This window comes from Pyrgilauda ruficollis, unplaced genomic scaffold (genome assembly GCF_017590135.1).
Source record: "Pyrgilauda ruficollis isolate IOZ18807 unplaced genomic scaffold, ASM1759013v1 scaffold120, whole genome shotgun sequence".
Lineage (NCBI taxonomy): Eukaryota > Metazoa > Chordata > Aves > Passeriformes > Passeridae > Pyrgilauda > Pyrgilauda ruficollis.
Genome location: NW_024510322.1, coordinates 1,030,582 through 1,095,398, shown reverse-complemented (window position 1 = coordinate 1,095,398; position 64,817 = coordinate 1,030,582). Strand labels below are relative to the sequence as shown.

The 64,817-nt window shown below is 39.8% G+C and overlaps 2 protein-coding genes and 1 non-coding gene across 3 annotated transcripts in view; 1 reads left to right on the top strand and 2 right to left on the bottom strand.

Moving 5' to 3' along the window:
• Positions 1-4,677: 4,677 nt before the first annotated feature.
• ZFR (zinc finger RNA binding protein) lies at positions 4,678-48,350 on the bottom strand. Its single transcript, XM_041490215.1, has 18 exons — positions 47,642-48,350; positions 47,351-47,435; positions 29,390-29,672; positions 27,827-27,971; positions 26,913-27,034; positions 25,326-25,517; positions 22,934-23,234; positions 21,835-22,028; positions 20,367-20,486; positions 19,748-19,893; positions 19,222-19,384; positions 17,432-17,637; positions 17,073-17,223; positions 12,883-13,077; positions 11,968-12,063; positions 7,939-8,050; positions 7,755-7,852; positions 4,678-7,053 (listed from the first exon to the last, which is right to left on the bottom strand). Exons 1-18 carry the CDS (start codon positions 47,676-47,678, stop codon positions 6,874-6,876), a joined length of 2,826 nt encoding a protein of 941 aa, XP_041346149.1. The 5' UTR covers positions 47,679-48,350; the 3' UTR covers positions 4,678-6,873.
• Positions 32,228-32,365, bottom strand: LOC121365774. The gene has a single exon (XR_005957066.1). It is a non-coding gene; the product is annotated as a small nucleolar RNA SNORA66 (small nucleolar RNA).
• Positions 48,351-55,229: 6,879 nt separating the features above from the next.
• The window catches only part of SUB1 (SUB1 regulator of transcription), a 12,588-nt gene continuing 3,000 nt past the window's right edge, over positions 55,230-64,817 (top strand). Inside the window, exons 1-4 of the mRNA XM_041490201.1 lie at positions 55,230-55,295; positions 57,234-57,306; positions 58,734-58,853; positions 64,625-64,733. Coding sequence (XP_041346135.1) covers positions 57,235-57,306; positions 58,734-58,853; positions 64,625-64,733 — 301 coding nt within the window. The 5' untranslated portion in view covers positions 55,230-55,295; position 57,234. The remainder of the gene's footprint in view (positions 55,296-57,233; positions 57,307-58,733; positions 58,854-64,624; positions 64,734-64,817) is intronic.

Genomic DNA, 64,817 nt, shown 5'->3' with positions numbered 1-64,817 from the left:
TTTATTGCGTGGACTTTGTCCCAAACCGCTGGGTTTAAGATCTGTGTTCTCTGAATGCATCACTGCTTCCTGGGAAACACTGCAGCCCTGGCTACTTCTGTAACAGGAGCCCTGAACTGGTCCCATAGCTTGTAAATTATCATCTTATGCCTTTGGATACGCTGGAGGACTTGCTGGGGACATTAGTTAAAGCATCCAGAATCCTGATTTATGATTTACCACTGTCATGTAAGGAATGCTTATCCTGAATCTATTGCCCTGGAATCACCCCTGACAGCAGCTGCAAGAAATTTCTTAAGAAATAGATACGAGAAAGAAAAGCCACACCCTACCCCCTCACTCAAGATTTTTATCTGAGATGCCCCTCTCCTCCTGTTCTCAATGATTTGCCAGATAGTCTTTTGACACACATTTAATCAACACTCCCTTTATAACCTCTTTCTCAGATTGCCTTCCTCAGTGGGAGTACTTACTTTGCAGAATTTCTTCTTTGCAGCCCTCAGTGACTCAAAATCGAATCTCTCTTCTTCCTTCTGCTATGCCTACTCTGGCTTGTGTAATTTCTTTACACCCCTACAGTATTTACTTCTAATTTATTCAGGATATAGTCCTGGCTGTGTTTCTAACCATTGCTGTCTTCTAAATCACTAGCAGATTTTATTTGGGGTTTTGCTGCCATGATGACTTTGGTGCATCGTTAAAGAATTATTTAAAAATTATTTTAAAATGCATACTTTAGCAATAGAGAGGAGCGCTGTAATGGCTAAAATGTCAGTTTTCCCTTCGTGCTTGCCACAGAAAGATGAAAACGAGCTCTGTCTTTCCAGTGGGAGCTGCTGCTGAGGACACAGCGCTCTCTGCTGCTGGGAGCACACAGGGACACTTCAAACACAGCCCTGAGGATCTGGTGCATAAAACTGCACTTTTCCTTTTGGCTGTGGAGCATTCACTTAGGTTTCCAAATGTGTGGGAAAGTGTCCTCACACACTCTTTAACACTCTCCATTCACATGCAAGGCACGGAGTCCAGATGTACTTGTCCGTGAAGCAGGAGAGATGCATGAAAAGTCAGTAAAATCTCTTCAGCTTTTCCTTCACCTTTTCCCACAGCTCACTTGCCATACATGGAATGTTAACATATTTAACACCTCAGTTCCACTGGCCTAAACCATTTTAGTGTTAAACTCCTTAATCACCTGGAGCTTCTTTTTTCTGTTATGGTTTTGGGGAGTTGCTGCATGAGTTGCCAATAATGCTCTCTGCTGAAACAGAGCCTTTCTCTTTGATTTACTACACTATTTTTGGAGCTGACTGTTGTTGAGTATTGATATAATTTTTTTCCTTTTTATTTTACTTTTGATTTGTAGATGGGCTCTCTAATGGCCTTCCCCATCTTATTTCTTAAGTTGGACCCATTTAATTAATTCTGTTCTTTGTGTTACCATTTTTCTTGTTTGGTATTTTGGTTTTGTTTTTTCCCCCCACCCCCACTTTCCTAATGGAGTGAAATGTACCAAGTTCAAATGCTGGATTCTGCACCTGGGATGGGGTAATGCCAAGCACAGGGATGAAGCGGGAGAGGAGTGGCTGGACAGCTGCGGAGGGAGGTGGGGCTGGCTGGTGCTGGCTCAGGGTGGGTCAGCAGCGGCCGGGCAGCCCCGACACAAAGCCCAGCCCAGAGCCCCGAGCCCGGCACAGCCGGCCCAGGGAGGGGATGGTCCCGCTGGGCTCAGCCTCGGGGCCGCCTCACCTGGGGCCGCCTGGGCCCTGCCGCTGGAGAGGGATGATAGAAAGGTCCTTGAAGGCGCTCTGAAGAGGAAAACAAAGCTGGTGGGAGGGCTGGAAGGAACTCCCTGTGAGGAGCAGCTGAGGAATTTGGGCTTGTCCACTTCGGGGAAAGGGAGGCTGAAGGGTGACCCCACTGCTCTCTGCAGCTTCCTGAAGAAGGAAAGGGCACGGGGAAGTACTGAGCTCTCCTCCCTGTAATCCAGGGACAGGACATGAGGGAGCAGCTCACAGCTGCACCAGGAGAGCTTTCCTGCCCATTAGGAGGCAATTCTATAAAGAGAGGGTGGTCAAGCACTGGAGCAGCTTCCTAGAGAAGTGGTGGACCCCCCAGTCTGTCAGTGCTCAACAGCTTCTGGACAGTGCCCTTAACAGTGGGCAGCCCTGAGTGGGCAGGCAAGTCACTGACAATGACTGTAGGTCCCTTCCTGTCAATACAGAAAAGTCTGTTCTCTTGTATTTTATTCCCTTTCCACTTACAAATAAAATATTGGAGTTATTAGTAGAAAGTGGGATGGCATTTCATTATCACAGACACTTTTCTTGTGACAAGCACCCTCTGCTGCTGATACCACCATGATTATCCCACTTTCCTGAAGCCGCAGTTTCATATGACTATACTGGCAACATCCTGGATCACTATGGCTCCAGTTCTTAAATGTACCATGCTTTTCTCTCACGTGTGAAAATATGAAGTAGTTACCTAAGCAGTGGCATTCTCAACATCCTAAGCCATGCTGAGGTATCCATGTAGGACTGGCAGCTGTGGGCCAGCACCTCCGATGAAACCCATCCCCTTTTGGAGCAGCACATAGCCCAGGAGTGTGTAAAACATGACAGTAAACTCCTGTATTCAGGCACCTTCATCTCTCCCAGAGTGTTCATTAAGTTGTATAACCAGAAAATTACTGTCAAACTTAAATGTGTGCCAGAAGTCTGTGATAAGCTTGTCTTACATAGTCTGATTATATATGCATCTTACTGATACAAACACAATACAGCATGCAGAAAAGGAAACAAAGGAGGTTATATAAGGAGCAAGGTTTGTGATTCTTGTGTTGAAACAAGAGACCTTTTGTCTCACTTTTAATGTTAAAGTAACCTTTTTACTGTAGAAAAAACCATTTATTTTGTTTTGGTCAGTTACTCCGTTCTGCAGGAGTAACTGACCAAGACTCTCTGGTCTTAGATTTTTAATGACAGAAAATTTACAAAATCCACAAAGGTTTCTTGATGCCATCCTCTGTTTATTGTGATTCAAGGCATCAGCTCAAACAGGACTGATGCAGAATATATATTATTTAACCTAGTGGCTGAGCCTCTTCAAGCTGGTATGCTTTAAACTACCCTGCAATAAATACTGGTGGCCATGGTTTTGCAAAAGTCTAAGAAAACACAAGTGTTAAAGATCTTTCTAAACTATGACCCTTACTAACACAGGTATGCAAGGACCATGACATGTGGGACGGTGTGCACTGTGCAGGGTCAACATCCCCAGCAAGAGCTGCCAGTCCTTGACAAACAGTGACTTTTGCCCTTGCTAGCAACTGGACATTTGTTGAGTATTATTAGGGCAGTTTCGTAAAATGCAAACTGTAAACAATCAGAAAGTTCAATAAAAAACAGCAAGCTTCTCTCAGACTTTCATAATGCAAGCCAAAAAAGTGGAACAAAGTGTAAGAATACAGATTAATAGATATTTATGGAATGAAGTCTGATTTTCATTTGGATATAATTCAAAACTGCTGTAGTAAGTCCATAGAGAACACTCCTTGGATTTTTTTTTCTTTTCCAAAAATACCAGCTATCTCTTTCATTTTGAAAGTCTGAGAAATACCATACTGAAGGACAAAAAGATCTTCTGAGATCAATCAAAGAATCTCTCAAGAGTAATTTAATTTGCTAGCCTTTCTGGCTAAAAGGCTCTTTGGTTTACAGCTGTCATTAAAAAAAATGAAGGAAAACAGATGATTTTGTTGACTCTATCACTCTACTTTGTAAAACTGAAATATAAATGGAAGAAACCATTGCTAACTTTGTCTATTGTCCACCATTATTAATGCTATGCTATTCAAATCTGTTTGGTTATTCCAAACAAGTCTTAATTGCTTAATAAAGAAATTAATTTGGCATTGTGTGATATTTAACAGACTAATGATCAGCAGGTATTCAACCAGCAAAAAGAATGTTAAATATTCGTGCACATTTTTGCAGGAATATTTAAAGCTGATTCCAACTGTTGAAAGTTTTCTAGGCAGAAAAATTTTAAGTACTAAAAAGTCTAAAAATAGAAGCTGCAAATGAACCCATCATATTCAATAGTTCTGCAGGTTTAATTGTTCATCTAGAATTTCATAAAAGGGCAAGAAGTCGATGGACTGCATCTAACAGACTTTATCTTCTAACAGTGCCTTCATGCACAGATCCATGTGAAACCACTCTGCCCACAGACAGGACACAATTATGAACTAGGAAGCCAAGTCAAAATTCAAAAAAGCTTTGAAACAGAACAGTTCACATGTTCACAAACTGTTCCTCTGCGGTGAGCCTGGGGGGAATATCCTTTCTGTGTACATCTCCCTTTTGTGAATGAAGACTACAGTGTTTGTAATTGTGGGACTTAACACAAAGCACTTCTGAATAAAAAATGTGAACAGTGCTTATTAATAAACTGCCAGCATTACCAAAACACAGGGTATTAAAATGCTCATTTAGTCAGTTTTGCCTTCCCAAGTGCACAGTGTACTCTTTAAGTCAAAGCTAGCTCTGTACTTTTGAAAATCTTGTCTTTACATTCTTAGATTTGTTAACAAGAGTCAGAAGTTATCCATTAAAATGGGCAAGAACACCAGAAATAAACCGCAAATTCACCTTTCACCACACAGCACAAAAATCATGGTCACAGCTTCATATTTAATGTGGAATCACTTTAAGTATACAATATTTCAAAAGATCCAGAAACTGGTTAGGAGCTAAAAGCCAGTAGAACAAAAATACAGAAAATCTAAAATACATCTTTGACCTTTTTAATCCTTTTAGGGTCACATTCCTGAATAGACAAGTTTGCCTTATGAGGAAAGAAACTTTGGTATGGAGTTGAACTAGCCACATGAATAGCACCTGTAGCTTTCAAAATAAATAGTAATGGCTAACTAGACACAATGGCAGCAAGATATCCCCTAGAACAAGCATATGCTTGGAGCTATGCATGAAGGCTGGACAACGAAATGAGTGTAATTTTTTAAGTAACTTCAAAGCATTTCTGCTTTTTGTATTTCTAATTATTTAGAAAGCTTTCCTACAATGAGAAAGCTTTACTTTTATATGCTAACCCCTTATAATCACTCCCTTGAAAATTGCACTCTGATGCTTGCAGAACACTATTATTAAGTGTTTTTCTTTTTTAAGTCTTTAGATTCCCTCAGTTTTTCTAAAATATTGTATTTTTATTCCATAGGCCCACACTGGTTAGCAGTAGATGCTGGGAACAGAAACATGCCCCCTGCTCCAATAGTTGCTTATTAAAAAGGTCAAAGATAAATTCGACCTTGAAATGGAACAGAAGTTGGACTTTTCTTAATAAATGGTATCAGAAATAACAAATTATCTTTGTCACATGTGATACTCTTCTACAGCCATCAATAAAGTAGCTACCGGAATGTTAGTCTATGTTAATCTGTGTTTTATGGGTCTGCAACAAAGCATAATACACATTTAACAGCGTAAGTGAAACTTCAGTTTCCAGTGTGTAATGAATTTTAGTCGTTTAATAAATTTTAACTTTTATTTGTGTATTCCACTGTAGTGCTGTGACAACAAATCACACCTGTGTACCAGAGCATACATCAACAGTATGATGTAACTTTACTTACACCACTGCTATATTTAGATTTTTGAAAGAGACATAAGCATACACTATGGCCACAGCAAATAATTTTCTGGGTTTTTTTCTTTGATAACCTTCACTTTTTAAGTAATACTTCACTTTTAAAATTTGAATTATTGAAAAAAATCACATAAAGTTTATACAGGAACAGATATAAGGAATAACCTCACAGGCACTGATATGACAAACATTTATTTTAAGGGCTGAGAGGCATTAATACCATACTGACAAAGTTGACTGAAAAGAATGACTAACTTTGTCTAAATGGAAAATGCCCACCTTTGCTTGTTGAGAAAAGAAATTCAGAAAGTTATTTTTTGGCCTTGCTATGTCACGAAGTCAATCATACAAAGACCTATGCATTTAACCTAAGATAATAGTTTTTAAAGCCCTTCTATTAAAAAAAGAAAAACAAAACCCATCATGCAAATCTTTGATCAATTATGCAGCGGCTTTAAAACTGTTGCAAGACCATACTGTATATATTAGCTTTTATACTGCTAATGCACAACTAACAGCAAACTCGATTAGATTAACACAAATTTGTCTTAATTACACCGTTATATCACACTAAGGAGACAAATGCCACAAGATTGGCAAAAACATTTAATTCTGAGCACTCAAATGGCAGGACAATTGTGTTGTAACCCCTTCACATTTAGAAAAAAACATGATCCTGCAGTCTCATTTTACAAAAAAAGGAAAAAAAACCCCTTCTGTAAAATATTAATTGGGAGGGGAACTGTTTTACTACCTAACACAAAGTAACTCATACAACTAGTGTCAAAGGCAAATAAAAATAATTCTAAATAAAAAGTCAAAATACACATAGCAACAGAAGCACAAATGCTGCGTTAAATACAGTCAAGATAGGAAGACAATGCACTTGTTAATAAAAAAGACAAAAAAAAAAGAAGAAAAGATACTAAACTTAGCAACACATTTAAAGAAAACACAATGAGGGAAAACTGTGTTTTCCTATGACAAGTTTCCATTTGCAGTCTTTCCATCCATAATTGTCTGGTACAGTACATCCAATTAAAATATTCAGAATCTCACAGAAGAGCTAGGTTGTTCTCTTCCAAGTCTAATTCAGAAGCTGGTTTTGGATGTTTTAAACAGACATCATTATGAATGAAGTAAAAGCAAGGCAACAAATGGACTTTTCATTACCATCAATATTAGCAATGATGACAAACATTTTTAAAAGTTATCATAATCTTTTTTGTCCTTCTTTCCCTCTGCTTCAAACCCATCAACCCCATCACTGTCCCTTCTCCTTTTACGATTATTATGGATGTTGAAGCGTTGATTCATCTGTGGTAACGGATCCATTCCTAGAACTTTGTGTATCTGCCGGAACGCAAGGAGTCTCAACGCAAACTAGAAAAATGGTAAAGAAAATTACTTGTGTTACAAACAAATGTCCATTTTGAGCACTTTGTCAAACAATTAAGGAAGAACACCAGTGATGTGTGATATTACCCTTAGCTCTAATTATTCCATCTTTCTGTCCCCCAACAAAATCAACACAATAAAATGTGTATGTCACTTTTGCTGCTTCTCTAAGTGCAGTGTCTTAGCTTAATGCACATGTGTTTGGGCTTCTGGGCTTCCAGTGAAGCAGCCAAGGCTTGTCACATGTCACACTGGGTGACACATGGTCAGGAATCAGTAGCAACAGGATCAAATGAAGAGGCAGACGCAGTAACCTCTTAAACTGCAAGCACCAATGGTCACAACAATTATATAAATCTTACACAGATGTATTTATAAAATTTCCAATCTAGTAACATAGTGCTGTAGAGCCTGTTTACAGATCTAGATCTAGATATATAGATATAGATGAGAATGCTAGAAATTGTTCAGGAAAGTACGTTTATTTTAGTGCAATAATGAACACTACGAACATCCTCTCCTGTGACACGTTCAATGCCTAGCTCAAGGCTGGTAAGATCTGACTACATTCTGCAAAAAAAAAAAAATTCATGTCCAATATAAAGCTACATTGAAAAAAAAAAAAAACCAGAACCAAAACAAAACCATCCATCAAATTTAGTTACTTCACAATTACATTCCCTTACCTGTGCACTTGAAGTAATATCCTCTCGTTGCTGATCTGTCATTACAGCAAGTGTATCAAAAGGATCTTTTTCACAAGGGTCCAGAAGGCCAGGACCACCTACAATAATCAGGCTAATTAGTAACACATCTTTACCTTACTACGAGCAAGATTATGGATTAGTAAATACACAAAAGATAACTTGCCTTTAAGGATGATTCCTGAAGATATACACTCAAAAACTCTTCTTAGTGCATCCCCAGGACTCTGTGGTCCAGTAGCGCTGCTAATTGCTTTTTCCACAAGCAGCTCCATAGCCTAGACCAATAACAGGAGGATTTAGTCAAATTGGAAGATGGACAGAGACAGAATAAAGCTGTTACTATTCCTCAGTAGAGAATTTTGAATCTTGAATTTTGAAGAACATTACATATCATAGAACGCTTTAAGTTAAAATGCGAGAAACCCCAGTTATTTTATAAAGATGAATAAAAAGAAAGGTGGTGCTGGATGAACAATGAGTACTGATACTAGCAGCTGGTCGCTGGTGGTGTCCCCGGCACTCAGTGCTGAGCCCAGTCGTGCTTATTCATGATCTGGATGAGGGAATTGAGAGCACCCTCAGCCAGTTTGCAGAAGGCACCAAGCTGGGTGTGAGTGCTGACCTGCTGGAGGGCAGGGGGCTCTGCAGAGGGATCTGCACAGGCTGGATCCATGGGCCAGGGCCAGTTGTGTGAGGTTCAGCCAGGCCAAGTGCTGGGTCCTGCTCTTGGGTCACAACAGCCCCTGCAGCTCCAGGCTGGGACAGCGTGGCTGGAAAACTGCCCAGTGGGAAAGGAGCTGGGGGTGCTGCTCAACAGTGGCTGAACATGAGCCAGGGTGTGCCCAGGTGGCCAAGAAGGCCAAGGACATCCTGAATGTATCAGCAGTGGTGTGGCCAGCAGCACCAGGGCAGGGACTGCCCCTCTGTCCTGGGCACTGGTGAGGACACAGCTCAAATCCTGGGGTCAGTTTTTGGCCCCTCACAAGAAAGAGACTGAGGTGCTGGAATGTGTCCAGAGAAAGGAATAGAGCTGGGGAAAGATCTGGAGCACAAAGTTCTGTTAGGAACTGCAGAGGGAGCTGGTGGTGTTTATCCTGGAGAAAAAAAGGCTCAGGGTAACCTTATTGTTGTGCATAACCACCTAAAAGGAGGGTGCAGCCAGGTGGGGGGTGGTCTCTTCTCCCACATAAATGATGATAGGACAAAAGGAAATGGCCTCAAGTTGCACCAGGAAAGGTTTAGATTGGATATTATGAAAAAAAATTTTGACTGAAAGGGTTGTAAAGCATTGGAACAGGGTGCCCAGGGAGTTGACAGAGTTACTGTCCCTGGAAGTGTTCACAAAACACGTGGAAATGGCAATTAAGGACATGGTTTAGTGGTGCTGGGTTAACAATAGGACTTGATAATCTTCAAGGTCTTTTCCAACTTGAACAATTCAGTGATTCTATGATGGGCTTCTTCCCATCACAAGTGTTTCAGTAATTTTGTAGAAATTTACACAGTAGTAGCCTACATGTACAGGTAGACAACTTCTCCAACCATTTTTGAGAGTATGAAACACTCTGGGACACTTGATTCTGTCAGCCACGTGAATACAGTACAGGGTATACTAAATGAAATAGGATGCTTTAGAAAAATATAACAAGAGTACAGAAAGTTATCAAAAATTTAATGTCCTTAAAATGCTTAATGCCCTCACTAGTCCTTCAGTTTAGCAAAACTGAAGCTCACAGCAATTTTTCTTCTGGTTAGCAAGCAGTATCAACTCAGATGTTAAACAAATACAAAAAAACCCTCTATGATAAATATATTTTCTGAATGTATACATTTCATTTTCAGAATGTATACATAACTAACATATTGATGTTAGTTAAAATGGTTTAAATCATTAGCTGTGTTTTAAGTACTGATGTTTTTTCTGTGAATATTTCCTTTTGTTAACTTTTATTAGACACTATTTTTTCCCAGAAGAACCTAGAAAAGTATTTGTAAAAGAAAGAACTAACTTTCTAGATCTCTTTTCCAGAATTAGATAGATGTTTCACTGCCTCTTTGGCAAGTTTAATTCTCAAACAATAGCTTTTTTTTTTGGTAGGTTTTTTGGAGGCACTTTTTGTTTGGACCTTGTCCTCCTCACCACATCTACAGTTGTTCAAATGCTACCTTTTCTTTTTCCTTTCAAGGTGTAAATATTTATTCTGATGTATGCAAGTAACTACAGGCAGTGCTAATCACTAAAGCTGCCCATTCCTTTCTATTGTAGCTCCATGTAACTGACAGATTTCAATTCTTGAGCATGTTATTTCCATACTCCTGCTGTATCAGTCAGGATTTGGCAACAGTAATTAATATGTTTTCAAGTAGGAAACAAAGTGCATCAGTAAAGAAAAAAAAAAAGCAGATCTTGAATTTGCATATATTAAAATCGAGTTCTTTTGGATTCTCATACAATACACTGAGGTCTATAACTCAGTACTAGGAAAACGTGAATTATGATGTCCTGGTGCTTATATGCACAAAAGGCTGGATTTCAAATCTGAATAATTTGTAGGAACCTGACAAAATTCTTCTAATTTAGTTTTTACTTTTTGGTACATGAAATGCTACTACTGTGGCCATGAAATGCTACTACTGTGGCCATTCAGGCTTCCTATTAACTTCTATTTTTACAACTACTTATGTTTTTTTAAAAAAAAACTCTGTCATCTCTTTCATTTGTAAAAGGTTTCTAGTATAGAGGGTAAGAGAAAATCTGTATTCAGAAAACTCTATTACTCCAATCTATGAAATTCCATCCACATCAGCTGAAATCACCACTTTAATTTTGTCATTGTTTTTATCAGTAAGATTTTTCCTACAGGCCAAAAGAACAGCTGATTACAGCCCAGTACTGATCCATGTCACTGAGAATGCATCAGGCACCAGGAACAAATCAGGAATCACTTTTGGAGAGAACTGAGACATAGCGAGGTTTGACACCTTGCTTCATATCTCTCTTCCCTCTGGATGTGCCTTGGAACACATAATGTGAGAATTAAGAAGCACATTCCTTGTTCCTCATCCATATCCCTGCTCTGTGTTGCAACAGTTGTAAGGATACTTTTCTGAAAGTATGCCCAGGGTTCATTCTCTGGCAACTCAGTATCACAGTGATATTAAGAGAGCACTTAACATCTTTTAAACTGTATTTGTTTAGTGTACTTTTCATGAAGTGCAGTACTGAAACTGGCACTAGTTTTTTCCATTTAAATATTTAAAAAAACAGACATTACTTTTCCACTCCTTTTCCAGAAGCAATAAATATTATTGTAAGTAATTTAATAAAACTGTCTGCAAACTTAGTGGAGTTGTAAAGTATTTCTCATCTAAATAAAGTCAACTGCTCAAAACAATGGTAGTGCTCTTCCTGTCAAAACTGAGAAGGAAGCAGCATAGTGCAAATGGATTTGGTCTGCAAAACACAACAGTCAGAACTAGGTTTACTTACACATGATGCATGTTTCAGGTATTTGTTTCAGACTAACTTTGTCCAATCCACAGATTGCACATCTGTTAGTACTTGGAGCATTTGTAAGGTAGTCAATGCAAAAGGAATGCTCCAAGAACACTCAACTGAATTAAGAAAGGTGACCTGATACAACCCAGAGATTTAAGTGACACTGACTAAAATATGATGATGACACAACCACAGGCTGTACTGAAGCACTGTGGTTTTTCCCCTTGAGAAAGAGACATAATCAACCTAAGAATAACCATGATTTTTTTTCTTTTGAGTTGTTTCTGTTAGCAGAGAACTACATGGGCACAGCTGACATTATTTTAAATAAGCTTCAGCAAACTACAAGAAATTCAGAGTAGGTGGTTAGAAAAAAATATGTTCTTTTATATAGAGTAAAGGAAAAATATGCTAAAACCTAGAATAGGAATCTACTCACAAATAATAGAAAAGAACAAGAAAATATATTTTGGAAAAACCCAGTAACTTCCAGCTTCAAATGAAAAACGTCAGAAAACTGTATTTTAAGAGGGAATCTGGAGTATTTGTCAGCAAAACCCCCCCAAAATCCCAAACAAAACCCTACATTATGTGTTGAAAAAGTCTGAATTTAAACACCGTATTAACACTTCCCCATAATTTCCTTGTAGTAACATATTTATTAAGAAGCCTCATTTAAAAAACATTACTTACCCAGCTTGGAAAATCAGACCAAGTAGGAACCCGCTGACAGAGGTCACGAAGAATACGTATGATAATCACACAGGATTGCAGACCATTAGCTCTAGCCTTGAGAGCAATACAAAATCAAATTAATTAACCCCTGCACCCAGAGCAAACAGGACTTGTTGAAAGACTAAAACACCACTGTTCAATGGAAGCTCAGATACAAGATTGAAACAAATCATTCTACAACTTTATTCCGTGAGCTGCCATTTACAGCAGTATTTTATACAGGGTTAGTAATTTAAGGTGGTAGAAGTCAAAGTGCACAGGTTATACAAGAATAACATTTCTTGATCCCCTATACACTTTGACCCATGTTCATTTGAAACAATAAATACAGTATCTTTCTATATTAGAAATAAAAAGGATAAAGTAAAGATCTAAGAAATAGGTATAGAGACTGAAAGGTCAAGGGAATCTGTTTGGTTTCTTTATTGTGCCTTTGCCAGAAAGCAAAGTCACTAAACCAAACAGTTGCTTCTCACCTTTCATTCCCTACACTTAATGCACTAAAAGAAATAGAAAAAAAGTCTTAAATCTAAACACAAAGCTTTAAACACATATTCCATTATTTAAAGCGAAGTTACTCTGCAGCCTTATGGAATATATAACAAATATACAACATATGATCACCCCAAGCGAGTCAAGCTTTCAACATCGCCTTCTCAATGACTGGAAAAAAAAATGATGTCAAATGAGCAATAACTGCATAAAGCAGCTCCTCCATACTCAACCTTCTACAGTTAAATTTAGGGACCAGAGAAATATTAAGTATTATTAGCATGAACAACGCTGAGTGTTTTCACACAGTTAAACATTCATATTGCAACTGAACTAATCTCTCATAAGGCTACAAGAAGAAAGTAAAATGATGTTCCGAACCTGGAACCACTTAGCGTGGCGTAGAGCAGCCAGAGCGTCAAGGCATTTTTGCCTGTCCAAGACGTCCGGTGGGTCTTTCACCATACCCGAGGTTACATCTAAAATGGATTGAATTGGCAAAATGCAGTGAGGAATGGGTGTTTGACCAGGTGAGCAAGACACTTCCTTAAATAGCTTCAATGTCACACATGCCATTTAAAGTTTAAACCCTTGAATAAGAAATGTAAATGTTCAGCAGTAGTGGCTCAATTAGGATTAGGGCATTGACCCAGTAGAATGATCAAGAGCATAATGCTTCAGCTCTGAAGTTATTTTCAACTGCATTGCTGATTATGCAATGCATAGTACTTCTTTATTTCAGCTAACAGTGGAAAAACACATATCCCCTAAAATTAAATACCGAAGGAAGGATGGTTGGACACAGTGCACCAGCACAGAGAACACAAGACAGAAGGAACACAAAAATCCACTTTAACCAAGTAGAAACACTCAAACTTAGTTTCTTTTAAATTTTAATTGTCAGGTGTTATTTGGGACCTATTCTTGAAAAAATAAACTAAGTATAACAAATCTTAAAAACATTGAATATTTAGTAATGATGTTATTTTTATAATGCCTTAAACTTAAAATTATTTTACTTAAAAAACCTGACTAAATGAATGTGACATGATCTTCAATATTACAGAGTTCCTTGTTTGCTAGCACTTTCTCTCCTTCCCATATAAATAAAATTCCTCATCCCATAACAGATATATTCCAGCAACACTTAGGATGCAAGGAAGGATCTGAAAAGGGACTGCTTTACCAAAGACTCACCAAGATAAAGAAAGCAAGGAATAGTCTAAAAAACAAAGCAAAATGTCTGAAAGATGGAGAAAACATAGCAGACATTGCCTATTTAAATATCCAGGAAATAATTTAATTACCAAGCTGACTGCTTTGCTAACAAAGAGGAAGAGACCAGAGAAGTGGTTTAATCAGTGAAACTGGAACCACTAAACAATGTGAAATGGTATCCTTGAGTTACTTGAAAACTATACGGATATAATCAGATCAGTGATCACCATTAGAAGTTACTTGCTTACTCATTCTGAAAATGGCTACGGTGACTAGTCACAACAGACATTGCCAGTGTAACTGGTGATACACCAAATAAGATGAAACAAAAAGCCCTCACTCAATGGCACACATGTCACAGGAGGTAGCTCTTTGGAACAGTACAGTTTACTCCTTCAAAATCTAAACTTAGGTTAAGCCAGGGAATAAAATAAAATAAAAAATAATGAGGCTCATGAAACATGCCTGCAACGAGAAGCTTTTAGATATGTTGCAGAAATTGTGCTCTGAAAACACAAATGTAAAATAGTAGGATTCTTTAGTATATAGAGCTAAAAGGCCATGAATTAACATGGTAGTATAGCTCTGCAGTATAGTAACTAAATTTAATGTGAAGTACTATATTCAGATTTGAGCATTTTGATAGGATAGTCCCATTGCTTTGCACAGGGATAAAAAGGTGAAGACTTCATAAGAGCAAAGTTGAGAAGAACACAGGTAACTTCTCACACAGATATTCCAACTTACAGACTATATATTAAAGTGGAAAAATTAAAATCTTCACTAACAATGCAATTACAGAGCAAATTATGATGCTTAAGGTGATGTTTCTTTTAAAACAAAACTGATTAAAAACCAAAAAACCCAAACCAAACAAAAAACAACAAAAAATGCCCTCCAAACCTAAACAGGAGGGGTGCCAGCTAAAGCTATGTGATGAAAGGAGTACAACCCAGATATATGAGACAAGGAGTATGGCCTAAAAAAACACCACAGGAAAAAGTGGCAAAATAAGGTTGAGAAAATAAAAATGCAAATATCTGCTGTGAGGCCAATAGTCTAATCAGTCTAATCAATTATTTACACTTTTCTAAAACTAATATGCAAATAGGTGACACTGTGCAAACTTTTAGCACAATAATTCATTAATAATTTAAAATTTCTACCTCCGAAAACCTTCAACTTGTAAAATAGTTTTAGAGAGAAGAATTGCAATTTAGATGTACAGGAAAGAATCTTAGTGCTGGAAATGTTAATCTAAAATGGGTTACTAATAGCTGTCATAAGAATATCCCTGGAACTTAAAAAGACTCTGAAAGTCAGAAGTTGATGAAGCAGGTACTATACTGAAAAAACAATGACTGAAAAAATGTATCAAGGGAACTCCTGTAATATTTATTCTGTGGATTTTTGCATATGTTTCACACTTCTGGATTAACCCCTTAAAGACAGTGTAACTAAAATCAGATGCCTAACCTGCCACCCTACTAAACTAGGACAAAAACTGAATTAATTTACAAAACACGGGCATGAATTCTTACCCTGTATAACTTACTACTAGCCTAAACATAAGGGGTTAATCTTTAATTAGACGTGCTGTGTCCACACTACCTCTTCATTAGAAGTTAACAGGTATGTCAATTTAGGTAAGTTTTATTACGTAAAATGCATTTTATCCAGTCAACTATTACAAGACTAGTGTGAACACTGCTTCATTCTAGGAGAGAGACAAAGACGAAAAGAAAAAAACAAGAAACAACAAAAACCAAACACAAAGTAACAGCAGATGCTAGGACTATGCATCCAAACCCCTCCTTTGTAAAGCATGGCAGGTGTGACACTGAGCTTTAGCATGTTGAAAATTTTTCTTTCTGATTATGTAGGATGACTTTGTTAACATAGCTTGCTTATAAATGCACTAGTCACAGCTACAGGACACTTAGTAATGCAATATAAAAACCTCAAGTATTTTAGAGGACATGTAGTGATGAGATGAAGTATAAAAAAAACCTTAGTGGCTTATATAAATACGTATATACACAAGCACATGTATACATACACACATAAAATTTCTTTCAACCTGTATATGAGAAGTGTTAAAACAGCCTTGGATTTCCTATTTGTAGAAGATATAGATATATATATATATATATATAAATATATAAATATAAAGACTTTTATATTGTGTCCAAATTATTAAGGAAAATACACAATCAGTTAGAATTAAAAAAAAACTGCCCAGAAAGGAAAATTCTATAAATTACATAGCAAGAATCTTCATGGTGTTTAAAATAAAGAAAAGCCTCAGAGCCAATTAAAATGTCAGCAGGGTGTTTCTCACTGGAACACAGAAGTCTTTGAAAAGCAAAGATGCATATTTTTTAAGCTCACAGTTACAAATGGGTATTGCTAGGTACATCCTGTGCTTTGGTGTCACAACATGCTAAAAAAAAGGGGCAAGATAAGCACCAGGGAAAAAATGTAAGATTAACTAATAAAGTGTTTATTTTAAGTTGCTTTTTGCAATGTTATTCAATAATTCCAAATAGCTCCAAAAGAAAGCTGTAGACACCTCTGTGACCTTCTACATATATGGTGAACATTTCCATGAAGAAAGACCAAAATATCCATTTATTAAATTTACTTCTGTTACTTCAAACAAGAGCAAACTTGAGACTATTTTTTCATTAATCTGCTCATGCCAGTGATTCTGTCAAGCATTTTACTAGACTGCATTGAAATACTAATGCTGTGACAAGCACTCTACAGTGACAGGCTTTGTTCAGCAGAGAGCAGAGACTTTACACTTTCCTAAGATACAAACACTACAAAAGGTTTGTATCTCACTAAATGATCTAAGATTGCATGTTTACTTTTTTAAAGGTTCAAATTTAAAAAAACCCAGACTAGATTTAGCTGGCTAATTTTGAACTATAAACCACTGATACATACAATAAGGAAACAAGATATAAAAGACTGGCATTAATAGAGAACTTTGACCTTGAGGCACGAGGCATGCTGTAACACACAACATGCCGTAATTACCTCTATTGCTACTGGTAACTGATTAATGGCCTTTCTTGTGCTCATTTCTATTTCCCAAATAAAAGAAATCTGTTAAATAGTGATTGATACTACACTGCTAGAGCACATGCTTGTATGGACACGATATGGAGGAAGCAGAACATGCAGCAGTTCTCTGAATTCAGATGAAAACACACAGAAAATGGAAAGAAACTGAACCTGAGCTATGTTGTGTAGCAGCACAGTGAGTCCTGCAGACATTTAACTTGAGGACAGATTTTCACATTATTTTACAAAAACTCACATCTGAAAATCTAAATTCTACTTACTGCAAGTTGCTTAGGGAGGCTTTCAGCAATACGACTGAGTAATGTCTTGGAGGGCTTCTCAGCACACAACAAAACAAGATTGACATTTCGGTCTCCACGGAGTAACAAACCTTTAGCCAAAACGCCCACCCGTAAAACGCCTTTCAAAGCTCTGTGAATTGTAGTCAAAAGTTGCATTTAAAATAATAATGTAAAAATCATAATAATCCTGAAGATAGAAAAGTAAAATAAAATAGTACTCCACATCTTTCTGAGACTTCAAAATACTGCATAAAAGCCCATAGAGATGAGATCCTGGAAGCACTGATAACAGGGTAAGGAAAAACAATAAAATTCTTAAAAAGGAATTTAAAAAATACCTGTCTTTACTGCCATCCTTTTTGTCATCTCCCTCTTTGTTCTTGCTTTTTTCATGATCAGTCATGCTGTCAGAAACCAGCTTCAAAGCACGCTCAGTAATAGAAACAATTTTTTGGACTGCCTGAAGTTCCTCCTCAGTTGGATATATAGCAGCATGCTTGGTCATCACATAGCGGTCATCAGAGGAGTCAGGGCGGCGCAGAGGCTGAACAGACAAAAAAGTGTTCTTCTGAAACCTGGGTGCACTTCCAAGTTCACAAATGAAACAAAATGACTAAAACCCAACATGTGGCTAAGGAACAGAATACTCAAACCCCACATCTCTGAAATGTAACAAAACATGAAGTTTCCTCAACAGCCTACACTGTCACAATCAATCATGTCTGAAAGGACATGAAGCGCATCAAAAAATAAACTAAGGCCAAATCCCAAGATCAGAGGTACTCCTCAACATTAATATCCCTTGCCTTTTTATCAACTGGAAAATACTTGGATATTGCTGCAAAATCAAGTATCTATGATCACTTTTGTACAATCACAGGATTGTACAGGATGTACAGGATGCCCTCAGAAGCTCATCTAGTCTAATCTGTTCAAAACATGGTCAGCTGTAAGACCACATCATGTTGCTGAGGGCTTTAGCCTGTTAGTTTTTGAAAACCTTCAAAGATGGCGGCTGCACATCACCTGTACGAGAAAAGGTGACTTCCTGAATTCAGTCTAAATCTCCTTTGTGTTTGCTTATGCTGGATGTATCTCACCCTCTCATGACTATAAAAAGCCAGGCTCCATGCCCTTTATAAAGCACAGCTATTAGAAGGCTATCCTGTCCCACTGAAGCTCCCTCTTCTCCAGGCTGAACAATTCCAGATGCCTGAGTCTCTCCTCACAGGGCAAGTGTTCCAGACTCCTGAACATCTTGGTAGCTCCACACTGAGCCTGTTATGCTTTAAGCATCAGAACTGAAAAGCCCAAAATTAAATGTAATATTGAAGTTAGGGTCTAATGAAAGCTGATCACTTCCCTTAATCTACTGACTGTGCTCCTGTTAAAGCCCAGGCAGCTGCTGGCCCTGCTGCCAGGGTATGCTGCTGACACATGCCCAGACTGTTGTTTGCCAGGACCCCCAGATCCTTTTCAGCAGAGCTGCTACCCAGCCTCTATCAGCGCAAGGGGTTCTTCCTCTCTGTGGGCAGCATTAGGCATTTGTACTTGCAGAATTCCATAATATTCCACTCCTACCTAGGTGCCTCTGGATGGTGGCCTTGGCATCCAAGCTATCAGCTCTTCTCCCCAACCCAACATGATTCAGGTTCATGGCAGTGCAAACCTCAGCAGTCTGCACTCACTCCATCACCTTTCAGACCCCTGATAAGGTGCTTAGGCCAGAATCAACCCATGTGGTACTGCACTCCACACTGCCACAGTATGATGCACCACTAACCATTATTCTCCAAGACTGATGACCCAGACACTTTTTATCCATGCATTAGTCCACAATTAGGTAAATAATGTTGTATAACACAATCAAATAAAATAAAAAAATCCAGTACGACTTAGTTTCATAAGAAGCAATATTTAAAGCATCCTCTTGTCATTTAATTGGACTTATTTTGGAGGACTAGTACACCTACATCGTTTCATTAGCATATAATTTCTTCTTCTCTTTTCCAAATCCTTTATTAGGAAACACCAGAGACAAGTGAAGTAGCACTGAGTTATTTTATAATTCTTAACTGTGCCTCCTGGTAAGAACAGCTTAGCTTCTTTCTCAAGTTAAGAAACTCACGGCTGGTCCTTGGGGTTGAGGAGGCATTCCAGGTCTAACTCCCAGCAGACCTAGTGGTCCTGGAGGGCCATGAGGATATCCTCCATCTGGTATTCTGCGACGGTCATCCCAGTGATGCTGCTCTTCCTCCATTCTCCTCCAGTACATGTCCTCTTCATACCGTCTGAAGTGCATCAATCAAAGTGTTCTTACTATGCAGCAGTTAATACTTGACACTACTCTGGACAGATCCTTCTCTGTCCTCAACAACTTCTAGGAGTCATAAGCAAATACCAATGAAGAGACAGCAACAACAGGAATTATTGCTGTAAAAGTAGGTCTGCATTTACGGCAAAGTAATTCTACTAACTCTGCATTACTCAGAAGGATTGAACAGCAGCAAACAAAAATCCCAGTGAGAGAATGACAATTTAAAACACAACAGTACACAGTTCCCTAAAGTATTTAAAATAAGTAACTATGGAGCTTAGTTTCAGACAATCTGACAGCATGTTGTCGCATTCATTCATGAAACATAATGCATTACCTCATTTCCATCCTCCAGCGTTCCTCCTCTTCTCGTCTTCTCCAGTATTCTTCTTTCTGCATCTGTTTCCTCATCTTTTCTTCTTGAATTTTTCTTGCTCGAATACTGGGCTTCACTTCTACTTGTAAGTCTGGGTTTACTTTTTTCTAGATGAGAAAAGTAATGAATTAAATGTTACTTTCCTGTCCTCATCTCAAGGTCATGGAGTAGTTCTGACATATTTAACATACACTACTCATCTACAATAAAATCAAAAGGAGTAAAATGCAGTTTTAGAACTGCACAAATGCACTTACCATTAAAAAGTCTGCAACACAAAGTGTGTGTGACCTACCAAAACCACTGAGCAATACTCCTTTATACTCTATAAACTTCATGGTAAGCAACATAAAGAATCTATTCTTCCTTACGTCATTTGGACTACAAGAAACATTCAAAACATTTTAAAAAGCCTCAACCAAAATATAGTTTCACTGTTTGCATTATTCTTTAAAAACCATACTGCCTATGAAATACATTTATCTTTTTCTACATGCTGTTTACTCAGAGTGCCTTTAAACCAAAGAAGAGGTTAGCTGATATCTGTTCGATTTTCAGAGAGAAGCATTAGCATTTTTACCTTGTACTGAAGTCTGTGCCGCCGCCCTTTCAAATGCATCTCCTTGGCATTAGGATCATTGAAACTGCATTCACAGAGTTTACAGTGAAAACGGATCACCTTTCCTTCATCATTCCTTACCTGGAAAATAAAGTTATAACACATTTGGTCATTTCTTTTTTATCTTATAAGGCTGATATAAAATTAAATTATCCATTAATCTAATTATCCAGTGCCACTAGATGATGTCTACCTGTCCCAAAATACGTTAAGAAGTTCACACAATAACTGAAAGAAGGCAAAGTAGAAAAGTAGAACGTTCATTTCTGACAGACACACTATTGTGCTTGGTATTGAGCAGGGAACAAGGTCCTTCCATTCCAAAGAGTACACAGCTGTACATTCAAACCTGAACATAGTGAGCCAATAAATCACAGACCTGTGTATCATGCAAAATTTACATCAGAGTTGATCCACCTATCTCATACCAATCACATGAAGCAAAAAAGAAATATGCACAACACAAAAATGTAAACATATGCACAAGCCTTCGCGGGCTCAATGCACGGTCAACTCTTATCTTCAAGGAGAACCCAGGGAATCACAGTCAACTTCATCTTGATCTCTGGGAAGGCAATGGAGCAGCTAATCCTTGAAACCATTTCCAAGTACAGTGAGGGCAAGAAAACCATCAGGAACAGTCAGCTCCAGGACTTCAGCAAGGTGAAGGCCTGGCAGAGCACTCAAGACTGTCCCTGTGGACTTCAGTAAAACCTTGGACAGAGTCTCACCACAATATCCTCCTACACAAGCCACTATATCCAGCATAGGCTGGATAAGTGTACAGTGAAGTGGACTGAAAGCTGTCTGAACAGCCTGGCCAAGGGTGCTGATCAGCAGAATGAAGCCCAGTTGGAGGCCAGGAGTCAGCAATGCAGCCCCAGGATCAACACAGTCCTGTAACATCTTCAGTAAAGCTCTGGATGATGGGGGAGAATGTATCTTCAGCTAGTTTGCTGATGACACAAAACTAACAGAAGCAGCTGAAATGCCAAAGGGTTGCACTAACATCCAGAGGGACCTCAACTGTCTCAGCTAGGGAAGAGGAGGCTGAGGGGGATCATATCAGTGCATATAAATACCTGGAGGAAGGGTGCAAAGAGGACACAGCCAGACTTTTTTCAGTGCTGCCCAGTGCCAGGACCAGAGACAATTAGCACCAAGTGAAAAATAGCTGAACATCAGAGCACTGTTTTATTGTGACTGACCATGCTCTCTTACAACTGCTCAGGGAAGTTATGAAGTCTCCATCCTCTGACATTCTCAAAAAACATCTGGATGTCGTCCTGGGTGACTGGCCGTAGGTGGTCCTTCTTAAGCAGGGTGAATGAACCACATGATCTAAAGAAGTCCCTGCCAACCTCAATCACTCTATGATTATGTTTCACTATAACAGTTAAAAAAATAATACATATTTTCATATTAATACCTCCTCCACATAGTCATGGCCCACTGGTTGGACATCACTTTGCAAGGCAGCAAGAGTTGTGGGAGTCACTGGTTCAGCTGCTGTGTCAGGTTTTACTTCCTGTGTTTGCACTGTAGCAGCAGGAGGTGTTTTAACACTTTCTGCTGATTTCATTTCTTCCATTTTACTTCCTGTTGTCTGAAGCTTATTACCACCTAGAAATAAAAAACCAAAAATTATTACTCTTCATAAAATAAGAATGTGATTAAACATAATGTGCAAACTGAAGATTTTATTTGCAAATACCTATGATCTGGGCAAAGAATTATAGGTATTTTAAAATCTATCAGATTTTAAATTCAACCAAAACTTAAATATATTTTCAGTACAATTAAATATTTTAACAGTAAATTTGACAACATTCAGGTTAAACACTGAAGTTGTGTATTCTAACAAGAAAAACTTCTGCTTTAAAAAACCACCATTTTTGTTATTTGTTTTCCTGCTTTATCAAGGGACAGGACTGAATGGGGAACAACTCAGAAAATATATTTTAACAATATATTTTTTGTTATTTTATAAATGTATAAAAAAAAAGTACTTCAAAACTTAATAAAGTTTGTACTAATAAAGGCAGTACACCCCTAGTGTTACAACTGTATAGGTCTTTCCTTGAAGAGCAGGATAGCTTATTGTGGAACAGATGCTTCACATCTCTGTTCTGCTCAGTTTAAAGTTTACATGGTTAGTTTTCCACTGAAAAAGGATGTTTCAGTTGTCCAGCACAAACTGCCAATCTATTGCAGGTGCATTAACAGCCCAGGCTGTGAACTGAAATTAGGACTAAAAACTGCAGTACTCCAGCAGCTACTACATAAGAAACCAAAGGTGGGAGGCTTCTTATGAAGGTGGGAAAAGTATTCAAGAGGGTGGAGACAACTGGGCAGAAAACACCATCAATTTTGAAGCAAAACTTTTATAGACATTCTCACTTATCAGTAATTCCCTTAAACACAGTGGAGTAACTCATGCATGGGGTTACCTAAATACATTTGTGTCTGCTGCACTAGTTCTTAAGAAAAATTTACAGAATAGGTTAGGTTTCAAAATAAAGACTGACTTCTGTACTTGCCAACAAAGTTTATTTTCGGTGTAGATATTTTCTTTACAGCTATGTTAGCAGCGGTTGAAGATGTTTTGTTGTTGGATGCAGTGTTAAGTGGTGTGTTTGCCGTGGGAGTAAGAACTTTCACTGCAGAAGACGCAACAGAGGAGTTCACTGTACTGCTGCTAGTTGCTATATTTGAAGCAGAGGCCGTTGGCTTGGAAGCAGATGTGGATGTTGAGGAAGTAGCTTGGGTAACCACATTTGGTTCAGTCGAAGGAATGGGTTTGCCAAGTTTTGTATGCAACTTTACTACCTGTAAGTAGGAAGAGAAATTCATAACATGATCTCCCTGAGATAGCTCTAAAAATAATGTATCACAAGCAAAAATATCAATATCTAAAAAATAAATATAAAGAAGGAGTTAGCTTGTTTTTTTACAAAAAATGGTCTTAGGAAAGAAAAAAGATGGACATGTAAAAGCTCTTGTCATCTATAACAAGGAAATAGGTACTTGTTAGCTCACATTGCTTACTTGTATTAGAAATTCATGCATTTACTCCCACAGCTGTTTAGATAGGAACAGAAACACAACAATCTTACAATCAGAATAAGTTCAAGAATACATTTTGCTCCTAGTGTTTCAATGTGTCTATTTTGTTGCCGCATCACTTTTTAGTCTCACTCGAAAGGGCAGAACACTGAACTGTTTAGGTTCCAAACAATATTTGTAACTAAGAGTTATTTAATTCATATTCAGCAACACTGTGTCTTTTGATTGCTACATTTGAAGAGCCTTCATACCAAATAACTTTACACGCTATTTAGCCAAGCTGAAGAGATTCCTTAAGCAAATGCCTTCCTTTTTTTTTTTTTTTTTTTCTTTTTTTTCTGATGTTTAGAAATAGTTAAGGAGTCTTCAAGAGGTACTTCAGAGCTCTTTAGTATTGTATAGAAAGTAAAGAGGTACATGCTTATTAGAATTAATAAGTACAGGCCCTTCTATAACATGTCTCTCATGGAATAATACTTCTTTTTGGTGTCTGCTGACCACTATCTGAAAAAGCAATGCAAGTAATCCATATAAAAAAATAGGCAACATCAAAACTAAAGACTGAGTGTTGAAAACAGCAATAAAAAAAATCACAAACCTGTGAGACATGCCTTAAACGTGAACATATACACAATCATGATATGCACACAACTGTCCAAATTGATTTCTTAGGCTTTTGTTCTTATTTTTTATCTTCCCTATCAGAATACTGACATATTAATGTCACACAACAGTATAAATTTAAACTCAAGCAACTGTTCAAAATTACTTTTTTCCAGTGGAGTGCACACAGTTCTCTAGTTACCTCAGCAATATAGTCCTTTGAGATACCATTTTCACACTGGTAAGAACCTAAACCCAGCAATGGCTTGCAACTATCACAAAGAGAAAACTATATCCAAATATAAAAGGATAATACATACTGTACTCCATATACCTATGGAATTATGGAGAACCACCCAAGAAAGTAGTGGCTCACTTTACTACCTGGACAAGGTTCTCTAAATTTTGATTTTTGCTCTTGGAGGAAGATTATTTTAAACATGCTATGAGATTTATTTATTTTAGTAGGAACAATGATACTGATGCCTGTGTCCTGAGATGTAAAGAGTATAAAAGCAGAGTATTAATACTGTATTTGTTAGTGACATTAATCTTTCCAGAGTTATGAGGAAAATCTGTGATTCTTACACACATATTCTACCTATCATTGCACTTACTGTTGTATGGCCAAGTTTAAAACACAGGTCACAGCATTTCACAGTGCAGCCCACAGTTTTTATTCCAGAATACAAGAGCACCCAAACAATAAGAAAAACATGCATACCAGAAGTCTTCTATAAAGTCTACCATAGGACACAGCTCCTTGTTTCCAGAGGACATTTTCTTTGCAGGAACTACCAAAGAATGATGCCTAACACCTGTTCTTTGCACTGGTTTAGCTTACAGTGTTTCAAAGTGCACTGAAAGATTTACTGTCCCAGCCCGACAAGTAAGATGAACCTAAAGAAAGGTCTTGAGGAAAGTTAGGGGGCACAAGCATAGTACCACATGTCCTCAATGGTACCCTTCCCTCATCTCATGCCACACCTTCTTCCTGTGATTTGAATGATATCCCAATATATCCTCTTTTCATTGATGCCATCTCAATATTTTCTCCCTTCCTCTCAACAATCCCCTTCTAATAGTGAGCCTAAAGACAAGTTTGAAAGGAAATGAAGAACTAAAATCTTCAAATAAAATAGTTTAAATTATACTGTTTCTGCATATTTTCTTCTTCCTTAAAATGAGAAAAAATTATGGGGAGAAATGTATATACTGACTTGCATGGTAAGAACAATAGAAATCTCTTACTTTCTGATGCTTGGCTCCACGGATATGGGCAGCATAAGCATCTGCCCCGGTACAAGACACATCACAGAGCTCACAGCGCAACTGATTCTGAGTTCCACGAGCAGAAGTACTGTTGTTGGTGGTGTTCTGGGAAGCTTTTAATGCTGCTTCTTTCTTTTTGTGTTTCTGGCCTTCTAAGTGTTCTTTGTAAGTCTGTTTAAATAAACAAAACATACAGTAAGCTGGTTCATCATTCCCGTGAATACACGTAATACAGAACATGGCAGAAAACACACATTTTAGCCAGGAAGTACCTCCTACACTCAACATTCCTGTGGTATGGCATGCATTAACAGGCCACTTCTAAGACCAGAAAATTTTCCTCTCCAGCATCAGAATCCCACACTTAGGTAAAACAATACAGGTTTTTCTCCTCTAACTTCTCAATTTCCCAATCGAGTAGTGGTCAAGACGTACCACCACTAAAAACTTGATAGGATCAGAAACTGCAGTTTCCTGCATTGCATTCAATTATTCTTGATTTTTCAGCTTCACTCAAACTTTATGTGTATCCAGATAAACAGAAAAATCAATTTAAAAGAAGGCAGTGCACAAATAACCTGTACTGGAAATGAAATACAGAGGTTGGTATTAGTTCCTATATCAACCCTGGCAATCTAGAGCAGACAGGATAGGAAATAATGACTAGTTTACCTAAAGTAAAAGAACTGATTAGCCAGACTCAGACATAAATATTCTGCATGACTTTGTATCTACTTTCTAGGCAGTTTTACCACTGTGACACTAAACTGGGAAACTGGAATATAATGAAGAATAAATTTTCAGGTTTCCCATTCACAAAACTTGTGTAACTCCACAGCTTTCAAAACACTATTTTCTAAGAAGTTTCCTAAGCTAAAGAAACAAATCACATTCAAAGTTTCAAATAATTCTGAAGTCTGGTGAAGTTCCTCTGTACAAACTCAGGGCGTATCTTTACACCTTCAACAAGAACTCTTTCTATAATAGTACACATTTTTATTTCATTATTCCTTTAGTACAAGTATAGAATCAGGTCTAAAAATTACAAATACTCTTGATTAGAGGGATGGAGCACCCCTCCTGTGAGGAAAGGCTAAGACAATTTGGTTTGTTCAGCCTGGAAAAGGCTTTGGGGTGACCTAACTGGGACCTTCCACTACATAAAGGAAGTTTGTAAGAAAGATGAAGAAAGACTTTTTACAAAAGCATGGAGTGACAGGACAAGAGGCAATGGCTTCAAACTGAAAGAAAACAGGTTTAGGTATTAAGAAGATATTCTTTATGGTGAGGGTGATGATGCACTGGCACAGCTGCCCAGAGAAGCTGTGGGTGCCCCATCTGTGGAAGTGCTCAAGGCCAGGCTGGATGGGGCGCTGAACAACCTGCTCTGGTGAAGGTGTCCCTGCCTACAGCACAGATCTGGAACCGGATGATTTTCAAGGTCCTTTCCAACCCACGCCATTCTGCAATTCTGTGACTCTTAAGAGGGTAAGGCTTTTTAGCTGAAGAAATTATGAATAAAGTATAGTAGAATAAAGCACAGTAGAATAACACATAATACAGAACCGGATATATGGAAAATGTCGTTGTTGCTGGACTCGGGGTTGCAGGTTTTATAGCTGTCACTTGCCGCGTTTGCTGGGCTTGGGTGTACTGAGTTGCACCTTGGCTATATCCTGCTTTTGGAGCTAATCATGAGAGAAAATACAAGTGTAGACACATTGACATGTTTTAGTTGAGTGAAATGCAAACCATACTAAGGGAAAATTAACAACATGCTTGTGAACAAATGTCTAAGTAGTGGGGGTTTGTTTTGGGAGTTTTGTTTCATTTGTTTTGCTTTTTAGAGTTGTGCATTGGGTTGCTTTACTGTCATGGCTATGCATTGCATACCACGTATCTCAATCAAGTCACAGCTCACCGTAGTAAGCCTTAAATTTATTTATTTATTTTTAGCAGTGCTATCATGTTTTTAACACAGTTTTAAACAACCTTCTTGTCCAACAATTTTACTAGAATACTCCAAACCAAAGCACACTTAAACTTTCCTCTTAATTCTACATTAAAAAAAACTAAGCAGGATTCATGCTTTGTAGCAATCATGATACAAATAACTACAGAATTATATACATGAAGTACCTAGAGAATCAAAAGAGTATTTCTAATTGAGTTATCATCTGAACACAACACTGATTACCTGAACTACCTCAGCAAGGGTTCTAGACAAATCATAAAGAATTTTGCCTAGAAGTATGTTTTGAGTATATTTAGTGGCAGTCCAAACCTCAGAGGCAGCTACTTATGGCAATGTCACAAGTGTTCTAGGGACAGAAAAACTTTCCACACAGTGACAGAGATTACACAACAAAACTTAAAACAAAAAACGAAGATAATGTGAAGCAGTCAAACAACTATTTTTAAGGCTTAAAGTAGTTGACAAGACTGTGAGTAACAAGAGCAGCTTGAATCATGCTACCCACCTGTCTGGTAGTAGGACTCAGCCACTGAGGGCTGTGGCTGGGCAGCAGCAGCCACGGCCGCCGCAGTCGCGGTTGGCTGCTGATAATATTGTTTGCTGTCGTACGCCACAGCCGGGGCAGTGGATCGAACGTAAGAGTAGGAATCCTAAGGATTCAAGACAGAGAAACCACCTGTAGGTATATCACTAGAGTAATAGACATGATCAGCACAGTCAAATTAACAACATACTGTCTTCTGGCCTACTCCAGTAGAATGAAACCTCCCCATCTACATGTACAGTATACACCAATAAATGCATTAGAGAAATTAAACTTACTTTCATAGATACTTCAGACCTGAAACAGCCCCAACCTCCTCTTACAGACTCAACACTGGAATTATCCTCATGTTATTAATCCCTTTCTCTACCAAATTATTTTTGAAAAGCATCTACTCTCAATAGTTTTTAATGACTGTATCAGATTCTATTTCTGTAAAATATTAAGAAAAAAAACAACCATAGATCTCTACAAAACATGAATTTCTACAAGGCCCAATAAATTCTCAGGGGCAGAAACATGAGCCTGTATTGGCTTTAAAATTCTCATCATTAACAACATTCTTCTTGATTACATTTTTTAGAGTATGACAGTGGTATTTTTAAAGCCTTCTTTACTTTTTGGTGTATCAACTAGTTCATTAGGGAACCGTAACTAATCTTCAAAGGCAAGGCAAGTAGCTCATTTGATACCTTTACAACTCAGTAGATGCCTAATAAGCTTAGAAGGGGATAACCTAGAAGCCACTACATGCATGTACATACATTCTCCCATCCTCACCATGTTTATGGTAAAACACAAAAGTTTATCAAGTGAGGGGGAACAAGGCATGAACTACTAGAGCTGAAGCACACTATTGCATTAAAATCCTTTTTAATTCCAAGAAATACAACAACAAAATCTTTTTTCGCCCAACCTGTGTAAACAGGAATTATTTTATTTCATTTAGGGGACTCCTTCTTTTCCAAATGTATCTAATAACTGACCTCATAATATATAACAAATTACAGAAGATGTAAAAAAGAATTGAGAACATGCAGCAATAATACAGTCCTTTTAAACAAACCAAAATGCTAATTAGAATCTAGATAATGCTGTGGTAAGTTCAGAATTAAAAAGCTGAAAAACTATTGCAAGAACACAGTATTTCAAGATGAAAGGGGACAGAGAGCAAAAGCCCTGTTTCAAGAGTGTGTATCCACAGATGGTTAGGCAGAGATCTCAGAAGAGGATATCTAAAAACTACCTACAGGGTAGTTTATCTCCTAGGGCAACCTTCTGTCCTCATAGGCTTGGTACGAGATTCCAGCGGCACCCAGGAATCTGACAAAGGAACTATTTCTACCTCTACTGAAAATTTTTACTGGAACAGTCTTTTCAGCTCCATGACCCAGTTTACTGCACACCAAGCCAACATCTAAGCTTTTTTTTTTACAGCAGCACTTGCACAAAATCACATTTTCTTTTCCAAACAGGCTTCCTCCTCTCAAAGCACCTTTTAAAAATCACACAGCAGGAACCTACCTGGTAATTCTGCGTGGTGACAGGAGGTGGTGGTGGTGGAGCTTCTTGTTGCCGCTGTGTGTAGCCGTAGTCTGTAGCTGTGTGTGCTGTGGGATAGCCACCGTAGGCAGCAGCTGTGGCAGCAGCTGCCACGGCCACCGGGGCAGGCCTGGCCACCGCCACCGTGGCTGCGGCCGGGGCATAGGCTGCAGTGACCGTGTGTGCCGCCACCGGGGCCTGGTGGACAGTGTAGCTGGCAACTGTGGTTGGATGGGAATAGGCTACACCCGAAGCTGGCTGCTGGCTGTATTGGCAGAAGACAGTAAGTAATTAATCCAACGTACAAAGCTGATGCCTACACATTGCAAAGTCGCAGATTTGATTAATACTTTGCCTGTTCTACAGACAGATCTGGAGCAGCCTTCTATTTGCACATACTCTCATTTAGTGGTTTTTATTAACCATCTTCCATCCCCATGAAAAAGGCTGTATCATTCTTAAATTTTTGTGGATCCACATGTAGAACATAATCACAGAATGTTAAAGACCATCTAGTCCCAACCTCCACGCCAACTTCTACTAGACCAGATCGCTCAAGGCCAGTGCTGCCAGGGTTGGGACACCCACAACCTCCCTGGGCAACTTGTTCCAGCTGTTTTGCTACTTTCAGAGTAATGAATGTCTTCCCAACACCTAACCTAAATGTCCCCTCTTTCAATTTGTACCCATCACTCTGTGTTCTATCCCTACAATTCCTGATATTTCATGTAGATGATTATTTACTTCATAAGGGGGGGGGGTGTTTCTGTTGAGTTTTCTCTAAGCAGTGGAACACAAGTCTTTCATTCAAAATAATGCAGCAGTCCCAAAGTGTTAGCTTGTCCAGACTGGTAAGTTTTAAATGCTTTAGTAGTTCTTCAATAAAGTGACACACCTGTCAAATTAAGAAAAATGCTACTTCTGTGTGAGAGCTCATTACTGACCTTTACTAGCATGCAGGTTTTCATTACACCATATTCAAGCAATGAAATTTTAAAAACGGCCATGAAAATCAGCAAGGAACTGCTGTATTTACTTAGACACACATGTCTGATAGGGGACTTCTCCAACAGATGGTTAGAATTTTAGGAGCTGGTCCCACTTGCTCGAGCAGAAGTCCACTGACGCAACACGAGGCATCAAAAGTGCAGACAATCACATCAAGCAAGAAAACAACTACCAGAGCTCTGGCAATCTTCCAGGCACATGCTGAGACTAATAGGCCTCTTATAATTTGCAGGTAGGATGCTAATATGTGGCAATTTACTAAAACTGCACAAACACTAACAGCAGAAATAAAAATTGATTGCTTCAAAGGTTTAATTACCTGAACAGAAACTAGAATTATTGTCCTGTACTGATACATAACTCTGCATGATGTTGTTCTATTATGATGTATAACTGTGGATTATGATTAGAAGCTTGGAATTTTGATTTTTAAACAAATACAGTGAAGTGGGTAAAACATCACTATCTGGAACAATGACATCAAGTGGGGATTCAGTGATAATTCTGTTTCTTTTTGTACAGTTCCTACATCGCTGTTCAATAATAGCTATAGCTATATACTTTTAATTTCACAAAAAACGTTTCCACAACTCCCTTGTGTTATTTTTTCTTATTTTTTCCAATTTTTTCTTATTTTTATAAAGACTGTTGTTGTCATTTCAATTACAGCAGAACCCACTTACTTTAATAAATTAGAAAAACACACACATGCATCTCCCTCCCCGCCACACCATTCTCCCAGCAGAAACCAAGAAAACTTTACTACTGATGGATTTACATGCCTGGACTCTACCTTCTTCCCATCATATGTCCCTCACTGCTTAAAAGACTACTTGCTTTCTATCCAGTTTTACTTCAATTGTGAGTTGTACATACAATAATATTTTATGTTATTTTCAATTATTAGCATAAGAGCAAAATGAAAAGACCTAAGCCACTTTGATGTACCTCACATCGCTGCTTGCAACTCCTCCTCCCCTGATGTTCACAGGAAAATTCTGTTTACTTAACATGAGAAACAAAATTCAGGAAGACTGTTTTATGATGGCAGAAGTAAATGACGGTCTATAAAATTAGGCCTCATTACCTACATAACTAACAGTATAGAAGTGTAAAATAGTCACAAAATCCGAGGTAATTATCATGGCCATATATACCTACTAAGATCACATTAAACTGAGTAAAAAGACAGCAGACTGCTTAACTGACTGCAGTTGAATACATCAACAGTCTAATACTGCCAACAAGGTAAGTCTTGATTCATACTTTTCCCACTCTTAGTCTTCTCCCAACACCAATCCTACCTAACCCATCTTATTCCACCCCTGGTGCTAATTCTGCTACTTGTCAAGCCATTCAGTGCACTGATCTAACTTATTAATCTAGCAGAAAACAACGTGACGGTTTCCTTTTGGGGTCATATTCTAGCATGACATAAATGTTAAGAAACACGGCAGCTTACAAAATAGGTCTGCTGAGAGTCAGAACCCATATTAATTATACATACAGGGAAACAGAGCACAAAGGGAGCAGAAGACTTGTGCAGAAGCACTAGTGCAGCTTTTCCAAGTTCCATAGAACTGTTTGTTACTGTTACAAAACAAAATACAGTGCTCACAACACACTACAAAGTAACAGTTCCAGTCAGTTAAGCAAAGAAAATGCTTTTGCTCTCAGAATACGTATGATTAAAGATACCTGATAGTTTTCAGTATTTAAAATTGTGAAGAGATTACAAACATTACCAGCAGAACTATTAACATAATTATGGTACAGACAACTTAATTTCTTGTGCAACTAAGCAGCAAAATTCCTTATCATGGCATAGAATTAGCAGCCCAAGTAATTAGATTTCTAAGGGTAATACACGTTCTATGACCATGTTTATTTTAGCAAACCTGTTCCCCTTGCTTCTGCAACGCCATGCAGAGCTAGTGATCGAGTTTGCAAGACTGCAAGAAAAGTATTCTAGAACTGATTGCTTCTTCCTTTCTAAAAGTTGTGTTACATTATGTAACAGAAATTAATGGTGACATCTCCTCTAAATTTGTGATATTCTTCTCTTCCATGGTTTTACAGAAAACCTTTAACATTAAGACAAGCAGACGTTTTAATGTAATTAATTTACATAAAAATATCCTTGTGCCAACTTCTTTAATTAACTGACAAGAGTTCTTATCCTGGTTTGGTGATTAGTGCCTCATCACGTTTGCTGAGATGAACTTAGCTCCTCCTAGATCATTTTGCCAAACTCCCTATTCCACTCTCCCTTCATCTGTGCACTTATCTGGGTTTTTTTGACTACAGATGGCAAGAACCTCATGCGTCATTTCATATGAAGCTTCAGCTGTGCCACCCACTCTACTCCAGACAACCGCTTTCTCTCCTGGCAGTCTAGCTTCCTCAGAGCACATTCTTGTAAAGTTACCTGTGTACTGACTATTTTTCTCACATCAAATAGCACAATATGCCACACTAGTAGAAATACTAAAGTCATAATCAATCCCTAGTGAACTCCACTGCAATTACTGCTATTTGATAATAGTTCTTCTAATTCTACTAATCATTTCTCCCAGCTTCTTCTCTACAATTCTTTTACTAATCTCTACCTTAAGCAGTCATTTTTCATACTGCACCACATCAAGTATTTCTTCTTAGTCTTGATAAGTAAGCCTCCAAAAGATCTAGGCATGTCATCAAGTTATTAGAACACCAATGAAATATAGTATGTCAGCTGAGCTACACTAAAAAATCACATGCATATTCTTCACCACATCCCTCAACACCATGGGGAAAAGATGAATTTATACAAATTACTCTGTATGTTCTGTGAGTTAAGAACACACCAACAGGTATGGCAGGACTGCAGAGAAAGAAGCTAACTCATTGATGCAGCCACTTCTCTTTATACATCAATTCTTCTCTTACCCAAAATAAATTCTAATATCCTTTATTAGCACTTTTGAGTCCAAGCTCTCTTCCAAATACACTTAATTCAGTTTGCTTTATTAACTTGGAGGAGTTTAAAACTCACAATAATTTAGGTTTAAACAAGGATTTGGAAGTTACCTGTCCTTATCCCATGCTCAAAACACAGTCATTTCAAAGCTAGAAGTTTCTCAGGGCCTTGTCTGGTCAGGGGTTGATCACCTGCAAGAATGGAGACTCCAAGGCTGCTCTAGACAACCTGTTCCAGTGTGCCATGGTTTAACCCCAGCTGGCAACTCAGCCCCACACAGCCACTTGCTCACTCCCCCACAGTGGAAGCAGGGAGAGAACTGAAGAGTAGAAGTGAGAAACCTTGTGGCTTGAGACAGACAGTTTAATATGAAAGACAAAGGCCACACACACAAGCAAAACAAAATAAGGATTTGGATAGGATGGATTAACGGGCCAAAGCCAGTCATATGAGGCACAACAAGGCCAAGTACCGGGTCCTGCCCTTAGGTCACAACAACCCCAGGCTACATTACAGACTTGGGGAAGAATGGCTGGAAAGCTGACCAGTGGGAAAGGAGCTGGGGGTGCTGCTCAACAGTGGCTGAACATGAGCCACTGTGTGCCCAGGTGGCCAAGAAGACCAACGGAATCCTGGCCTGTATCAGCAATGTGGCCAGCAGGACCAGGGCAGTGATTTCTCCCCTGTACTCAGGCACCGGTGAGGCCACACCTTGAATCCTGTGTCCAGTTCTGAGCCCCACACAAAACACTGAGGTGCATCACTATGCCCAGGAAAGAGGAAGGTGTTCAGCCATCTCAGGAAAGCCAGGTTCCATCACAGAAAAACAGTTACCTGAGAAGACAAATACCATCACCCTGAACACCACCTCCTTCCTCCTTCTCCCTCCAGTTTTATCATTGAGCATGATGCTCTACAGTATGGAATATCTCTTTAGTCAGTTGGGGTCAGCTGTCCTGGCTGTGTCCCCTTCCAACTTCTTGTGCACCACCAGGCCTCTCACTGGTGGGTGGGGTGAGGAGCAGAAAAGGCCTTGCTTGACTCTTTGTGAGCACGGCTCAGCAATAATGAACACCTCCCTTTATTATCAACATTGTTTTCAGCACAAATCCAAAATACAGTCCAATATCAACTACTAGGAAGAAAACTAACTCCACCCCAGCCAAAACCAGCACATGATGTTTGAGCATCCCGTCAAGAATTTTTTGCTTAGTTTAAAAAAGCTCCAGTTTCAAAAGCAAATGAGCTCTAGACCAACACCTACAAAGACAGATCCAGTTTCTGTCCACTCATTTCAACGCAACTTCATATAGTAATTCTTGAAGTGTTTAAACTCACTTTCAGAATAAATCACTCTTTATTTAGGAAGTTACGAGTAGCTTCCAATTGTACTCTGCTGTACTACTGTTATACCACATTTTCCACAATAAATTTTCATTCAAAAAGAATGTATTTTACTGATACCAGAATGATTTCGTTCAGTCTTTCTAATTGTAATAGAAATAATGCTTCTCTACAATCTGACTCAATTTCTGTTTTCTGGGAACAATACACTCTTCCATGCTCATCTTCCTCTTCAGGTGTCTGTGCCACTGCATTTCACTAACCCATCCAGAGCCAGTTTTCAGCGCACATGCTGCCCCCAATTGTTCTGCTCCAGATTCTGTAGGTATATATTTCAGTCAACTACAGAAGGTAATTTGCAGGACCTTACCTAAAGTTTTTTGTCTCTCCTTACCTGTTTTTAAACTTCCACATCTACAATACTATTTCCTCATCCTCTTTATTTCCTCTTCCCAAACAAGGTCACCTCTATTCAGGAGTTTTATACCACAGTATACACTTAACTTGTCCTTGTCTTTCACATTCTAACTGAACAACTCCAAGAAAATGAGAGATTAACTCTTTATTAGCAATACCATATTACTGTGCACAAGTATTTTTTGTGAAACACCTTTGACTCAAATTTCTGAATAACATCTATTATAATTTCTACTGACAGTAGATGGGAAATACCAATCTTTCTGTTGCATTAGTTTTAGCACAAGTGCCACATATTGTAAAATACAACTGTGATATTAAACCTGCTAGATAAGACTGACTGCAGTGAGCTGTGACCATGCATGTTTCTCCACAGTATGTTTCTCTAATTCCATGATAATCAGATTTTCTAGGGGTGGGGGTGAGGGGCCACCCCGTCTTTCAATCTTGCATAATTCATCCCAGAGCAAAGGCCAAAGCAAAAACTGGCCTTATCCACATGGCTGTCTTGTGCACAGAACTCCTTTCATCAAATGCAAGTACCTTTTCTCAAAGCAGGTACATATTTTGCCCTGATACTTTTTAAGTTGGATATAAGAGTAATACAGTGGCTGTTTGCATGGTATCAACACTGGACCCTGTTGTGTAAACCCAGAACTGCCATTCTGAAATAAAACATCATTTAAAAATATTTTTCTTGTTTGCAAAGTCTCCATTCTAATCACTGAGGCACCAAATAATTATGAAGATCTCCCTGCCCAATTTGACACCACAAAATCAAATGAGTTACAGCATAGATTTACCAAAACCGGTGTAATTCTAGGTAGATATTTAGCCTGGACAACTCTACCCTTTGGCCAACTTGTATTAAAACATCAGCGACAAGTCTACACCCTGAGAACAATGTCTCAAAACAAAAAGCATTAGCAATCACTACTCTGTATTTCTTATTAAAATAACTAGATTAATTTCATAATTTTGTTGCTAACTTCTATTTCTCTTGTCAAAAAGCAGAATATTCAAGCAGCAATTAATAACCTTTTCTGAACTGCCTAAAGACCTTCAGCAAGAACACTGTAGCAATGTTTTTGATACAAAAAAACAAACACCAACTTTCAAAGCAAAAGAACAAAAAAAAGAAAAAAAAAGCTGGCAGCACACTTGCACACTTAAACAGAAGTTATAGAGAGCAGAAATTGCTGGTCAACAGCAATTAATGAAGAACAGGTGTCCATTTGGCAAAACAATGTTCTTCAGCTCCACAACCATGTGTTTGTCTCACTTAAACAGCCATATAAGGTAGATTTGCAAATAAGCAGCATTACTCCCCAAAAAAGCTTAGATAGGAAGTTGCTAGATGGAATACAGGAGAAGATTTGTTAGTTACTTCCCAACAGCCACACTGAAAGAAGATCTTGATTTCCAAAGAATGACATAGTATTAAGAGCAATTCTGAAACAAATACTGAATTCTCCTCTGCAATACACTTATGTCATGTCTTTTTTCATTTCCAGCTGCTGCCCTTTTCTAGAAAGAAGTGTGGAGGCACTTTGTTTCAAGCTAAATGGGAAGTAGAAAACTTTATGTATTTTTTTCATGTCAGCAATATAAAAAAACTACAACATTTTGATATAATGCTATCTATTTTGCCAGATGAATGAAGATTGTAAGATGCTTTATTTTCCACATTAAGGTATTTGCTGAGCAAGTCATGCATTAAGAAATGTGATAATCTGTGGCAGTTACTGTCAGAGGAATAATACATTTTCAGGAAAAGGCAGCCTAGTTCCAAGTAAGATATATAGCACATAAAGGGTATGTATACAGGAAGCACCGAAAATGTTCCCTATAAGCCCTGCTTTTCATCACACTTGATTCATTTATTTGAATTAAAAAAGAAGAAATTAATCGTAACTCATGTGCACATAACACGCTTATCTTCAGCATGCTGCTGTATTAACAAGCAACACGTGCACACAAATGCTGCTCATATGCTCCTATAAGCTCTGTTTATCTTGCTGAACACTGAAAACCTTCCTCCAAGAGGCAAAGAACATCTCTAACTTTTCAGTTTCAGTTTTCTGATGAGCACTGTTTTGATAGACAGCTAGGATCTGGCCTAAAACCAAGTATGTTTCTACCCAAAAGAAATTCCTCAGAAATTACAACTTTTAAAATATATTTCTTCCAGGGGTTTGTTGTTTCTTTTTTTTTTTTTATTTCCATACACAACATTTAAGATAAGTTCTAAAATAGTTTTTAAAATATGAGTATCTTGAATGAAACCTTCCACTAATTAGGATGTATTTTTTGATTTGTACCTTTTAAGAACACTGGAACACATTAGCATTAAGGAACCATATTTGGTGAAATCTAAGTGCCAGGTTTCTCAAAGTTTCACAGATTAGTCTATTAATAGCAGAATAGCAAAAACACAGTTCTGCAGTCCTTTCAGGAACATGATGACTGAAACAAGTAAGTTCTAGTTCTGTAAAAACTGTTAGAAGCAGTGCAATCTGCTACTTCTTCAGATCCTAACCTAGGAAAGGCACTCCTGAATAACTGCAGATGAAGTTTCAGATGTGCTATCTGGAACATGGACAGAGCAAAACATAATCAAAATTACAATTAACAACAACGAAAAAAAGTGAGCTTTATTCTCCTAAACACACTTGACAATAAACAGCATAAAATGGTGAAATGAAATACCACGCTACAGTATGTTGCATATTTAGGAGTGACTTTGCCTCTGTATTTCTGGAGCCTATCACTCACTACCAGCATTCAATTTTCAATATTTGAATATCTTCTTAGAACTTTACGGAAAATTACTTTTTTCCTATTCTAATGCAATTCACTAGGAATCCAGAGAGGCCTGAAGGCATGCAAATGTGCTATAACCTCATGAATTCTGCTAAATTTCAGCAGCAATACATTCTATGGTTTAAATACATAAAGCCTCAAAAAGACAGAGTTTTGTAGCCATTTTGAGTTTTCCCTTCCCCTTCCTTGTTCTAAAAACTTGTTTGCATCATGCCATTACAAATTATTGATTGCCACTAGATAGCTAACCCATATACTTATCAATAACTCACCTCAAAGATGAACAGCTTCATGTTTTCAAAACATCCTTTCTTCTTTGATAAATCTCTATATTTAGTCACACAACCTGATTTAAATCTAATCAAATTCTGCCATGTTTTGTTCCCTGTATATACTGCAGGTGTCTGTAACAGTGATGTAATATATGCTCTGTATCAACCTCTCTTTGCTTGGCTACACACAACAGACAGCACACTGCCCATACTGCTTTCTTTAAAAAGTTCATTTTTTTTCAAGTCTATTCAACAGCCTTGAATGGTAATATGCAAAACAAAAAGAACTGAGCCTCAGAGGTTACATCTGCTTAAAAAAGGAGCAGATACTTACATCATCCCTGTCAAAATCACAGAATGTCAGAGATTGGAAGGGACCTAGGAGGTCATATGAGGTCCAATCCCACTTAGGCAGCATCACCTACAGCCAAACACCCAGGACTATATCCAGACAGCTTCTGAGCATCTCTGAGGATGGAGACTCCACAACTTACCTAGGCAAAGTGCATGAGGACTCAGACATTCTTGTTTTCAGAAAGTGCTTCTTCACATTCAGAGGGAACATCCTGCGCTCCACTTTATGCCCATTGCTTCTGGTCCTAGCACTGGGCACCACTGAGAAGAAGCCTGACTCTGCCCTCTCTACAGCCTTCCTTCTGGTATTTATACTTATTAAGATTCCCCTCACCCTCCTCCAGGCTGAATAGTCCCAGCTCTCCCAGCCTTTTCTCATTAGAGAAATGCTGCAGACTCCTTAACAGCTTTGGTGGGCCTCTTGGGCTCTCTCCAGTACGTCCATATCTCTCCTGTACTGAAGCCCAAAAACAGACACAGGATTCCAGGTGTGGCCTCACTGGTACTGCCTAAGAGGGGAATGATCACCTCCCTCACCCACCTGGTAATACTTTATCTAACGCATCCCAGGATGCCATTCTCCTTCTTTGCAGCAAGGACCCACAGCTGGCTCACATTCAAGTCTGGGGTCCACCAGGACCCCAAGATCCTCTTCCTTTCCAGCTGGGTGGCCAACAGCATACACTAGTGCATGGGGTTGTTCTTTCATACTGAACTTTGCACTTCCCCTTGTTGAACTTCCCAAGATTCTTGGCAGCTCTTTTCTCTAGATTTTTGAAGTCACTCTGGATGTCACTGTAACCCTCTGGCACAAAAGCGACTCCTCATCATTTTCTGTCACGAGAAAGCTTGCTGACAGTACACTCTGCCCTAACATCTGGACCATTAATGAAGATGCTAAACAGAAAAAATGCTGAAATTGGCAAGTTCTCCATAAAAGGAAGGAAACTTCACTAGTACGGAAAATTGTACTAAATTGTTAAAATGTTCTGTATTTCCTGCCTTAAGCTATTACTTTGCTTTTCCAGTACCAATAATGTAACTATGCTCTAAGCTACCACTGTTGTATTTCAGTAGCATACAAAATTTCACACATAATTTAACATCCCACAGTTAAGCCTATAATCATCAACCCATTCCGAGGATACAAAAGACACAGCTATACCATTAACAGAAAATCTTCCCAAAGTGCTCAGTTCCTAAAGACAAGCACCTGCTGCAAATTTCAACTAGCTGGCAGGCTTTCCCTCCTTAAAATTACAAAGCCTTCTTTGACTCAAGGCACCTTTCCCCCTCATTTACCACCTTCTCTGTCTCCCTGCTATAGCCTATTACAATACTGGCATACAATCCATGTTAACAAACCCAGAGCCCCTTATTGCCTTTCTAATGTTGACACATCTCCTTTGAGAGTGGCACCTCACTGATTTGAAAAGAAATCCATCAAAATCCTTTCACAAACAACAGTACAGGAGGCTTCTTGTGTACACTGAGCTAGAACAGCATGTTTACTACAGCACCAAACACTAGCATTCGTTGACCAAAAGAGAATCAGCTCCATGCAGCTCTATCATATCCAGTGAAGTCTCTTCTGCTAAGAATTATATATGTGTCAAGATATGATGGAACTCAAGAGAGCATGGGCATTAAAGTACACACAGCAAGCATTCTGAGTTTTCAGCTTCATCCTGTGGTAAAACTGATTACTTTCACTGCTCAAGTCTAGTAGCACATCCTGTCTGCAGAGTCCTACCCACTATTGTCCTCACCATCCCATTTTCACCAACACAAGACTGAATTATGTTTAATGATACTTTAAGCTTTGTCTGGTATGCCTGTGCAAATTATAGCCCTAACATCTCTGAAAGACTCAATACTTTTCAAACCAGGATCTAGATGAAGAAGAGTTAACTGGGGCAGATATTGAAGACAAAAGTAATTACGAATACTAGCAATTGTGAAAAGAACACTCCACCCCCAATCAATTCTCAACAGCCAACTCATCCATGCATAGCAATTCACTTTCTTTTTGTTGTTTTGCATCACTGGAATACGCTGTAACATGGTGCACTACATTTGAATTCCAAACCAGCTGTAAGTGCAAGAGTTCACTTCCAGAAGACTGCATCTTAACCTGGACTCACAGGCATTGTGGTCTGCTCTGAACTTACACTGCTAAAATTGCCTTCATCTGTGACAGCTCACCACACTCAGTAATATTCAAGCTGCTTGAAGGCAATTCAAAGTTAACAAATCATTCCTAACTACCCAAGCATCTCCCATCAATATTCTGTCTCATCAGAGCAAGACACAATACGAATACCAAGATGAAACTCCCAACACTTAAGAGATTCTTCACCTTTTTAACAGAAACCAAAACCATAATACAAGATTAATTAAATGAAACTACCACAATTGCACACTTCTCTGTCCAAACATTATTCAATGTCCCTATCTCTTCATCAGCACTTTAACCAGCCAATTTGAGATTAAAAGCATAATTATACCTCTCTCCAGCACTGAACCAAGAATGCTAATATTATTTTACATTGGAAAGACAAACCAATATTAGGGTGTTAATTTCAAAGTGAATAGTCACACAGTGGCTCTGGTGAGGTACACAGCATGCACACACACACAAAGAAGTCTAGTACCACCAAATTCTACATCTATTTTAGGCTCCTAAACAGATGGATTAGTACAGTCACTTCAATAAGTAACAAATGAGGTTTGTATTGCAGGCAGGTTTATAACCTTAGGCCCTAATGCCACCACTAGTAGAAAGCACAAACTGTAAGGGTCCTGTAAAGTTCAGAGAAATTTCCTGCATTACTATTTGCATAATATAATGCTTCCCTTAATAAATCACAATATTATTACTGGGTAGAGCACACAAAGAATTTTACATGAGTAGGGTAGCAGGAAATTTTATGCAGCAACAACACTGAAAGGAACAAGAATGCTTCTAATACATTATTTACAGGTTTAAAGAGCACTTAGCTCTTTTCCTGTCTTTGATTAAATATGAAACAAGATTTCAAGCATGTTTTATGAAAGTTAGTATTTATGAACTAATAAAAACAGTAATCTATTCCTCTTCTTATCTAGTCTTTATTTAAAAGGAACTTTACTGATTACACTGTGACAATAATAAATATTATCAAGTTCTGCATGCCCATCCTGATTTTGGCCAGGGTAGAGTTAATTTTCTTCTTAGTAGCTGGTTCAGTTCTCTGTTTTGGATTTAGTAAGAGAATTATGCTGGTAACACGGAGATGGTTTAGTTGTTCCTCAGTAGGGCTCACTCCCAGTCAAGAACTTTTCAATTCCTTGTGTTCTGCCAGTGAGCAGGTGCACAAGAAGCTGGGTGGGAACATGGCCAGGAGAGTGACCCAAACTGGCCAAAGGGCTATTCCATGCCATAGAACATCATGCATGCATGTATAAACTAGGGCGAGTTGGCCAGGAGCTGCTGATTGTTTCTGGAGAACATGCTGAACATTAGTCAGCAGGGGATAAGCAATTGTGTTGCGCATTACTTTCTCCTCCTGGGTTTTATTCCCCTAATCCCTTCATTACTACTATTACTTCTATTAGTATTACTGCTATAATTCATATTATTATACTGTATTTTCTTTCAACTATGAACTGTTCATATCTCAATCCAGGAGTTTTACTTCTCTGATTCTCCTCCCCACCAGGCTGGGTAGGAAGTGAGCAAGAGGCTGTGTAGTACTTAGTTGATGGCTGGGGCTAAACAGCAACAACCCAGCTCTCCTGAATTTTCCAAATCCAAGGTCTACCACCTAAGCATCTATCAACCTGACCTTTATAATCACTTGAAATATCAGTATTTAAGGTTAAAACTTGGACAAATTTTAATTTCTTCTTCATGTGAAGGATGACAAAGTACTTAAATGATCCACCATGGCGACGGATAAGCTGGAATTCCAGGAAGACACAGTGACTTCTATGCTCCACTGTCTTAGTTTAAATTCTTCACCTGGGAGAGGGCACCCCTGGAAGTGTGGATAGACTGGGAAAGGAGATGCTGGAAAGCTATGTCACAGAAAGGGACCTAGGGCTCCTGGCTGATGGCAAGTTGAACATGAGCCAGCAGGGCCCTGGCAGCCACGAGGGCCAACCCTGTCCTGGGGGCATCAGGCACAGCTTCAACAGCCGGGCAAGGGAGGGGATTGTCCCGCTCTGCTCTGCACTGGGGTGGCCTCACCTCGAGTGCTGGGGGCAGTTTTGGGTGCCACAATATAAAAAGGCATTAACCTGTAAGACCATGTCCAAAGGAGGGCAACGAGGATGGTGATGAGCCTGGAGGGGAAGCCATGTGAGGAGTGGCTGAGGTCATTTGGTGTGTTCAGCCAGGAGACTGAAGGAGATGTCGCTGTGGCCTTCACAAGTGGAAGCAAAGGGGCAGACACTGATCTCTGCTCTATGGTGACCAGTGACAGGGGGAATGGCCTCAAGTTGTGTCAGGGGACGTTTAGGCTGGGTATCAGCAAAAGGTTTTTCCACCCAGGGGGTGGCTGGGCACAGCCTCCTCAGGGAAGTGGTCACAGCAGCAAACCTGACAGAGTTACAGAAATGTGTGGACAATATTCTCAGGCACGTGGTGTGATTCTTGGGGATGTCCTGTGTAGGGCCAGGATGATGTTCCCTGTGGGTCCTTTCTAATTCTTCTATGATTCACTACTAATAACACAAATTAGAATACTGTCATTTTGAGGAACTGCAATTCAGAAAGAGTTTACACCAGTCTGCAATTAAGTCTAGAATTAAATACAGAAACTTTCCTTAAAAGCACCTTTCAGCAATCACTTCATAGAGCATATTTTTTCCTTTGAGTCTTCTGAGTGGGAGATCCACAACTGTGAATACTCAAATTCTAAGGGATCAGCTTATACACTGATTGTTCCCACATCTTCGTGGGCCCTGATGGGATTCACCCTGGAGTACTGAATGGGCCTGCAGCTGTTACAGCAAGACCTCTCAATCATCTACTGAAGGCCTTAGAAGTCTGGGCAGGTCACTGCTCACTGGAAGCTTGCCAGTGTAATTCCCATTTACAAAGGCGCGAGGCAATAAATGGAACTGGAGATTTATTAGTGTAACCTCAGCTCCTGGAAAAGCTATGGAGATACTAAGTGCTACTGGAAGGTGAAAGAATTGTTAAGAAACAATGCAATCATCTCCCACAGTCAACACAGTTTCATAAAGCAAAGTTCTGTTTAACCAACCTATCCTTCTATCTTAAGGTTACCTGCCTGGATGAAGGGAAGGCAGTGGATGCAGCTCGAGTTTGACTAAAGCTGCTAACACTGTCCCTCATAGCATCCTTTTCCAGCAAGTTGCCCAGCTGTGGCATGAGCAGGTTCACAGTGCTCCAGCTGGATGGCAGCACTCAAAGGGCTGTATTGAATTGGGCTTCATCTGGCAACCAACATTTGGGTGCACCATTAGCAACTTGGCAAATGATTCAAACTGGGAGGTACTGTGGATCCTCTTTAGGGACAAGAGGCCTTGGTGAGGGATCTAGACAGATTGGAGCATTGGGCAGTCATTAATGGAGTGAAATGTACCAAGTTCAAATGCTGGATTCTGCACCTGGGATGGGGTAATGCCAAGCACAGGGATGAAGCGGGAGAGGAGTGGCTGGACAGCTGCGGAGGGAGGTGGGGCTGGCTGGTGCCGGCTCAGGGTGGGTCAGCAGCGGCCGGGCAGCCCCGACACAAAGCCCAGCCCAGAGCCCCGAGCCCGGCACAGCCGGCCCAGGGAGGGGATGGTCCCGCTGGGCTCAGCCTCGGGGCCGCCTCACCTGGGGCCGCCTGGGCCCTGCCGCTGGAGAGGGATGGAAAGGTCCTTGAAGGCGCTCTGAGGAGGAAAACAAAGCTGGTGGGAGGGCTGGAAGGAACTCCCTGTGAGGAGCAGCTGAGGAATTTGGGCTTGTCCACTTCGGGGAAAGGGAGGCTGAAGGGTGACCCCACTGCTCTCTGCAGCTTCCTGAAGAAGGAAAGGGCACGGGGAAGTACTGAGCTCTCCTCCCTGTAATCCAGGGACAGGACATGAGGGAGCAGCTCACAGCTGCACCAGGAGAGCTTTCCTGCCCATTAGGAGGCAATTCTATAAAGAGAGGGTGGTCAAGCACTGGAGCAGCTTCCTAGAGAAGTGGTGGACCCCCCAGTCTGTCAGTGCTCAACAGCTTCTGGACAGTGCCCTTAACAGTGGGCAGCCCTGAGTGGGCAGGCAAGTCACTGACAATGACTGTAGGTCCAACTGGAAGAGTCTCTTCTATTCCTTGAAACTAAGCAGATTTTACTTAGACTGTCTTCTTGCTGATGTAAAGTTTAGGCTTTTTATTTTCTCTGCATGTTTCCAGATGAAGACTTGATATATTTTGAGATATTCATACTTTAGTATATTACAAGAAAGGTGTGTATGCTAAAAAGAATTGCACAAATTTTTCAACTAAGTGCTGAAATTGATAAAATTCTTATTATTATCATTAGGGAGCATTGGGTCGTCTAAAATTGCAGACTAATATTCTTCCAACATTTCAGAATTTTTCACAGCCATTTTGGCAAGAGAGAACCTTTAAAATGTGACCAATATTGTGTTTATTATGAAAATTTCTGTTTGCTGCTATAAAAACTACAGTGTCAGAACTTCCAAATGGTGTTTGTATAAAGAACTAAAGACTTCAACTGCAAGTGCGATTTTTTTTTCTCCTCATAAAACAACTTGTTACGTGGAGCAGCTTTTTAAGAATCCATAGGTTAGTTCAGCATCCAGAAACACGTTTTATTTTTCAAGATTTATGAGGTTCACCTATGCATTAAGTAGGTAGAAAAACATTTGTTTGTTTATTTATTGCCCTGGTTTCCAAGAAGATGATTTTTTAATTCTGTGAACTGTCACTTCAAATACTGGAAAAAAACTTAAAGACTTGTAAAATCAAATCTTACCATCTTCCCCTGCCACCGCATCTCTTTCTCAAATATACTAGAGTGCAATACATGATTTGTAGCACTCTGTAAACACATCAGTAAGGACCTAACAAGTCTGCTTTGTAAAAGTAAGCTCCCTTCAGACATTTTAAGTGACTCTTGTGTTTTCAGCTCAAATTGTTAAATTCCTTCTTATGAAAGGACTACTTAAACACTGATTGCTGTGTGTCTTCACTTCCAGATGTGGCAAACACACAAATCATTTATAGGATGTAGAGTCTTTAACTGATAGCAAATCAAACAGTACCTTAAACTTATGATAGCAAATGAAAAAGGTTCTTTTGATCTGTTTTCCATTTTCTCAAAAACACACTTAGGATCAGCTATTAAACTTGAATGCTATTCCAATTATGTAACTTCAAAGGAATTGTTCAGGATCTTTAGTCTAAAGATCACCTCAGCCCTGTAATAAAAGATGATTTTAAAAATTCATCTGCATTTCAAAACTGCAGACATACAGATCTTGGTTTATTATTCACTTAACCTTTATACTTAAAAGGAAGTTCTATATATATGTCCTATATATTCCCTATAACTGTCATGTAAAATGTAAACACATACATGCACTGTGAGTACCCAAAGGAACTAGAAGATTAACTAAATTTAATCCACTATTAAACACCAGAGTAAATTAAATTCAGTGTACGTCACATCCATTTTCAGGAAAAAAAAAATCAGTGGAAAACACGGACTTATTTCAACACCTCCACAAAAAATGTACATTCCTAAGACTACATTAGTTATGCAATTTCTGTTAGCTACTAGTACACCTCTGCATTCATTTGTTAATAATCTCTGATATATTTGCTTTATTATTTTGGGTTTTATCTTATTCACCACAACTTAGGCATTGAGGAAGTTGTTTATTACAGATTTATGGAATGAGCAACATAAGATTCAAATGTGGACTTTAAGGTGTCACTCCAATACAAGTAAAAATTGCAAAGATGTTCCTGACTGGATTTAGCAAATTAAGTAATATGATGTCCGAAACTGTGATATAATAGATGCTACCAATTACTTTTTAACACTCTGGCCACAATTTAGATGGACAAAAACTACTAAGATACAAAGACTTGTGGCAGTGTATCTATATGAGGTCTGTATTGATAGACCTATTTAGACACGTAAGACACGGGTATGTATACTGTCTAACACAGTCACGGGTCCCCAGGTTCCACTAGAATACTGCTCCTGGTCTTAGAAATCAGAATAGGACATTTTTTTAACAAGGTACCTGTCCATGAAAGTACCTTCTCTACTTTCTTAGACACACTACTTCAATTGGATTAAGTCCCCTGCTATTTTCCGGTGCTCCATCTCTCCCTGATCCATCCAGCCTCCCTCAGGTAGGTTTTCAAGCCATGTTAGAAGGGATTCTGGGCTCCCACGATGATAGCAAAGCCTTGGGGAGCAAGGCCTGTGCTCCCCGAAGCTGAGGCAGGAGACAGGCCTGGGGGCGGCACACGGTGACTCGCCGGTGCTGCTGACTGACTGCAAGTGGCCATTTTAATCTAAGGGCCTGGAGACCCGATGCCGTCGCTGATCATCCTCCTCCTCCTTCTCGGCGGTGCCCAGCCCCACCTCCCACCCCCAGGCACACAGGGAGATAAGAACACACACCCGCGGGCGCGGCGGGAGGATCCGAGCGCAGCCCACGGCACGGGGCAAGGGGCGGGAGCTGCCCGGGGTCCCGGCCGGGGAGAGGGGCCCTGGGGGGGTCCCGGGGGGTCGCGGCGGTGCTCACCTGTACTGGGCAGCAGCCCCGCTGTGGGTGAATCCAAAGTAGTTGCCGGTGGCCATTTTGGCATCTTCCCCCAGCCGGCTGGGCACTGCGGCGGCGGCGACCGAGGGGCGGCGGCGGCGGGGGCCATGAAAGGAGGCCCGGCGAGAGGAGGCGGTGGGGAAAGAGCGGGACACACAGAGGGACAAGGGAGAGAGAGAGCGCGGGAGCGCCGGGTCAGACTCGGCGCCTCAGGACCGACCCCCGCCCGCCGCCCTCTCCCCAAGCACGGACACGCCGAGCACCGCTACTCACCATAGGTGAACGAAACTACCGGGCATATGGGAATCATGAGTCCGGCCTGGCAGCGACGGCGGCGGGTGAACTCTCAACTCTCCCCCCCCTCCCTCCTCCTCCTCCTCCCGCTCGCTCCCTTCCCCCACCCACCCACCGACGGCGACAACGGCGGAGTGCGGCCGGGCCGTCTCCGGTTGCGCAGGCGCGGGATGTGCGCGGGGGCCTCTGGGAGATGTAGTCCGGCCGCAGCCGGGTTCGCGCTCAAGGAACAGGGAGCCACCTCCGCCCGAGGGACTGCGTGCGCAGGCGCGGGATGTGGGCGGGAGCCGCTGGGAGCTGTAGTCCCGCTGGCCGGCCATGGGGAGCCGCGCTGGAGGCGCCCATGGAGCACACTCACACACGCAGGCATGCACACGGATGGATGTACGGCCTGTGGAGTCCCGCCAGGGCTCCTGCGGGCTTACTGCACCTGCAACGCTGCGACAGCCTCACCCACACGGCGCCCATTCCCGTGACTTTTCCAGAAGCCCGCAGTCCGTCAGATCGCTCCTGAAACGCGCTGGGCAGCACATTGCTGCCAGTGCCGTGACCTCCCGATCAAAGGCGCTGAATGAGCGTCCGTTCCCCATGGCTCTGCTGCTCCTACCGGCAAATCCTTCCCTCTGAGCATCAGATGTCCCCCAAAACGCTGAACAACGCAAAACTTGAATGCTTAAATACTTTCATTCCATTTATGTATTTTGCCTGTGCAACGGTGTGCATTATTTATAAACTAATCAAGGCTTATAAAACGATTAATAAACACTGGATTCAGTATAAAGTGTAATTTCGGATATAATTTTGTTTACTGTAAGTTAAGCCTTCTCAAAACACACCTGTTTGGGATGCCCTCCTGCAGTCCTAACAAAAGCAGGGATTCCCACATCCCACAGTAGCTGTGGTCATAGGCAGTAGGAGTGCAAGGATATTATTGTTCATAAAATGAGAAGGGGAAAGTACTTTCTCATCTCATAGCTAGCATTATTGCAGCTGCATATGAAGTACAGCCGTTCCCGATGCCAAACATCCTTCCCAATTCACTGAACATAATTTGTTGGTGATTATTATTAATTTTGCATAGGAACTGAATATTACTGTCCCTGCTGTTCATTCTTATCCTAATCAAGCACAACAGTAAAAGAAATCTTGGTTCTATCCAAAGTGCTTTTCTGGGAAGAAAGTGGCTACTGGGTGAATATTTAATTGCTATAAATTAGGAAAGAAAAGCCTTATTCCAGAGTTCCATGGGACAGTACTCAAGGAGAAGACTGTACAGAAACATGTAGAAGAATTTAGACGATATCACCTCTGTCATGAAAATCTCAATTGACTCAGGAGATACAAATTATACATAGATGTATGATTTATATAGATGTTTATATCTATCCTTACTTCTATTAAAATTGCTCATAATTAGACCACTGGATGATGCCGCTTGGACAAGAAGGCAGCACAAGATTTTTTTGTTCCACTATCTTTCAAGTGTTTTCAGTTATAAGCCTTCCAATATCCTAATAAATACACAATATTCAATACACATTTCATTAAAAATATAGGCATCTATATATAGACACAGACATTCACATACCTTTTATCACTGCATCACTAAAGCTATTTTTTGCAAAGCAGATAGGCCTGCCATTGCTATTCATTTATGAGATGAACTTCATAGAATGACAGAATCAGATTGTCTGGGGTTGGAAGGGACTTTAAAGATCATCTGATTCCAACTCCCCTACCACAGGAACACTTTTCACTAGTCCTGGTTGCTCAGAGCCCCATCCAACCTGCCCTGACCTTTGTCAGGGATGAGGCACCCACACCTTCTCTGGGCAACCTTTGCCAGTGCATCATTGCCCTCACAGTAAAGAACTTCTTCCCAATATCTAAGCTAAACCCACTCTCTTTCAGTTTGAAGCCATTTCCCTCTTGTCCTGTCACTCCAGGCTCTTGTAAACAGCCTCTCTCCATTGTTCCTGTAGCCTCCCTTTGGGCACTGGAAGGCCCCTTTAAGTCACCCCAGAGCCTTCCCTTCTCCATGCTGAACAAGCCCAATTCACTCACCCTTTCCTCATAGGAGTGGTGCTCCAATTCTTCTGATCAACTCAGTGATGCTCCTGTGGTGGACTCTCTCCACGGATGTATATCAAGATTATTAATATATACTTCTATTGATATGTATTACATTATAATGTTCCAAATAAACTTGGAGTATTTAACCTCTTTTCAACTTTGTCCCCATTAAAAACAAACAGAAAAAAACCCCAAAAAAACAAAAAAACAAACCCAAAAAAACCAACAAAAACCCCAAGGCTTTCTTACTCACAACCAAGATTTTTGACTTAGGTTTCATAACTTTCCTTCATCCAAGTAGTTTCTAGTAGTTAAAATTCAAATACTGCATCCTCTATGTTGTGATTTCAGCCCTATATGTGTCTGAGCATAAGCTCCCATCTGGCAGCCCAATTCAGCTGTAATTTCAGAAGAAGTTTGAGATTACTGTCCTGTGTGAATTTTTCATTTTGAGTGCATATATTACTTTAAAAATACTATAACATAGTTTATGAGAAGTCGTACTTTTTAAATGTGACCAAAAAAAGTTAAAACCCAAGGTTTCCTTTCTGCTTGGGGAAAAAAAAACACCAAACCACTAGTATTATACAGGTCTTTCCTTCAGCAGTTTCCTAATAAGAACCTGATACTTCCTGGTGACTTTGTGAACCATTACATAACATCTATTTATGCTACTACTAGCTTGGAGGATCAGATTCATGGTCTATACTTAAAAAACCTCAGTGGATTATAAAACAAGATTCTATCTCATTAAGACATGTATCAGATTGCTTCAAAATGAAACAGTAATAAATTCAGATTAGATCCTTAAGAGCATTTTGAACTTTTCTGATTTATATCTTTAACTGGAAGGATAATACATGGAGTTATCGATAAAGTGCAAGCTGTGGCATAGGAAGAAAGACAGAAAAGCTTTAGTGAAACATGGAAAAGGTATTTTTAAATAGGAAAAAGAAACTTCTCTATCCCCAATCCTAATAAGATTACAGAAGAACAGCCAAGAAGTTCCAGAATGAAAATATACGCTGGAACATGTCTTTAATTTGGAATTATGTACAACAGATACTCTAGCTGTGCAAAGTTCAAAGTGTCTAAAAATATCACAGACAAAAATGGCAAGCAAGCTGGCATTCAGGAAAACACATTTTTGACCTTCATTTCAACCGTATGAGATCTCCAAAATATGGTGAGAATAAGAAAGCAATACAATAACAAGCAAGTGTCATCAATCCTACTATTTTACTTTAATATCCCAAGATGCATGTGATAATGTCTCTGCTGTTGCCACAGGACTGCAAAACTGCGACTGAAACACAATGGGGAAAACGAAATGTTTTTAAATGTCAAGATTTGCAAAGATTAGGTAAGATTTCTTGGAGGCAACCTTCCAGTTTATGTAAAAGCAGGCTCTCAGCCAGCCTTTGCGTGCCCACCAGAGGGCAGGGCCACGCAGCAGAAGGTGAAAGCTTTCCAACACAGCACAGATCATGTTAACAAAAGCTGCTTTTATTTCCTGAAAAGGTAATTTAATACTTAGTGCTCTCATTGTAAATGCTCTAGATAGAAAGAGATTTACAATCAGCATATGGAGACCAGTGCTATCTTCTCATCTGGAAATTATTTCAGATAGCTAGAAAGACAAAACATTCACCAGCTTATCAACCTTCTTATTGTAGAGTGAAATTACATTTTTCAAGCAGTAAAGACCCCAAATTTTTGAATTATTAAAGCAAAAAAGTGCTACTTTTAACAACAGGGTTTAGACATTGTACAGTGACCATAACAACAGACCTATTAAACAACTGATGGGAGTTATTACTTTTTAGGTTACTAAATTGGAACATAAAAAGATCCCCATTTCCCAAGCATAATAGAAAGTTATGCAAGTATTGATACAAACCAAAATTACATGATACACATGAGAAACGAACCAGTTCCAGTTTCACAAACAAAACCACTGTGTGGTAGCATCCCTTACTCCTTCTTTCCTGACACTTTAATAAAACTACTGCCAATATTATAAGATAACCTCCCCTTTCATGCCATATTTCTTCTTCCATCCTTTAAACTAGTAAGCACAAACACCAAAGCTTTAAAAGCTGTCCCATTTTAAGGTTTGCCCCAAAATGCTTTTCTTGCTAGCTCTACTATTTCTAACCAGAGGAGTCATCCTTTGCAGTTAGTAATTGCTATGTGATCAGAAGCACTAGCATGTATTTTTCAGCATTCCAATTCAAATCTGCATGGTAAAATCTGTTACTGAAGAAAAAACTAATGCTTCAACATTCTTCTCTGCCAAAGACATGTGGGATATGAAATGAGGCAATCAGGCAGTAACTGGAAGAATTTAAGCCCTTTTAAGGCAGCTACAGAAAGAAAGTGTCTGATAAAGAACAAACCCATTACAAAAGTCTATTTTAAGAGCTCAGAAAGTGAACTATACCCCTTGGGGGGGACAGATGACTCACTCCAAAGGTAACAGCAGAGATTTACCTTGGAAAAATTATGGCTCCTTTCCCACTGTTCTAAAGACAGCATTTTTTCTTAGTAGCTTCTTTCTTCTTTTCTAAGTACAATAAAATATAGTGAAGGTAATTCACCAAAAGCTCAAATCGCCGTTACACTCAATGACCAGAATATTTCTCAAAGAAATGTATCATTCCTGAAAAGCATAACATGAAATCCCAGTTGCAGCAAACCTTCCCTTCCTCTGCTATTTAGGAATTCAGCTGTAAAAATAAACTTGGTGCTTGCTTTGGAGGAAATACTGCAGGTGGGAGAAATTAACTCATTAGGAGCCAGCAGAAAATGTTTCTTTTAGTTGGTTTGATTTATGACAAGACTGAAAGAATTTATTAGAAATGCACAAAGAATTGTTGATTTGAATAAACAATTCCTTGATGATTTGATTAAAACATGAACATTCTTTGTGTACCCAGTGTTGACCTGTAAAAATCAAAGCATATACGGATTACAAACACCTGAACTCTCATTATGCCTCTAACATGAAAAATTAGTGTAAATTAGTTGAAAAGAGTAACTGTGTTTCTTTACAACTTAATAGTCCTTATTTTGAGATGATCTTTTTGTTGGAGTTAAACATTAAGTGTTACACTATATCTGTTCATCTTCCACAATTACATGGCTTGACAAGCCAGGTGTTGCTGCAGTGGTGATAATTACTATATTGCCTGCATATCATTTACTGTGCTTTGACTCCTGTTTGTATAAACAATTGTATTTTTATCTTCCAAAGATGATTTCTTCAGAGATGTAGTAAGAATTGCATATTTTTCTATTTTTCTTTTCATTTTGCGATCTACATGACATTGAAACTGCAAGTTACCATGGTTTATTTAGATGAGTACACTTCCTATTTCTGGTATTTCCTTCCTGTTTTCCTGCTATTAAAGTGAAGAAGTGAAAGCCACTTCTCACAGCAAAAGCCAGTTTACTTCATGATGAGGGCTCTAAGGACCTCATGGATCCCCTGTGAAAACCTCTTTGGACCTCCTTTAAGTACTTTTTCAGGAACACTGCTTAGAGCTTGCAGCTGATCATGCTGATTTTGGAGGATTATTCCTTCTAGAAACAAGTTATTTGCCTTTGTGGCCCGTATTAATAAACAGAGATCTTTGCAATGAAAAAAAAAAAAAAAAAGCCAAAGACTTTTGCTTTTCAACACTTTATTAATATGTGTTTGTTATTGAAATTATGAAGGCTGGTCAACCACTACCTCACTTAGCCTGTATCAATTTTATCTGGAAGATAGGAATGGGATTATAGTCCATTTCCTATTTTTTATATTTTGCTTGCACTTTTTACAATAAAGTTTGTCCTCATTTGGTAGCAAGAGCATAAGTCTAGAGTTATTAAGAATGAGAAAAGGACTCAACTGGTACTGGGTGTCTGAAGAATTGTCATTGCTCACAACACAAGACCCATTGCTGCAAACAGTAATCAGCAAATAGGAGCAAGCTGTGTTAGTTTTGTGTGAATCATGACTGTATTTTCATGCTAGTAATAGCATTAAATTAATTACATTCATTATACATTCATAACATTACATTCATCATAAACTGAAAGGCTCAACAGGTAACAGAAGACACAACATGAAGCCACTTCGTGCTCTGACAGCATGCCTGGCCTATCACAATCTGCAAAGGCTGCTAAAAATCTCCTCTTGCAAAGCTGAGGGAGAGGGCCCTTTCCTCACCTGCCTTCCCTTCCAGTGTGTCTCAGAAGCAGAACTCGTTTAGGTGAACTAAACCCGTGAAACCCTCCTCAGTAGGGCGCTCGGGACGTATCACCGTATGAACACGCTACAGCAAAAAAAAAAAACCAACCAAAAAAAAAGCCACTGTCAGTATGTTTTCAAGGTTATTTGCTTGGACAACTTTTAAAATGTAGGTGTTCAAAAGAGGCGCTGAGACAGCTATAACCTTCCATCTCCGGTGCTCCAGCCCCGCGGTGCCTGCCCGGACAGGGGCCTTGATGCTCCCCGATCCACAGCTGCAGAGCCCCGCCGTAAGAGAAGGAAACCCGGGGCACCAGTGGCAGAAGGGGAAGCATCAGGAGGGGTTCCCGAGCGGCGCCCCAGGTGTGGCAGGGCCGTGGTTCCGCTATGCAAAGCCACCGCAGCCGCACCCCGCCTCACACCGCAGCCCGGGTGGCTCCGAGCGGCATCGAGGAACCAATGCTGCAGAGCATGAAAAAACCCCTGCTATTTTTGAATTATTGTAGAGGTTTTTTTTCTGCCTTGAGAAGACTGAGGGGATACTTCAGAGAACGACAGAATCGATTTGGAAAGGACCTTTGAGACAAGCAAGTCCAACTTACGACTCAATACCACCAGGTCAACCAGACCATTGGCACCAAGTGCCATTTATAGTCTTTCCTTAAACATCTTCGGGGACAATGACTCCACCACCAGACCATTGGCACCAAGTGCCATTTATAGTCTTAAACATCTTCAGGGACAATGACTCCACCACCCCTCTGGGCAGCCCATTCCAATGTCTAATTGTTTCTGTGAAGAAATTCTTCCTAATGTGCGTTGCAGTCTCCAGCTCCCTCACGAGGGGAAGCGGAGGGGCAGGAACCGATCTCTTCACTCTCGTGGCCAGTGACAGGACTCGATGGGGAGTCAGGGGAGGTTTAGAATGGATACCAGGAGGTTTTTCACTCAGAAGGTGGTAGGGCACTAAAACAGTCTCCCCACAAAGGTGGTCACAGCACCAAGAAGTGTTCGGACAACGCTCGAAGGTACAGGGTATGACTCTTGGGGTGTCCTGTGCAGGGCCAGGAGCTCGAGTCGATGTCCTCTGTGGGTCTCTGCCAACTCGAGATTTCCTGTGATCCTGTAAAATCTCCTTTCCAGCACCGTGATCCCTTCCCCGCCCCTCAAGGGAGGCGGGAACGAGCGACGACGGGGACAAAGGGCCGCGTCCCCTTTAAAGCCGCCCCCCGCCACCCCACGTGAGCGGCCCGGGGCGGGTGTTGCGAGCCGCGTCAGTTCCGCTTGTGTCGCGCTGCGGAGGAGCCACGCGCGGAGTAGGACGTGAGTGCTGGGTCCCCTCGCGCGCCCCCGCCGCGCCGCCATTTTCCCCCGCGCGCCCCTTCCCACGACCCCCGCCGCCACCGTCGCGGCACCTCCCGGCCCGATCGGGGCAGCCGTGGGCGGGTGGCGCCGAGGCGACGCTTCCCCTTGTTCCTCGAGTGCCCGCGGTGCCCAGCGGGAGGGATACCCCGCTGTGGAGCGGGAGGAGCGACCGTTGCCGAGGGGGAGCTGCCATGTTGGGGGGCACAGAGTCGGATAGAGGGATAAAATGGCGCCCGGCCGCTCTTCCCCCGCGTCGGGGGCCGGGGGTAGACCCGGCCCGCCGGCGACCCCTGGCCCGCTAGTTTCCGTGCTGTCCTTTCCGTCCGCCCCGCCGCGGGTAACCCGCAGTCCCTTCGCTGCCGCCCTGCCCCGGGAAGAATCGGGCGTTCTCGCCCGCCCACCCCCTCGCCCCCATCCTTGTTCGGGTCTCGACTCTTCTCTTCGGGGGGCGACACGAGCCGTGGAAAAGAGGAATAGGGGAGGAAAATGGCGGCTGGGATCCGCCTACCTGGAGTTCCCGACTCGTATTCCTTTCCTTGCCTTTCCCTGGTCTCCTTTGGCTGGGCTCGTCCCATCCCCCTGGCCGGCGCTGCGGTGTCTCCTCACGCTCGGCGTCTCCCGGGGGCACTCAGCACCCCACGTCTCTTTTTCCTTCGGTTTCCGCCCACACCTTCCTCCATATTGTCCCTTTCCCCGTCCCATGCGGACCCCGGGGTCATTCCCCGAAACATCGTTTGGCTCGCCGACTCATTGTCATCCGTTTGCTTATTTTCACATTGTCCCATTCCAGCGCTCCTCTGCCTCCATCCCAGAGCGTGGCTTGTGTGTGCTTCCTCACAACCCTGTATCCTGTGCAGTGCTGCAGTTTCTGTCCTTGTGCTACAAGCTATTACCACAGGTCTTGCCCTACTTTAGAACTACGTTGATCCATTAGCATTATTTGGACTCTGGTTTGGTTGTTTTGTTGTGGGTTTTTTTTTTTTTAATTTGCATATGTGTTTTTTTATTTTTTTCCACTGCCCATTTAAGAACGCTGTTGCTCCTTTTTTCTTTCCTGAGATATTCTGTAATACTATCTTGGTCTTTCCTAGCTGAGGTTTGTATTGTACAGTTTCAGGGATGCTTAATTTTATTCTAAAAGACCAAATGAGCTGTGTATTTGTTACAAAGAGTTTCTAGCAGCAGGGAAGATGTGTAACCGCTATATCTAACCACATGTTTGCATACTAGGGTGATGTGCAAGAACACCTGGCAGCACGCATTCAAGGAATGCTGAATGTCTGCTTGTCTGGTGAATTAATAGTCTCCAGTGACTGATGTGTTGAAGTTGCAGTGAAAATATTAATTGCAGTGCTGTAGCTCTCTGCAACTGAGGTGCATTTCAGACTGTTAGATTATAGGTGGGAGCTCAAGCGTCACGTGTGTGAGAATTGTGCAGCATGTTGCTTACAAATCCAGCTGGGTGAAATGCCTGTGCCAGAGTATAGATACTGCTAGAGTGTTAATAATTCATGTTTGTGGACGTAATAGAAAGGATTCAGCTGGAGGGCACTGTTGCATTGTGTGTTTTACATTGTGGGTTTTGCCATGTGCAGGGATATATGAAAATTGTGAAAAATCATTCTGCTGTAGACAGTTCAGAAGCCAAACCACTGCATTTAATGTACTCAAAATGTGTTTTAGTGCAGTTGCAGCAAAAAGAGGAAGAGGTATAAGAGGGAAGAGTGCTTGATATTGCATCTGCAGTGCATATCAAAGCTTAAATAAAAAGGCAGGAAAATCTTCAGGAGGGCTTGAAGAAGATGAGCCAGTACAAACAGGTTTGAAGATTGCTTTCGAGCCAAAATGGAATGTCATTCCTTATATAGTGTTTTAATGTTATTTTTCTTTTCCCAGAATGCCTAAATCAAAGGAACTTGTATCTTCAAGCTCATCTGCCAGTGATTCAGATAGTGAAGTTGACAAAAAGGTGAACAGTACATACAATTCATTACTGTATTAACTCTTTTGTTTCAGGCTGGCGTTAAGGAATTAGGTGAGCATTATGCCACAGCATGCATGTCATTCAATATGATTTATCAGACACTTTAAGAAACTTTCTCTTCCACCCACCCATTTCAACAACGGGAACAACAAAAACCAAACAATCCACCTTCCAAGTATGGGTGGATTGCATAATTTTTTCCCTGAAGAAAAGTTTTTTTCTTTAGTTGCACTTTGTTTTCTTCATGCCATTCCATATGATAATTGCAAATTCCTTGTGATTCTTTATTGCTTTGTGGTAAGCTTCTGAATGCTTCTGTATCAACTGCTCTGGTAGGAAGAATTTGAACTTGAGAACATGCCTACAGCCACTCTCTGCCATTTTAATATGTGGATTACTTCTCCATAAAAAAAAAAATCTGCACTTGCCCTGTGCTCCTTGTGTCACTTGCTTACTTTGTTTGCATGGGTTTTTTTTTCTGTGCTTCATTTTCTTTTATTTGCTGTTATGCCATCTGCTAGTCTCTCACTCAAAAGCTGAGCCAACCTGTGTCTTTGAGTTGATAAATTTTAAGATGATTGTTGTAAATGTATAAGTCAAATGTTCCCATTTAATTTAAATAGTTATTTAAGTTAGAAGTTTGTATAGATGTACCAGTCATTTTAAACAAAAGCAAAATGATCTTAGAAATCAAAGGGATTTAGAAAAAAGTATTTAATTTATCTTTTCTAAGAAATGCTAGGTGGTAACACAGACACCAGGTCTTTTAATGTAGTACAGTACATGGAGAGATCTGATCTCCTGTTTTTACATGAGTAGAAATAGTACCTTTGTAGCTTCTCTGTGTAATCTCATTTACAGGTGATATTGTCTGAATGCTTTAAAAAGTCACATAATTTATCATACTGTGGGCAGCAATTAGATGCTTATTATAAAAAACAATGGTAGAGGTGGTCTCCAGATTTTTTATTATCTTACTAATTATATTAATAAATAATTTTTCTAGATTATTTATTATCTATGGGGTTTTTTTTTTGGAGGTGTCGAAAGCTGTTCTGTACTTTTTGTTCCATTTAGTGGAGAAGAGGGTGCCAATTCTATCAGATTTAGATTTTTTATTAAAACTACTGAAATTACAATGTTACTGTGCAGAACGAGAAGGATTTTTGAAATGTATTTTGATGTGAGTAAATTCTCTTTAAAACCAAAGTATTACTTCAGTGAGAACAGAATCAGGCTCATTTTCAAGTTTTTAAATTCTGGTCTAAGTGTGCAGTATTGAATTGCTGCCTTCACAGCACCAATGTGATAAAGTGCATTGCTTAGTAGTAGGCTGTGACATACAGTGTAAACTTGTCTGCAGCATACAGAGTGATTGTGGCTCATGCTTTTCTTTTTTGTTTTGTTCCAAGGCAAAGCGGAAAAAGCAAGTAACTCCAGAAAAAACTGTAAAGAAACAAAAGACTGGTGAAAGTTCAAAAGGTGCAGCTTCTTCTAAGCAAAGCAGTAACAGGGATGAGAATATGTTTCAGGTAAAATTGATGACTCATAGAGCCTGCTTAAGGTAACATGTTACATCATATGGTGTCTAAATTTTATGAGGTGATCTGAACTTTCTGACAACTTGGCCTCCTGGAATCCTTGGCCGAAGGGAACTGTTATGCTGGCGTTCAGATGAGGTGCTCAGAAAAGCCTGGTTGGGTTTCAGCACAGTAAAAGAATCTGAGTTGTATCAATTGATCTAATTCTCATGACTTTGCTCCTGGTATCTGTGGGTAGTCATTTTGTCAGTATATAGAGCACTTGCCATCAGTATACTTGAAGTATTAGATCAGGTTTGTCTCTACATGGAAATGTTTTTTTAATTAGGGCTCTTGAAAAATATGTTCTTGGAAACCGAAATGTGGACTCTTTATTCCTATTTAACTAGGTCAAGGGCAGCTTGACCTCCTGTGTTATTACAACATCTTGGAATAAGTTTTGTTTGTTCCTTTATGTTATGATGTAGGGTCTTATCACTGAACATCCATAAAGATAGTAACTTTTGGTATTGTCTTGTTTTTAAGATTGGATGAATGTCTTGTTTTTCAGTAGAAAGATGCATTTGTGAATTCAGGGTACTGCAGTTCCCAGGATTAGCCAAGGCAGTAGCAGTGTGTGCTGAGGTTTGATACAGAGCTCGGAATTAGCTGTTTCGGGGGTGTGGATCAGGATCTATTAAAGGTCTCTGACTAGCTGGCTGGAAAGGAACTTAAATTCTTGAGGCTTTGAGTCTCAAGTTTGTGAAAGGGTATGGGAAAGGGGCCTAGTGAGATGACCCAAGCACAGAGTAATGTAAATGAAATGGTTCTGGGCTGTAGCCCTGTGAAGTATTACAGGGGAAGAAAAGTCTGTTCTAGAGAGAAGACCTGCTTAACTGATACTGCCATACAGGGCAGTTATTTTTAATGTCTGAGTTCTTACTTTTCCGGTTATGTTTAGAAGGGAGAACTTCACTTGAAGGCTGTGTCTGGACTTCTGTATTGAAGGAAGTGTATAATATTTTTAGTTCTGCTTGGGCATGCTTTGAACCCTGTAGGAAAAATGAAATAGTGAATTCTACAATTCAGGAAGTGAAATGCAGGTAGAACTCTAAAGAACTGTGTATAAACTTAACGCTGTGTTTGTAGTAAGTTCAGAAATTCCAGTTGCTATGGTTGTAGTAAGTTCAGAAATTCCAGCATTGGAGAAAACTTCAAAATTTTTAGTGCTCCCGATGCAGAAACACACCCAGATCCTTTCAAATAAAAGCGAAAGTATGCGTGCTCTGGTTTCTTGAAACCTCTTCGACCTAAGATAATAAAAAGTTACTAAAAACAGACAATAGAGGACTCATATTACTCTGATAAGAACAGGGTTCTTATGGTGTTGGGTAGAATACAGATCTTTGAATATCACCTTGACCTAAAATACCGGCGTTACTCAGTCTGTGCCTGCCTTTGAAGTAATCAACAATAAAATATTCTTTAGATTACTCATTGTTTTATGGTGAAGCATTGTCAGTTTTTGTAGTCTACCTAAACTTCTGTGCAGTTACTAACATGCAAATATTAAACTATAGAAATAAAACTACAGTGGGTCTGAGGATACTCCCCCTTCTTCCCCCCCCCACCCAGGAGCACATGCTTGTTAATTTTTTAGATACAGTTTTGTTTGTTCTAGGCATCTTAATGATACTAGAAACCTTTCTGGAGAGTTCCTTTCTTATGGCAGTAAAATGATCTGATGTGGAAGTGACTTTGCAGTGTAGCTTTACAAGAGTAGTTTCAGCTGATGGAAATCAGGCTGTGAAGCATTCATAGGATAGTCACAAGTTCTGTAGTGTCCATATTGTGTGTGGGAGTGGCTGCAAATAATGTGAAACCCAGAGTCTTCTTGTTCTACACCCTCAGGCTGTGTTCTTGAAGCATACAGAATCCCTTAATATAGAGCTCATTGTGACTGCTGTAGTGAGAAGATTCATAATTTTCATAAACATGTACATTTTATATTTTTGGTTAAAATTGTTGGTGTAATGTTTTTTTTGCAACTACTTACAAAGAATAGTGTTAATGTAAGTAGAAGACAGTTTGTTCAATGTAAGAGACAAGGTGTATTCTATGTATTTGCATGTCTTGGCCTTATTAGGTTTTCTAGGGAACCTGGTATACTCTGCAACTCAATGAAGGATTTGTGTGCTGTTAGGATGCAGAAATTTACATTACTCCCATGTGTGATATATTACTTGAGGCCCTAAGGACAGGCATTATTTGTGTTAATGTGGAAGGGTTTAGCCTTGATGCGTTAGATTCCTGTCTGTGGCTTCAAGCCAATCTGAGCTCTGCACCATGTGCTTTGGTTAGTTTGACTAATCCTATCATCTACCTATGCCTGATTTGGATAAGGTTTGTCAGGATTCATTAATGGCTACCCAGAGCAGAACCACATTGCATGATTATGCATTTAACTGAAATTGTTATTTCAGAAGTTGTCTCTGTGTGGTCGTCCAATTCCCAACTCCTTTTTATTTGAGTTTTTACCGTAATTGGGCTTTGACTTCTGAGGAGTAAGTTCTTTGATTTTTCCGGTATAATTTCCCAGTGTCCTTATCATAGACTCCTGGAAGAAGGTAAACATATAAATTTATGATGCTCTGAAAGTGTTAATGGTTTAGCACACTAATTATGAAACTTAGGTGGTCACCGATGCATTTCACAATTTGCTTTGTTGCAGATGTCACTGTTTACAGGAGTCTTGTGCTCCTTACACATGGTTATTGGCTAGGGACGAGAGAGGGTGAACAGTTTAATCCAGAGAAACTGGAAATAGAAAAAAGGATGCAGAAGGTGCTTGCTGAAACTCACAGAGGAAGTCAGTTGCATATCTCTGAAAGGAACAGAGATACATTTCAGTTCTTTCTATTCTAAGAAACAGAAACCTGGAATTAATGGTTTTAATGTTTACTGATTTATGTAAGTCAATAGAGTAATATAATCTAAGGATCTGTACTATTTAATAAAAAGCATATGAACTTCTCTGTAAAGGTTGAACTGCACTAAGTACTCTGCTATAAATCATGATAACTGTCTTGGTTTAACTGCAGCCAGCAGCCAAGCCCCAGGCAGCCACTCGCTCATATCCCCACCAAAGAGAATTGGAAGGGTAAAAGCTGGAAAACTCGAGGGTTGAGATGAAGACAGTTTAATAGGGAAAGCAGAAGCCACACTTGCAAGCAAAACAAAACAAGGAGTTAATTCATCACTTCCCATGGGCAGGCAGGAGTTCAGCGCCCATCACATCTAAGTGTCACTTGGGAAGACAAATGTCATCATGGGAAACATGATGACATTCCTCTTCTTCCCTCCACTTTATATCCTGAAGGTGATGTCACACGGTCTGGAATATGCCTCTGGTCAGTTGGGGTCACCTTTCCCGGCTGTGTCTCCTCCCGCTCTCCCAAGCCCCCCCAGCTTCCCTGCCAGCGTGGCAGTCTGAGGAGCAGAAAAGGCTTTGGCTCTGTGTAAGCTCTGCTCAGCAGTAACTAAAACATCTCTGTTATCATCACTGCGTTCAGCATAAAGCCAAAACACAGCCACACATCAGCCAATGTGAAGAAAACTAATTCTTCGCAGTACAGCAACCCTTAGAATGCTGCTCTGGTTATAGAGACACAAAAATTCCTTCAATCACTGGAATTACTGTTAACGTTATCAGCAGGCGTGTGAAAAAAAGAAATGTTCAGAAATTAATCTGCACTGGAGTTACAGGTAGCTAAGTATCAAGGAACATCAATTTACTTACTTGACAAGTTAAGTCTAGATTTTGTTTGTGTTTTTGAGTGTACATTTTTGTTGGAACTGTACTTTAGAAGCCTGCTTAATAATTTTAGTAGTGGCAGCTTTTGCATCGAGTTCAGCCATATGTCTGAAATTTAATGGGAACATGAATCTGAAATCTAGATGTGATGTGAAATCTAACTTAATTTCAGCATTTACATAGAGAAGCGCTTTTATCTAAGATAGACTTCATGATTGAGTGAACGTAAACGTTGCATTAATGCCCCTCACCTTAGTGGGGTTGAATTAAGACATAGAATCTTTTTTATCCTTGAAAATCATATTCTAAACCCTTTTACTTTATTTGCAGTTGTAACCTGCAATATTCAGTTAGATTTTATGACAAATCTGGAGTTTCATGGCAAAGCACTAATATTCTTCAATAGCCATGGAAAAAAAGGGTGCTGCAGAGTGCTACTGGTTGAAGCTGTTTCTGGAGGTGACCTTAAAAGTTACTGGAGCGTTAAAGGGTAAAACTAAGAAATGTAGGCTATTTAGGGTATTCTTTGCCAGGATTGCAGATGGATTTGTGCATGGTACCAGGTTTGGTCTGAAAAAGCCAAGTCACCATAACATTATGCTTTATTTTTGAGTTTCAAATCTGTATTGTAACTTTATAAATTAAAAATACTGTCTAATGAACAGTAATGTCTTATTAATTTTAAAGGATGCTTTGAAGTAGGAAAGGTGCTTCAGACTTACATTATCTTAACTGTTCTAAAATCAGTTTTAGGTGTCATATAGCATCGGCAGAAAAAGAAAATTCATGTAAGCGAAGATAAAATATTCATGATTGTACCTATTTTGTGAAATAAGAGCATATGACTTAAACATATGTGAATTATTGTAGTTGATTGGAGAGCTTCAGTCTTTTGGGTCAAACTTAATTCTAGTGTTTTTGGGCCAGAAGTGTAGGACCTATCCTTAAATTGTATCAAAATGCAACATGGAGAGATAAAGGAAGTTGAAATTGAAAGTTAGTGTTTTACCAGGAAGGAATATTTTATTTTAAAATTGTGTGTACTTTAGAATCTGTTATTTTGTTGTATAAAATATATCCAGAAGATAGATGCAGAATACAAAGGATTGCATTGAAATTGAATTCAAAGGTTAGAATTGCAAGAAGTTTTATTTGATTATATTTTAATTATTTTCTGGTTCTCAAATTCACCTTGTACTTGGAATTTTTCTGAATAGATAGATTTTAGTCATATTTGGAAAAGTACTGAATAAGCCCAAATTCAGAGTGTATTGCGTATTTGGTGGTATGATTCTTTCCCAACTTCTCCCCACTCCCCCCCCTCTGCAAAAAAAAAGAGGTGCCTGTGTAATTCAGTTGTGACACTGGCTTGAAATTATGGAATTCCAAAATCCAAGTTCCAAAATTTCATACTGTGCTACATACTGGTAAACTTAAGAAGATTTGACTGTTCTTTTGAAGACCTGGTGGTACAAGGAGGTGCCCATGAGTACTTGGGAGTGGGTTTGGGACAGTTGTGGCTAATTTTCATTTCCATCTGTATTTACTGTGTTAAAAAAAAGGGTATCACATGTAAACATCTTAATTTACTTTCTGTACTTGTGGAATGGACTAAAATTTAGGTTTGGGAGTAGTGTTCCCTTTTTCGTTCTTTGTTCAGAACTTTTGCGAAGAAAGGAAATAATTTTCAGAAAACAGTAAATTCTTGACTTGCTAGAAGAAAGCATGTGAAGAATACAGGTATTTTTATTCTAGGAGAGCTACTTTTGCCTTGAGCATTGCATGCTCAACCAGTTTTAAGTCATTACTTATTAGCCTACTGACTACTCTGAATTAAGCTTTTAATCTAGTTCTTTCTGTGATGTCTAAAATAAGCTGCAGTGTGACATGTCAGAGTCTAATGCTGCTGGGGAAAGTGAATGCTCTAATATGTAAAATACCTAATGGACCCTTATATGTGTTTTGACAGATTGGCAAAATGAGGTATGTCAGTGTTCGGGATTTTAAAGGGAAAGTCTTAATTGATATTAGAGAATATTGGATGGATCAAGAAGGTGAAATGAAGCCTGGCAGAAAAGGTAATGTTCTGCTTCATGTTACTTTGTATTGAAACATAGTCTGCACTTTACAGTGGAACTTGCTATATAATATTTTTCTCCTTT

Excerpts from the sequence above, each read along its gene's own strand:
- ZFR (XM_041490215.1), bottom strand. The coding sequence starts at position 47,678 with ATGATTCCCATATGCCCGGTAGTTTCGTTCACCTATG. Across the intron at positions 13,078-17,072 it reads GCCTCCCTAAGCAACTTGCA|ATGGCATGTGTGACATTGAA; the intron begins GTAAGTAGAATT and ends TTTAAACTTTAA. Across the intron at positions 7,853-7,938 it reads TTCAGGAATCATCCTTAAAG|GTGGTCCTGGCCTTCTGGAC; the intron begins GCAAGTTATCTT and ends TGATTATTGTAG.